Consider the following 65,417-nt stretch of genomic DNA (forward strand, 5'->3'; position numbering starts at 1 on the left):
CCCTGGGACAGTACATGGCGATTCTAACCCTGGGATTGTACATGGGGATTCGAACCCTGGGACTGTACATGGGGATTCCAACCCTGGGACTGTACATGGGGATTCCAACCCTTGGACTGTACATGTGGAATCCAACCCTGGGACTGTACATGGGAATTCCAACCATTAGATTGTACATGGGGATTCCAACCCTGGGAATGTACATGGGGATTCCAACACCCTGGGAATGTACATGGGGATTCCAACCCTGGGACTGTACATGGGGATTCCAACACTGGGACTTTACAAGGGGATTCTAACACTGGGACTGTACATGGGGATAACAGCCCTGGGACTGTAAATGGGGAATCTAACCATGTGACTGTACATCGGGATTACAGCCCTGGGACTGTACATGGGGATTCCAACCATGGGACTGTACATGGGGATTTTAACCTTGGGATTGTACGTGGGGATTCCAACGCTGGGACTGTACATGGGGATTCCAACCTCCGAACTGTACTTGTGGATTCTAACCCTGGGACTGTACATGGGGATTCCAAACCTGGGACTGTATATGGGGTTTCTAATCCTGGGATTGAACATGGGGATTCTAACCCTGGGATTGTACATGGATATTCCAAATCTGGGACTGTACATGGGGATTCCAACCTGGGACTGTACATGGGGATTCCAACTCTGGGACTGTGCATGGGTATTTTAACCTTGGGATTGGACATGGGGATTCCAACGCTGGGACAGTACATTGGGATTCTAACCCTGGGACTGTACATGGGGATTCTAACCCTGGGATTGTACTTGGGGATTCCAAACCTGGGACTGAACGTGGGGATTCCAACCTTGGGACTGTACATGGGGATTCTAACCCTGGGATTGCACATGGGGATTCCAATCCTGGGATTGTATATGGGGTATCTAACCCTGGGATTGTTTCTGGGGATTCTGACCCTGGGACTGTACATGGGGATTCCAACCCTGAGTCTGTGCATGGGGATTCCAAACCTGGGAATATACATGGGGTTTCCGGCCCTAGGATTGTATGTGGGGATTCCAACCCTGAGTCTGTACATGGGGATTCCAACCATGGGACTGTATATGGGGATTCTGGCCCTAGGACTGTATATGCGGATTCCAAACCTGGGACTGTACATAGGGATTCCGACCTCGGGACTGTACATGGGGATTCTAACCCTGGGATGGTACATGGGGATTCTAAACCTGGGAATGTACATGGGGATTCCAACCCTAAGTCCGTACATGGGGATTCCAAACCTGGGATAGTAAATGGGGATTCCAACCCTGGGACTGTACATGGGGATTCCAGCCCTGGGACTTTACATGGGAAATCCAACCCTGGGACTGCACATGGGGATTTTGACTTCGGGACTGTACATGGGGATTCTAACCCTAGGAATTTCCATAGGGATTCCAACCCTGGGGCTGTATATGGGGATTCTAACACTGCGATTCTACTTGAGCATTTCAACCCAGGGACTGTACATGGGGATTCCAACCTGGGACTGTACAAGGGGTTTCCAAGCCTGGGACTGTACATGGGGATTTTAACCTTGGGATTTTAAATGGGAATTCCAACGCTGGGACTGTACATGGGGATTCTAACCATGGGATTGTACATGGGGATTCCAAACTTGGGAATGTACATGGGATTCCAACCGTGGGACTGTGCATGGGGATTCCAGCCCTGGGAGTGTAGATGAGGCTACTAACCCTGGGACTGTACATGGTGATAACAGCCCTGGGACTGTACATGGGGATTCGAAACCTGGGACTGTATATGGGGATTCTAACCATGGGACTGAACATGGGAATTCTTACCCTACGATTTTACATGGGGATTCCAATCCAGGGACTGTACATGCGGATTCCAACCTGCGACAGTACATGGGGATTCCAACCCTGGGACTGTGCATTGGGATTCTAACCCTGGGACTGTACATGGGGATTCTAAACCTGGGACTGTACATGGTGATTCCAACCCTGGACCTGTACATGGGGATTCCAATCCTGGGACTCTACGTGGGGTTTCCAGCCCTGGGACTGTACATGTGGATTCTAACCCTGGGACTATACATCGGGATTCCAACCCTGGGATTGTACATTCGGATAATAACCCTGGCACTGTAATTGGACATTCTAACCTTGGGATATGTTTATGGGTAATCCAAATCTGGGACTGTATATGTGGATTCCAACCATGGGAATGTACATGGGGTTTCCAGCCCTTGGACTGTACATGGGTGTTCCAACCCTGGGACTGTAAATGGGGATTCCAACCCTGGGACAGTACATGGCGGTTCTAATCCTGGGATTGTACATGGGGATTCGAACCCTGGGACTGTACATGGCGATTCCAACCCTGGGACTGTACATGTGGATTCCAACCCTTGGACTGTACATGTGGAATCCAACCCTGGGACTGTACATGGTGATTCCAACCATTAGATTGTACATGGGAATTCCAACCCTGGGAATGTACATGTGGATTCCAACGCCCTGGGACTGTACATGGGGATTCCATCCCTGGGACTGTACATGGGGATTCCAACCCTGGGACTTTACATGGGGATTTTAAACTTGGGATTGTACATGGGGATTCCAACGCTGGGACTGTACATGGGGATTCCAACCTCCGAACTGTACATGGGGATTCTAACCCTGGGACTGTACATGGGGATTCCAAACCTGGGACTGTATATGGGGTTTCTAATCCTGGGATTGAACATGGGGATTCTAACCCTGGGATTGTACATGGGGATTCCAAACCTGGGACTGTACATGGGGTTTCCAACCTGGGACTGTACATGGGGATTCCAACCCTGAGACTGTGCATGGATATTTTAACCTTGGGATTGTACATGGGGATTCCAACGCTGGGACTGTACATTGGGATTCTAACCCTGGGACTGTACATGGGGATTCTAACACTGGGATTGTACTTGGGGATTCCAACCCTGGGACTGAACATGGGGATTCCAACCCTGGGATTGCACATGGGGATTCCAACCCTGGGATTGTATATGGGGTATCTAACCCTGGGATTGTACATGGGGATTCTATCCCTAGGACTTTACATGGGGATTCTAACCCTGAGTCTGTACATGGGGATTCCCACCTTGGGACTGTACATGGGGATTTTAATCTTTGGATTGTACATGGGGATTCCAACGCTGGGACTGTACATTGGGATTCTAACCCTGGGACTCTACATGGGGATTCCAACCCTGTGATTGTACATGGGGATTCCGAACTCGGGACTGTAGATGGGGATACTCACCCTGGGTCTGTACATGGGAATTCTAACCCTGGGATTGTACCTGGGGATTCCAACTCTGGGATTCTACACAGGGATTCCAACCCTGGGACTGTATATGGGGATTCCAAACCTGGGACTGTACATGGGGATTCCAAACCTGGGACTGTACATGGGGTTTCTAACCCTGGGACTGTACATGGGGATTCTATCCCTGGTACTATAAATGGGAATTCTAAGTCAGTGACTGTACACGGGGATTCTAATCTGGGACTATACATGGGGATTCTATCCCTGGTACTATAAATGGGAATTCTAAGTCAGTGACTGTACATGGCGATTCTAATCCTGAGACTGTACATGGGGATTCTAAACCTGGGACTGTACATGGAGATTTCAGCCCTGGGCCTGTACATGGGTATTCTAACCTTGGGAATGTACATGGTGTGATGAAATATGCCATTCATCAGGCACTCTCTATTCTCTGTGTTTGGTTGTGCCTGTGACTGTGACAAGCAGGGGAGTTTAGTTTCAGTTTCATTTCCTTACCTGTATTGTATTGTGTGTAGGGCTCTGCCCATACCTGGCCCCTACTTAAGCAGGCCCCAGCGTGTCTCACAGGCAGTACAGCAGATCTCTGGATGAGAGTCACTTCTCCACTGTGTATTACTTTCTGAGTTAATAAAAGCCTTGCTTTGCTCCATTAACATTGAGTCTCGGATTCATTGAGGCACATCAATTTTATTAACTCAATTTTCAACGCAATGGATCAACTCTTGAAACCCGAACGTTTGGATTTGGACCCGCATGCTTCGGACGCATCAGCACGATTTGGACACTGGTTTAAGTGTATGGAATTCTTCCTGGACAATTCCGCAGCCATCACAGATGCTACGGACGCTGAAGGTATGAAACTCGGTATCCTGCGGAATTGGGTAAGCCACCGGGTTTACCCCCTCATCCAAGACGCCGACACGTACCCGGCCGCCTGCGACATCCTAAAGGCACATTACCAGCAGCCTATGAACGAGGTGTACACTAGGCATCTGCTCGCTACTCGCACACAGCGACCTGGGGAATCACTGGATGAGTTCCTAGTCACCCTGAAAACGCTTGGCAAAGACTGCAAGTGCCAAGATGTAAAAGCCACTGTGTACACTCACAAGCTTGTTCATGATGCCTTTATCACAGGCCTCAGCTCCACTTACATCCGGCAGAGACTACTGGAAAAAACGGGATTGGACCTGAAACAGGCTGTGGACACAGCGCGATCCCTGGATGTGGCCCAGAGAAACTCGGACGCCTACTCTTCAGCCCGCGCCACCCACGCCGCCACGTGTGCACCAAGGGCGCCGCCATCTTGGAAGGCATCTTCCCCGCCCAGCAGCCCGACGCCGTCGGGGACCCGCTCTCCCCCCAGAAGCCCTACGACAGCCGCGACGCGTCGGGGCCCCAACTGCTACTTCTGCGGGCAGCCGAAGCACACCAGAAACCTGTGCCCGGCGAAAGGCACCACCTGCTTTAAGTGCGGTAAGAAGGGGCACTTCGGGAAGGTGTGCAGAGGGCACCCCGCTGGAAAACCCACCACCGCCGCGTGTGCACCGTGGGAGCGGCCATCTTGGACGCCATCTTGCCCGACCTCGTGGGGTCCGCCATCTTGTGAGCAGACAGCATGGACGCCATCTTGTCTCGATCAGGGCCCTACAGTGGCATCGGTCACAGTGGACCAGACCAGACCGCACCCGCTATCCAAATCAATGGTGGACATCGAGGTAAACGGGTGCGGGGTTAAATGTTTAATTGACAGTGGAAGCACGGAGAGCTTTATCCACCCTGAACTAGCACAACAACTCTCTCTAACGGTGGTCCCTGCTCGGGGCACCATCTCTATGGCTGATAAAATCCAGACATCGACCATTATGGGTTACTGCGTGGTACAATTGTCCGTTAACGGAACTGTATACGATAATTTTAAATTACTAATCACGAAGAGTCTATGTGCGAGCGTGATCTTGGGCCTGGATTTCCAGTGCCACCACCAAAGCATCACGCTCAATTACGGTGGGTCCCAGCCGCCCCTCACAGTGTGCGGTCTGGCTACCCTGAAGGTAAAGCCACCTTCGCTATTCGTGAACCTTACACCCAACTGCCGGCCAATAGCGACCAAAAGCAGGAGGTACAGCTGGGAGGACAGGCGGTTTATCGCGACCGAGGTGGACAGGCTGCTGAGGGAGCATGTTATTGAATGCAGCAACAGCCCGTGGCGCGCCCAAGCGGCGGTGGTGAGGGGTAGCGAGAAGAAATGAATGGTGATCGACTATAGCCAAACAATCAACATGTACACCCAACTAGATGCCTACTCGCTACCCCGCATATCAGGAATGGTGAACCAAATTGCCCAATACCGGATGTTCTCCACCATCGACCTCAAGTCAGCGTACCACCAGCTCCCTATCAGACCAGAGGACCGCACGTACACCGCCTTCGAGGCGAACGGACGCCTCTACCAATTCCTCAGAGTCCCCTTTGGGGTGACGAATGGGGTCTCGGTCTTCCAGAGGGAGATGGACCGCATGGCCACCACTTGCAGGCAACCTTCCCCTACCTCGACAACGTCACCACCTGCGGTCACAACCAGCAGGATCACGACTCGAACCTCGAGAGGTTCCTGAAAACCGCACAAAAACTCAACCTCACTTACAACGAGGACAAGTGCGTTTTCAACACCACGCGCCTCTGCATACTAGGCAGCGTGGTGGAGAATGGGGAAATCGGACCAGACCCCAACCGATTGCACCCCCTATGGGAGCTGCCCCTGCCCAACACTCCCAAAGCCCTGAAAAGGTGCCTGGGGTTATTTTCTTATTATGCCCAATGGGTCCCCAACTACTCCGACAAAGCCCGCCCCCTCTTTAAAGCATCCTCTTTTCCGCTCTCTGCTGAGGCCCACGCCACCTTCAAAAGCATTAAGCAGGATATTGAGTGGGCCACGCTCCAGGCAGTGGATGAGAACACTCCCTTTCAAGTGGAAAGTGATGCGTCTGACTTTGCCTTGGCGGCCACCCTCAACCAGGCGGGGCGGTCCGTAGCTTTCTTCTCGAGGACCCTCCAAGGGCCCGAGATCAGACACTCCTCCGTGGAAAAGGAGACCCAAGCCACCATGGAGGCAGTGCGCCACTGGCGCCACTACCTAGCCGGCAAACGCTTCACCCTACTTACCGACCAGCGGTCGGTAGCGTTTATGTTTAATAATAAACAGAAGGGGAAGATTAAAAATGATAAGATTCTCAGGTGGCGGAACGAGCTCTCCACCTTCGAGTATGACATCATTTACCGGCCAGGGGCCCTTAACGAATCCCCCGGCGCCCTCTCACGAGGGATGTGTGCCAGCTCCACCGGGGATCGGCTACAGACCCTCCACAACGACCTCTGCCACCCAGGGGTCACACGGCTGTTCCACTTCATAAAGTCCCGCAACTTAACCTACTCGATTGAGGAAGTTCGGTCTCTGACCAGGAACTGCCGCACTTGCGCTGAGTGCAACCCTTTGTTCTACCGCCCAGATAGAGCCCACCTAATCAAAGCTACACGGCCCTTTGAGCGGCTCAGCTTAGATTTCAAGGGCCCCCTCCCGTCAGTTGACCGCAATGTTTACTTCCTGAACATTGTGGACGAATACTCTCGTTTCCCATTCGCCTTCCCCTGCCCAGACATGGCCAGCGCCACGGTCATTAAATGCCTCAACAGCCTGTTCTGCCTGTTCGGTATGCCGAGCTACATCCATACAGATAGGGGGGCGTCCTTCATGAGTGAAGAGCTACACCAGTACACGCTGTCCAGGGGGATCGCCACGAGCCGTACCACCAGCTACAACCCCCAGGGTAATGGCCAGGTGGAGCGAGAGAACGGGACAGTATGGAAAGCAGTCACTCTAGCTCTAAGGACCAAGGGCCTCCCTATCTCCCGCTGGCAGGAAGTCCTCCCAGATGTGTTCCATTCGATACGGTCGCTATTGTGTACTGCCACTAATGCCACGCCTCATGAACGAATGTTTGTCTTTCCCCGGAAATCCACCTCAGGCGTATCCATGCCGTCGTGGCTCTCCACCCCAGGTCTGGTATTTGTACGAAGGCATGTGAGGGGCCACAAGACGGACCCTCTCGTGGAGTCAGTGCACCTACTCCACGCCAACCCCCAATATGCGTATGTCCGGCACGCCGACGGAAGGGAGGACACCGTGTCCATAAAAGATGTTGCCCCAGCCGGTAACGACAACAACCACGACAACAACAGCAACAACGATCACAGCAACTCTTACCCACCCACTATCCTTTCATCACCCCCGGAAGAACATCGACCAACAGTGCCACCACCAACTACCCATTCAACAACCCTGGCGGCGCCCCTGGCAGAGACCCAGGAGGCCACCGGGGACACCCAGCCGACACCCACGGCACCGCAACAGCTACGTCGGTCACAGAGGACTATCAAACCCCTGAACAGACTAAATCTGTAGAAGGGGTGAATGTGATGAAATATGCCATTCATCAGTCACTCTGTATTCTCTGTGTTTGATTGTGCCTGTGACTGTGACAAGCAGGGAAGTTTAGTTTCAGTTTCATTTCCTTACCTGTATTGTATTGTGTGTAGGGCTCCGCCCATACCTGGCCCCTACTTAAGCAGGCCCCAGCGTGTCTCACAGGCAGTACAGCAGATCTCTGGATGAGAGACATTTCTACACTGTGTATTACTTTCTGAGTTAATAAAAGCCTTGCTTTGCTCCGTTAACGTTGAGTCTCGGATTCATTGAGGCACATCACATGGGGAATCCAACGCTGGGACTGTACATTGGGATTCTAACCCTGGGGCTGTACATGGGGATTCCAACCCTGGGTCAGCACATGGGGATTCCAAAACTGGGACTGTACATGGGGATTCTGAACTCGGGAATATACATGGGGATTCTAACCCTGGAACTGTACATGGGGATTCCAACCCTGGGAATGTACATGGGGATTCTAACCCTGGGGCTGTACATGGGGATTCCAACCCTGGGTCAGCACATGGGGATTCCAAAACTGGGACTGTACATGGGGATTCTGAACTCGGGAATATACATGGGGATTCTAACCCTGGAACTGTACATGGGGATTCCAACCCTGGGAATGTACATGGGGATTCCAACCTTGGGTCTGTACATGGGGATTCCAACCCTGGGAATGTACATGGGGATTCCAACCCTGGGACTGTACATGGGGATTCCAGCCCTGGGAATGTACATGGTCATTCCAACCCCCTAGGACTGTACAAAATCACTGTTTCCCCTCCCTCTCCTCCCCTGAAGGTGCTGACTCTGGCTGGGTTCAGTTCTACACTCACTGGTACCCATCCCTCTCCTCTCCTGAAGGGACTGACTCTGGCTGGTTTCAGTTCTACACTCACTGGATCCCCTGCCTCTCTTCCCCTGAAGGTGCTGACTCTGGCTGGGTTCAGTTCTACACTCACTGGAACCCCTCCCTCTCCTCTCCTGAAGGTGCTGACTCTGGCTGGGTTCAGTTCTACACTCATTGGTTCCCCTCCCTCTCCTCTCCTGAAGTTGCGGACTCTGGCTGGGTTCAGTTCTACACTCACTGGATCCCCTCCCTCTTCTCCCCTGAAGGTGCTGACTGTGGCTGGGTTGAGATCTACACTCACTGGTTCCCCTCCCTCTCCTCCTCTGAAGGTGCTGACCTTTCAGCGCTTGTTGCACTCGCCCGGCTCTGATCACAGTGGCACTGCGCATGCTCCAAATACCGGCCGGCACTGCGCCTGTGCACTGGGCTCCTCCAGTGTGAATAGGGCACAGTCTGCTCCATCGGGCATGCTGGGGAACAGCACCGCCATTGAAAGCCCCAATTAGTGAATGGAGAATGATGGACTGTGATCCCATTGAGAGAAAGTTCATCAATAATTCACACAGAAACTCAAGTGCACGGGCACTCTGCCGTGGTTCAGTCCTGGATGTGATTAATAACAGAATCCAAACCCCTGCAGTCACATGTGAACTCGCTGGAGTCTCAGCAGGTGGGGTGAATTTCTTCCCACACACAGGATATTGAAACAGCCTCTCTCCAGTATCAATGCTGATCGTGCATCAGCTGCTTTGAACTTTGAAAGCTTTTCTCGCAGTCAGAGTATTTAAAGCAACTGTTCTCAATGTGGACATTCTGGAGTGTCAACAGTTGAGACAATGGAGTCAATCCCTTCCCACACTTGAAATATCTAAACAGTCTCTCTCCGGTGTGACTGTGCTGGTGTGTCAGTAAATGGGATGGTCGATTGAATCCCTTTCCACATACAGAGCAGTGAATGGATTCTCCCCATTGCGAACAAGTGAATTTGGCAGTTGTTGAGATGAGCGAGTGAATCTGTTTCCATGCTCAGCTGGTGAATGGCCTCTCCCCGGTGTGACTGTATTGATGAGTTTCCACCTCAGACTTGTATTTAAATCCAGTTCCACAGTCCCCACATTTACACTGTTGATTCAGGTGGGCGCACGAGTCTCACAGGCCAGACGATTGGTTGAATAATTTAGATATGAATGTAGGAGGTATGATCAGTAAGTTTGCAGATGACACAAAAATTGCTGGAGTGGTAAATAGCGAGGAGGGAAGCCTCAGGCTACAGGATGATATAGACGGGTTGGTCAGATGGGCAGAACAGTGGCAAATGGAATTTCACTCTGAAAAGTGTGAGGTGATGCATTTTGGGAGGACTAACAAGTCAAGGGAATACACAATGAATGGTAGGACCCTAGGAAGGACAGAGGATCAGAGGGACCTTGGTGTGCATGTACATAGATCCCTGAAGGCAGCAGGACAGGTAGATAAGGTGGTTAAAAAGGCATATGGGATACTTGCCTTCATTAGCCGAGGTATAGAATATAAGAGCAGGGAGTTTATTATGGAGCTGTACAAAATGCTAGTTAGGCCACAGCTGGAATACTGTGTGCAGTTCTGGTCACCACACTATAGGAAGGATGTGATTGCATTGGAGAGGGTGCAGAGGAGATTCACCAGGATATTACCTGGACTGGAGTGCTTCAGCTATGAGGAGAGATTGAATAGGCTGGGGTTGTTTTCCTTGGAGCAGAGAAGGCTGAGGGGGGACCTGATTGAGGTATACAAAATTATGAGGGGCATAGATAGGGTAGATAGGAACTTTTCCCCTTAGTAGAGGGGTCAATAACCAGGGGGCATATTTTCAAGGTAAGGGGCAGGAGGTTTAGAGGGGATTTGAGGAAAAACTTTTTCACCCAGAGGGTGGTTGGAATCTGGAACTCACTGCCTGAAAGGATGGTAGAGGCAGGAACCCTCACAACATTCAAGAAGCATTTAGATGAGCACCTGAAATGCCATAGCATACAAGGCTACGGACCAAGTGCTGGAAAATGGGATTAGAATAGACAGGGCTTGATGGCCGGCGTGGACATGATGGGCCTAAGGGCCTCTTTCTGTGCTGTATAACTATGACTCTATGACTATGAAGGTGGATCCACACACAGAACATGTGTCCTGTTTCTCCCTGCTGTGATTGGTGTTTTTTTCCTTCTATATCCAAAGGCCAATGATATTCAGGCCCTGATGAATTGAGTGAATCTGATGGATCTTGATGTGATCTTTGGCTTGAGTTTCCCCGCTGCAGATCCTCCCCTTCTAATACCCTCAAATGGTGGTTACAAAAGTTGTTGCTTTAAATATAGGATAGAAATTCAGAACAGACAATTCTAGATGCTATAGAACATTCTGTCTCCTCCTGTCCCTCCTAAACTGTAAATTCCCCATTCTACACACTCTCCCTTCATCCTTACTGTCTAAAAACAACATTCATTACATCGTTTGGGATTTTTTTCTGCAGGACGAGCTGAATCCGGCTGGGTGCAATTCCACAGACATTAGTTAATCTCTGGTGCCTCACCATCAGCCGATTCAGTGAGTGCCAGCAGGATTTCCACTGTGGTAGGCATCACAGCCGAGTCCAATCCTGCCCTCAATTGACATAGAAACATAGAAGATAGGAGCAGGAGTAGGCCATTCGGCCCCTCGAGCCTGCTCCGCCATTCAATGCGATCATGGCTGATCATCCAAATTCAGTACCCGGTCCCTGCTTTCTCCCCATACCCCTTGATCCCTTTAGACTTAAGAAATGTATCCAACTCCTTCTTGAATATATTTAATGAACTGGCCTTCACCCCTTTGGTCCCACAATTTTCGCCCTATGTAACTCCTACAGCATTATCTCCAGGAGTCAATCTTTCCCCTGGATCTCCACAATACGATCCCCCGCGTTATACGGACCCTAATGATTCCACCAATCCCGCTCCTCCCTTTTCTCCCTTGACACCCTTAGGAGCTCAAATTGCCCCTACTGGTGGAACCCCAACTGGTAGTCCTAACCATGGGTCCCCAGCAACACCACGAGGACGGTCCCAATGACACGGAGACCCTACAATGGTCCCCATTAGGGAATACCCCGATGGATTAGGGCATACGGTAGAAATGTATAGACCATGGTCACCAGGAGAATTGTGTGCTCTTAGAAAGGACTGCCCAAATTTAGAAACCGAGAGCTTATCAGGGAAATGCAAAAGATATGTGGGACTTGATCGCACGTTGCCTAACTAGACCACAATTTAATGCTGTTAAGATGGAATTAGGAGACACCTCATGGACAGACTTTGAAATAAGTCATCCAACAAGTGCGGTTACGGACCGACAGAGAATTGATCATTTGGGAGGTGCATTTAGGGATGGATTGAAGATGAAGATTAACTATTCTAAAATAATAAATACTAAACAGAAGAAAGAGGAACGGGTAGAGGACTTTGTTCAGCGATTCTCTCAGGTCTATAGCAAGTACTCGGGAGACGCCGATTTTGATGAGGACGAAAATTCTCCTCAGTATAATGCCTTGATTTTATCTTGCCTTAAACCTGAAATCGCCTCTGCCTATAAATTAACTACTGAAAATTGAGAGGAGAGAACTACAAATGCAACCCATAAACAGCTTGTACAGGTTGAAGAAAGTTTGGGAAAAGAGAAAAAAGAGGAGAAAGATAGTAAGGGAGAGAATAAAGAGACAATGTTTGCCCAGGTTCCTAGGAACCAGGGCCCGCAGACGAATGCGACATGGGTTTCCCCAGCCTACTCTGGATGTTTCACTTGTGGTAGTCCTCATCATCGGCACAGGAATTGCCTGTCCCGACCACAAAATGTATGGTCAGTTCCAGGGGCAAGACCGTTTTTTAATCCAGGCCAGAGAGGCAGGGGCAGGGGAGGTTTTAGAGGACGTGGCGGATATAGGGGAAGAGGAGGTTACATTCAGGATGATCAGGCCTGGCAACATCAACAGGAATGTTGGAACGGCGGCCAGTACACACAGGAACCATTGCCACCACCACCGGCGACCCCACATTATGAGGGAGGTGCGTGGTATCCCCATAATAACCAGTTTTGACTACCCACACCCTCGGGAACCTCGAGTGATACTGACACCGCGTCACTAATAGACAAACAATTTCCCCAACTTACGGCGAATGCCAAATTGGAACCATATATATTTTTACGGATCGAAGGACAAAATTTGCCCTTTTTAGTGGATACCGGAGCCACATACTCATCCATCTCGGGGAAGGATTTGGATATCCCTGGTACAGGAAAAGTTAAAAATCTTTGGGGCTTCTCAGGAACCATGGTTACTAATGAAATCTCAAAAGAAGTAAAGGTGGAAGCAGCAGGCATCGTCACCCCCCACCAATTCCTAAAAACAAAGGATATAGAATTTAATGTCCTCGGCAGGGACCTATTGTGTAAATTGGGAGTAGTGATTAAATGTAATAAGGAAGGATTATCAATCGATCAGGAGGAAAGGAGTCCTGTGCTTTCCCAAACGGAAAGGTTTTCTCCGCAATGGTGGGCTTTAGACTTAGGAGAGGATGAGAAAGAAAAGCTCGTCCTGTCCCTTGTGTAGTGTATGTGCCTTTAAGAGCCCCCTGTGTACTGTAATGCCGGTAATGGCCACTCGGGCTATATAAGCCTGTATATTGTGTTGTATCAGTTAGTTCCCCTCCAGACTTTGTTCAGTAAACACCTGTGAAACCAACTGCTGTCTTCGGTGTCTCTATTAACACACGGATACAACAGTGGTGACGAATTGGAAATGGACTTACCTGCAATTCGCCAGCACCTCAAGGACATCGATTCCTCTGGCGTCCAAAGTCGAAGAAAATCAAGAAAAAGAAAAAGCTGTGGTTTCACCAGCGAGCCAAGCTGGTGGCAGGTACTGCAATAATCCTTCCTGGGCGTCGGGCTGGGGCTCCAGCGGCTGGCTCTACAGCTAGGCCAAGCAGCGAAGGCAGAGGCAAGCAGTAACAGATGGGGAGGGAGCACTTGGGAGATGGCCGGCGCTGCAAGCAGGTCGCCGTTCAGACCTAGCAGAGAGAGTCCGGCGGGAACAAGTCTCCAACTGTAAATAAATAAATAAAAAGAAGGGAAACCCGCGGGAAACAGCGTTGTCATCAGCAGCAGCGGCAGGGAAGCGCGGGAAGTGACATATCTTTTCTGCAGAAAAGAATGAAAAGCGCGGGAAGCGCCATTTTTTTTCTAGGATGCCTAAGTCTGGCAATATTGATACTTTTGATAATGAGATAGAGGATTGGACCACATATGTGGAAAGAGTGGAGGTATATTGCACCGCAAATGGAATAGAAAATGAAAAAAAAGCATTAGTACTTCTAAATCTAATGGGCGCAAAGACATACGGGCTGTTACGAAACTTAATCACTCCAGCCAAACCAAAGGACAAGAATTTTAAAGAAATTGTTGATACCCTACAGGAGCACTTAAACCCAACACCGCTGCTGATAGCGGAATGATTCAAAATTCTTCAAAAGGAATCAACACAAGAATGAAAGTAACGCTGATTACCTCACCGAATTAAGAAAGCTATCAAAACACTGCCAATTCGGGGCAGGACTAGCAGATTATCTTCGAGACAAATTTGTCTGCGGTCTCCTAAGTGAAGGAACACAGAAAAGGCTGCTTTCTGAAAAAGATTTAACACTGGACAAAGCTTTCAGTATGGCTGTATCATACGAAGCAGCCGCAAGAGGAGCTGCAGAGATACAACAAAAGACACAGGACTTCGGCACCCATGAAATGACATGGGCTTTCGAGAGATGTTATCGCTGCGGTAGATCCACCCATGACCAGAGGGACTGCTGGTTCAAGGACAAAGCATGCAGGCAATGCGGAAAGATTGGACACATTGCACGGGTATGCCGATCTGGACAAAAAAAATCCAAGGACAGGAACAAAAAAATCAATAAAGAAAAGTACAGAAAGGTACAAATGATGACGGACAGTAGCTCCGAAGACCAGAAGAGTGATAGCAACTCCGAAAACAAGAGACTAAGCTGTCTCAAATTACATAATGTAATTGCCAAAGAAGATTACCAGACCATTTGGGTTACCCTCACGATAGCAGGGTCCCCAGTTAAAATGGAGCTAGATACAGGATCAGCTCTGACTGTCATAAATCGATGGGATTACGAGTGGCTATTTCCGCATATACCTTTAAAAGACACATCCATTATCTTGAAAACATATACGGGGCAGAAAGTATACCCCAAAGGAAAAATAAGGGTGCCTGTTGTATACAACGGCAAGGAAATACAAAAGTTGTATTTATATGTTCTACAAGATGGTGGTCCACCGCTGTTGGGATGTGAATGGATCAGGAAAACACGTTTAGACTGGCACTCCATTCAGGCACTGACGGTGACCAGTAAGAAAAAAAATGATGATGACGTCATACCTGAACGATTAAAAGACATCTTGGCCAACGCCAAAGAAGTGTTTCAAGAGAAACTAGGAAACTTGAAAGTCATCACCGCCTCAATAAAAGTGGAAGGTGCAGCAATTCCCAAGTTTTTTAAGGCAAGACCGGTGCCATACACAATTCGTCCAGCAGTCGAGGCAGAGCTGGAGAATTTGGAAAAGGCAGGCGTATTATCCAAAATAGATTGGAGCGAGTGGGCAACACCCATCGTCCCAGTCATGAAGAAAGCGTTGACTAATGATAAATCTGAAGAACAGAGAAAAATTTGCATCTGTGGAGACTTCAAGGTGACTGTAAACCCGGTCCTTCACATGGTACAGTATCCTCTTCCGAGGATAGAAGATATTTTCACCTCACTATCCGGAGGGAAACATTTCACCAAAATTGACTTGGCACAGGCATATCTACAGATGGAGGTTGAAGAAGCTTCTAAAAAGTATCTCACGATAAATACACACAAAGGTCTGTACCAGTACAATCGACTGGTTTTCGGAGTAGCATCAGCTCCAGCTATCTGGCAAAGAGCTATGGAGCAAGTCCTCCAAGGTATTCCGGGGACTCAATGCTACCTAGATGACATCCTTGTAACTGGAGAAAACGACAACGAGCACCTTGCCAATTTGGAGCAGGTGCTCACTAGGCTGAGAGAACGGGGCCTACGAGCAAATCGCCCCAAGTGCGAATTTTTCCAGAATCAAATATCATATTGTGGCCACATAATTAATAAGGAAGGGTTGCTTAAGTCACCTGAAAAAATTGAAGCGGTCATAAAAGCCCCAGCACCTGAAAATGTTTCACAATTAAGGTCGTTCCTGGGATTAATAAATGACTATCATAAATTTTTACCGAACTTATCAACTCTTCTGCACCCTCTTAATGAACTGCTACAAACAGGAATAATTTGGAAATGGAGCGAAGACTGTAAACGTGCCTTCCATAAATGCAAAGACTTAATCACGTCCAAAGAAGTTTTGGCTCATTACAACCCATCACTGCCAATCAGACTGGCGTGCGATGCATCCCCTTACGGCGTAGGAGCAGTATTATTGCATAAATTCCCTGATGGCTCGGAACGGCCGATAGCTTTTGCGTCACGCTCATTGAACTCAGCTGAGCGTAACTATGCCCAAATCGACAGGGAAGCACTCAGCCTGGTATGGGGAGTGAAGAAATTCAACCATTACCTACACGGATAAAAACTTACCTTGTTGACTGACCATCAACCCCTCATCTCCATATTCAACCCTAAAAAGGGTGTTCCCATTATGATAACGCAAAGGCTACAGAGGTGGTCCCTTTTTCTAGGGGCACACCAATATAACATAGAATACAAAGGATCAAAACAGCATGGGAATGCTGATGGTTTATCGTGCCTAACATTGCCAACGGTAGAAGAAGCACCTACCGTAGACCCAGTGGATATTTTCCACTCTACCATAGTCGAATGTCTACCAGTAACAAATTCTGCCATTGAAAGGGAAACTTGAAATGACCCGACTCTCTCACGAGTCTATGATTTAACAGTGAAGGGATGGCCAGCACATGGCGAACCACTGTTGCCAGCATTCTCGCGAAGAAGAGAACAGCTGTCAGTGTGCCGAGGAACCTTGATGTGTGAATCCAGAGTGGTGATTCCACCCAAACTCCAGGATAAAGTGCTAAAGGAGCTTCATGAGGGGCATCTGGGTGGAGTGAAAATGAAGAACCTAGCCAGGGCATTTGTATGGTGGCCAGGTATCGATGGAGACATCAAAGAAATGACCAAGAGCTGCCTAGGATGCCAGAAGGTCCAAAACGCTCCACCACAAGCCCCTCTACATCCATGGGAGTGGCCCTCATCTCCCTGGCAAAGGGTACACATCGACTTTGCTGGTCCATTTATGGACTCAATGTTCTTAATCACGGTTGATGCACACTCCAAGTGGCCGGAGGTGATAAAGATGTCCTCCGCCACCACGGAAAAAACCATCACAGTATTAAGGACCATATTTGCCAGGAATGGGCTGCCGGAACAGATCTGTTCTGATAATGGACCGCAATTTGTGTCCGAAGAATTCAGGAAGTTCTTAAAAAACAATGGGGTTAAGCACTACACGTCCGCCCCATACCATCCCGCCACCAATGGATTGGCTGAAAGGTTTGTCCAGACCTTCAAGAATGCCATAAAGGCCATGGGTAATGAAGACATAAAACTTTAGCACAAGGTGGATAACTTCTTGTTTGCATACAGGAATGCAACACATATGGTTACAAACCAATCTCCCGCCATGATGTTCTTCAATAGAAGCCTAAGATGCCGGCTGGATTTGATCAAGCCAAACATCAGAAGGGACGTGGAGAACCGGCAATTTCAAGGCATGAATGAAAGGCCAACTAGAACCTTCCAGATAGGTCAACAAGTTTTGGCCCGGGACTACCGTACCGAGCAATGGCAGCCTGGAACTATCTGCACATGACTAGGACCGCTGATGTATGCCGTGGACATCGGGGAAAGCATAATAAGGCACCATGCTGACCAAATCATAGAATCATCCGAAAAGGGACAACCTACACCACAACTCTATACGCCTAATGATGAAGTAGAGATACCCATATCAACCTCCGATCTGGTGATACTGGAACCCGATGAACCCGACACTGGCATTCAAGCCGAATCAGCCTTGCCAAAAGAACCTACTACACCACCAGAAACTACTACACCACCGAGGCGTTATCCGGACCGAGTCAGGAAGCCTCCAGAGAGACTGACTTATAATTAATTAACTGCAGCAACGTGTAGAATATTTTTCTTGTAACATGTAATTAATGATTACTTAAAATATTATATACTGGTTGGCTGAAAGGGGAGGAATTGTAGTGTATGTGCCTTTAAGAGCCCTCTGTGTACTGTAATGCCGGTAATGGCCACTCGGGCTATATAAGCCTGTATATTGTGTTGTATCAGTTAGTTCCCCTCCAGACTTTGTTCAGTAAACACCTGTGAAACCAACTCCTGTCTTCGGTGTCTCTATTAACACACGGATACAACACCTTGGATCACTGTGTTGTAAAACTAATCAGTCACGAGTTTTTACGGAACAAATAAACCCAAGATCACCTTTACATTGTACGCTAGCATATGATAAAACTGGGAAGGATCAGGTTGTGGAAGATTTTTTCAAGCCTTTCATTGAAACACAGCATATTCTTGAAGTCTGGGGATACTTTGCGGGAAGGGAAGGAACTGACGCCTGGGTTCAGCTAGCATCCGGAGATATGAGACTTTACCAACAAGATTGTAATAGGGCCCCCCATATCACTCTGCATGTCAACCTAGGTTTTTCGGCTAAAGAACTCGGGCGGATGGTTCAAAGAGTTCTGTCGAAACTACCAATCGATGCTGAACCAGGATTTCACCGGCTAGATGAGCACACTTTCGCTTGGTTATGCGATTTGGCCCCTACTCCTTGCTTCGATCCTCTCTCATTACCCGGATCGATCCACGGTTCCCGTAAAAATGGAAGAGGGGGTTAATGGAAACCTGACAGAGGGAATAGATCCTGCTGTGTGGGCAATACATCCTAACCAAGTAGGAGTCGCTAAAAACGCTGAATCATACAGAGTCCATTTAAAACCAGGGACTAGATTGCCAGCCATTCCACAGTACCCGATGAAACTGCAGGCTAGAAACGGCATTAGACCAATGCTGAAGGATTCTGTACAACAAGGAATTTTAGTACCCACCTCCTCGCCGTGCAACACACCTATATTTTTAGTTCCTAAGCAAAATAATGATTTAAGGGCCGTAAATGAGATAGTTGTTCCAATGTTTCCATTAGTCCCGGACCCATCCACTATTATGGCTTTTATTCCCCCGAAGGTTGAAAGATATACGGTTATTGATCTAAAAAATGCTTTTTACGCGATTCCAATCCATGTGGATTCACAGTACTTGTTCGCCTTCTCTTTTGAAGGCCGACAGTATACTTGGACACGTTTACCACAAGGTTTTGTTGATTCTCCGACCTTCTTTTCAAGGGAATTACACAAATGTTTGGCCCCTTTACAACTACCGGGAGGTTCAACTCTTGTACAATACGTGGACGACTTGCTTATTGCATCACCCACAGAGACGGATTGTCAAATGGATAGAAAATTCATTTTGAACCATTTGTCAAGGGAAGGGTATGTAGTATCAAAAACAAAGATTCAATTTTGCAAAAAGTGTGTCACGTATTTAGGACACATTCTGACACCAGATGAAAACGTCCTGCTCTCAGAAAGGACCCAAACAATATCTCAATATCCGGAACCTACCACTAAAAGAGGGTTACGAGCATTTTTAGGATTAATAAATTTCTGCAGGCAATGGATACCAGAAATCACTAAATATACAAAGCCCCTAACTATACTAACAGGATCACAGGTTAGAGAACCGTTTGTTCTATCAGAAGCACAAAGAGATGCGTTTAATTCTTTAAAACAAGCCTTAAGAGATGCCCCGCCCTTGGGAAGACCAATGTATGATAGACCATTTAGGTTGTATGTGACTACTACCGATGGATGTTCACATTCAGTCCTAACTCAGGAACATGGAGACCGGCAGAGACCGGTGGCGTACCTCTCCACTAACCTAGACCCAGTAGAGAGAGCCCTCCCTAGATGTCTACAGGACATAGCCTCAGCCTACCATGCAGTGACCTCAGCAGAAAATATTACCTTACACTCAAAGGTGGAGATTTATAGCAGTCATGCCTTACAATCATTACTGAACAAATTATCCACACAGCACATGACGTCGGCAAGGATAAGTAGATACGAGATCAAGTTAATACAGAATCCCTTATTGACCTTCAACTTTGCAAAAAACATAAACCCAGCCGAATTCTTACAACTACCCATAGAACATGTAGGTGAACCAATACATGACTGTGTAACAAAAATTGAGACTCAAACAATTATCAGACCTGATTTGAAGGACGTGCCTTTGAATACCCCAGACCATGAGTACTTTGTGGACGGATCGGCCTCCAGATCAGATACAGGTGAAGGACAGATAGGATACGCAATTATAGAATCACCAAATGTGGTAGAATCAGGTAAACTTCCAAATCATTGGTCAGCACAGAAAGCAGAATTACACGCACTAGCAAGCGCATGCGAATTATCAGAAGGGATGAAAGTAAATATTTATACGGACTTGAGATATGCCTTCGGAGTAGTGCATGATTTTGGAATAATATGGAAAAGGAGGGGTTTTCTGACCACGTCTGGGACTCCCATATCGAACCAAGTACAGGTAGAAAGATTGACGCAGGCAGTATTACTACCCAGGGAATTAGCCATAGTAAAATGCCAGGCACACACACGGTTAAATACATAGGTTGCCGAGGTGAATAGAATGGCAGACGAAGCAGCAAAATATGCCGCTATGTATAAGGACCAAAAACAAATGCCCCAGTTGGAACTAAAGGAGGGAGGGAAGTATCCTTCTTGTGCGCCATCGTTGGAAGATGTACAAAAGCACCAGGAGGATGCTCCTGAAAATGAAAAACAAAAGTATATAAAAGAAAATTGTAAAAAGGATCCTTTGACACAACTATATGCAGACCCGAAGGGAAGGATAGTTGCTCCAAATTCTATACTCCCCTGGATAGTGCATACATGTCACACACTATTCCATGGAGGAAAGTACCCTATGGTAAAATAATTGGAACATTCTTGGTACAACCCAAATTGGGGAAAAGTGGCACAGCAGACAATTGATCACTGTCTGATATGCCAGCAACACAACCCGGGAAAAGCCATACCAACCATAACAGCAACAACTCCTATCCCAGACGGTCCTTTTCAAATACTAGTTAGATTTTGTACAATTAGAATCAGCTTACGGATATAAATATGTACTAGTTATCATTGATGTATTTAGTAAATGGATAGAAGCCTTCCCAACAAGGAACAATACCGCAAAGACTATGTGCAAAATAATACTGAAGGATATCGTGCCAAGGTTCGGAGTGCCAATACAATTAAGTTCTGATAACGGACCATACTTTGTTGCAGAAACTAATGATGAACTTTGCAATGTTCTCAATATTAGACAACATTTACATTGCCCGCTCCATCCACAATCAGCAGGACTGGTGGAAAGGGCTAATGGAGCCCTAAAACTAAAATTGGCCAAACTCTGTGTAGAAACCAAATTAAAATGGCCAGAAGTATTACCAATCGCATTATATGCTATGAGGACCAATCCTGCCCGAAAGACAGGATTGTCACCAGCAGAAATTATCTTCAGAAGACCTTTAAGAACCCCGTTCTTGGCTCCCATGCAAGACGACAGACAAATAGATATTCATGTATTGGACAATCAGATGATGTCTTATTGTATGTCACTAACCTCTGCTTTAAAGTTGTCTCATCAACAGGTAGCAGCCGTAACTAAACTAACACCAGAGGATGCCTGTCATTGACTCAAACTGGGTGATTATGTCTTCGTAAAGAACTTCTATCGGAAAGGATTAGAACCCAGGTGGAAGGGACCTTATCAAGTACTGTTAACCACGCATACCGCAGTGAAGGTTGAAGGAAAGACAAAATGGATTCACGCTTCACACTGCAAGTTGTCATCACCGCTCTTGTCATAATGGACATAACCTCAACAGCGACAGAGGGACAATGCATCAATCGCTGCCCCAAACAACACGGGTGCACTGAATTTTCTTGCGGATGGGGATGTCGTGACAATTCTAATATTAACCGAGGGAACTGCATGTATGACTCTGCCCACGGGGCGCACATGGTGTACCATAATTGACGAACGGTCAACCATCAGCACAACAACTAGCTTGATAGATAACATCAGGAAAGATAGAAGAAACAGAGGAATCCCCAGGCGGGGCAGAATAATCTTCGAATATGTAACGTATATATGGAATAGTTGACACCCTGTCCAGTATGTAGAGAAAAAGGTCGAGGTTATCATGTAATGATAAAAGGAGGGAATGATAAGCTAAGCAAATCACATATTGCCTTACAAATGCCTTGCAAGGCATGATGGACTAGTTGACATGGGTTAAAAGTTTCAATGTAAAAAAAAACTGATGCAGGACTATGGGAATGCAGTAGAAGTAGATAAGAAGGAACAGAAGGAGCAGCATGTTCTAATCCCTAACCACACTCAAGGAGACATAAGATAACTGTAGCAGTCTCATGGTCACTATTTGTTGAAAGTTAAATGTGAAACTTAAGTAAAACTCTGTAAAAAAACAAGTGACTCGTGGAGCGCGTGATCGCCTAGTTTTCTGTTTTCACATGACTTGCAATTTATGAAAATGTATAAATATTGTAGCCCCGTGAGTCTCGGGGCTCACTCTTTGGGAGGCATACTTGTGTGTAGACACAAGGGTTTCTCAGAGTGAAGTCCAGGTACCTTAATATAATTTTACTTATTTTACAGTTTCTGACTTTGTGTATTACTGAGAAAGTGATAGACTGACCGGCATGTTTAGTCTCCTAAAGCAGCGAACCCTGATCCCCAAGTTAGGGGTAGGTCCTCCTCACAGAAGCGAGGGATTAACAGTAGAGAGTTCCACAGGTTCACCACTCTCTGGGTGAAGAAATTCCTCCTCATTTCTGTCCTAAATGGCCTACCCCTTATCCTTAGACTGTGACCCCTGGTTCTGGACTCCCCGACCATCGGGAACATCCTTCCTGCATCTAGTCTGTCTAGTCCTGTCAGAATTTTATAAGTTTCAATGAGATCACCTCTCATTCTTCTAAACTCCAGCGAGTACAAGCCCAATCGACCCAATCTCTCCTCAAACATCATTCCTGCCATCCCAGGTATCAGCCTGGTGAATCTTCACTGAACTCCTTCCATAGCAAGAACATCCTTCCTCAGATAAGACGACCAAAACTGCACACAATACTCAAGATGTGGTCTCACTAAGGCCCTGTACAACTGCAGCAAGACATTCTTGTTCCTGTACTCAAACCATCTCGCTACAAAGGCCAACACACAATTTGCCTTCTTAACCGCCTGCTGCACCTGCATGCTTACCTTCAGCGACTGGTGCACAAGGACACCCAGGTCTCGTTGCACATCCCCTTCTCCCAATCTATTGCCATTTAGATAATAATCTGCCTTCCTGTTTTTGCCACCAAAGTGCATAACCTCATATCTATCCACGTTATATTGCATCTGCCATGTTTCTGTCCAATCACCCAACATGTCCAAATCATCCTGGAGTTTCTCAACATCCTCCTCACAGCACACACGCCCACCCAGCTTTGTGTCATCTGCAAATTTGTAGATATTACATCTAGTTCCCTTGTCTAGATCACTGATATATATTGTGAATAGCTGGGGTCCAAGGACTGATCCCTGCGGTACCCCACTATTCATTGCCTGCCACTCGGAAAAAGACCCATTTATTCCAACTCTTTGTTTTCTGTCTGCCAACCAGTTCTCTATCCAAGTCAATACCTTGTGCCCAATCCCATGTGCCTTAACTTAACTTTACACGCTAATCTCTTATGCGGGACCTTATTGAAAGCCTTCTGAAAGTCCAAATACACCACATCCACTGGTTCTCCCTTATCTATTTCACCAGTTACATCCTGAAAAAATTCCAGTAGATTAGTCAAGCACGATTTACCTTTTGTGAGTCCATGTTGACTTTGTCCGATCCTGTCACTGTTTTTCAAGTGCTCTGCTATTACATCTTTTATAATGGACTCGAGCATTTTCCCCACTACCGATGTCAGGCTTACCGGTCTGTAATTCCCTGTTTTCTCTCTACCACCTTTTTTGAATAGTGGGGTAACATTAGCTACCCTCCAATCCATGGGTACTGTTCCAGATTCCATCGAATGTTGGAAGATGATCAGCAATGCATCTACTATTTCTAGGGCCACTTCTTTAAGTACCCTAGGATGTAGATTATCAGGCCCTGGGGATTTATCAGCCTTCAATCCCATCAATTTCCCTAACACCATTTCCCTACAAATACTGATTTCTTTCAGTTCCTCCCTTTCATCAGACCCTATGTTCCCTGGCATCTCTGGGAGGGTATTTGTGTCCTCCTTTGTGAAGATAGAACTAACATATGTATTTAGTTGGTCTGCCATTTCCTTGTTCCCCATTATAAATTCCCCTGATTCTGACTGCAAGGGACCTATGCTTGACTTCACCAATCTTTTTCTCTGCACATATCTGTAAAAGCTTTTACAGTCAGTTTTTATGTTCCCTGCAAGCCACACACTTCCCAGTTGATGTGACTGGATCAATATCAAGAGAAGGGGCACTGGCTGATTTTCACTCTTGATAGCCCAGTGGTGCTGAGGACAATCATAGCCCCTGAACTGCTGCCTTTTCAGAGATCAACTATCAGCACAGAATAAGGATAGAACTTGGGGCATTGGCAGTCAGTAGCGCAGAGTGTTCTAAAGTTTGGTGGGGGGCGGGGGCGGCGGAGAAGAACAGAGTATTTTGAAGAAAATGCTATTCCAACTTCAAAGGAAACCTTCGTCACACTGCAAAATTTTGAAGACTTTAAATCTTAACCAAGCAAGTCAATTGGTCATCAAAAACAATGAGACATTTTAGAAAGGCTCAAGTCACTGAAACAGACAGGTTTACAATCACTGCACAGTACAGAAGGGAGCGACTGTTAATGGGAGCTCTGTTAGTGAAATCTGCCAACACTCCAAGATAAATGGGTCTGTCCCTTTAACTATAAACAGGCAGAGAAAGGGGACACCCTGTCCCTTTAAATATCTGGTGCATTCCCCCAGACAGTGGGAGGAGGAACAGCGCGCGGTCTCTTTATGTCCTGACCCAGTTGGCCACGCACAGAGGCCCGCTCTGTGTAGGGGTGGTGCCTTAGGAACCTGCTCTATGTGCAGACTACTTACACCGAGACACCAAATCTAGGGACCACTTACACTGAGACACCAAATCCAGAGACAACTTACATTGAGACACCGAATCCAGGGACAGCTTACATTGAGACAGCAAATCCATGGACCACTTATATTGTGAAATTGTGGCAAAGCCACTAAGAGACTCTCACAGGGACTTGTATAATTGCCTTTAATCATGTTTATTACGTTTCAATGTTGGCTCTGGTTCAACAGAGCTAGATCGACAAAATTGCGATCTTACACGACGACGTCATCACGTGGGTCATGTGACGTCCCCAACGGCGGGAAAGGTGATGACGTCATGACGTCAGAGGTAGAGGGCGTGGCCAGCCAGTCCTCATGTGGGGTGATAGAGAAAAGACCTGTTTGGAGCTTCTCCTGCATTTTCTTGTCTTGTAAAGTTTTAATACATTAAACTCAGTTTGTTAACTTCCAGTGAGTTTATAGATTCTTTGCTAGGAGTGCAGAGACTCCTACATTGGTGACCCCAAATCCTCGCGATCGTTTTTCGCAGTGAACGCAGAGAACGGGCCAGTAATGGAGGCCAATGCAGTGGCCTTGAAGCTCCCCCAATTCTGGGAACAGCGGGTGTCCTCTTGGTTTGTGCAAGCCAAGGCGCAATTTGAGCTCCACAACGTCGTACAGGACCAGACCAGATATCTCCACGTGGTCTCTGCCCTCGATAGCTCAACAGCGTCGAGAATCATCAGCCTTCTGGAGAGTCCCCTGAATGCTGACAAGTATGTAGCCATCAAGACACGATTGCTGCAGGTATTTGGTCTTACCGAAGCGGAGCGCGCTCGCCGTTTACTGACGCTACCAGGGTTAGGTGACTCCAAACCGTCGGAGCTTATGAGCCATATGCTGACTCTCCTGGGGTCTGAGCCCCAGTGCTTTCTGTTTCGCGAGCTGTTCCTTACTCAACTCCCCGAGCATGTCCAGGCGGCCCTCGCCCGAGCAGAAACCGCAGACTGCGTCACGCTCGCCGAAGAGGCGTATAAGCTTTACGCGGTCTGGCAACAGTACTGCGCCCTCACGCAATGCCCTGCCACGAGGAGCCCGGCCCCAGCTCCGACCACGGCGCCTCCGATGATCGGTTACTGCTAATACCATGCTCGTTTCGGACCGAAGGCCCGCTGCTGCCGCCCACCGTGCAGTTTCGATACCAGACCGTCGAATAGACTGCCACGAGTCAAACACGCCGGTCCCGGTACTTCCCCCGTAGCCACGATGGCGATCGGCACTTCCGGGAATTTAGGAGTCGGTCCAACAGACTTGTCCGACCTCCTCAGTGATTGACTCTTTTCGTTAAAGACAATTCTGGGGGGGCGTATGTGGCAAAGCCACTAAGAGACTCTCACAGGGACTTGTATAATTGCCTTTAATCATGTTTATTACCTTTCAATGTTGGCTCTGGTTAAACAGAGCTAGATCGACAAAATTACGATCTGACGCGATGACGTCATCACGTGGGTCATGCGACGTCCCCAACGGCGGGAAACGCGATGACGTCATGATATCAGAGGTAGAGGGCGTGGCCAGCCAGTCCTCGTGTGGAGTGATAGAGAAAAGACCTGTTTAGAGCTTCTCCTGCATTTTCTTGTTTTGTAAAGTTTTAATACATTAAACTCAGTTTGTTAACTTCCAGTGAGTTTATAGATTCTTTGCTAGGAGTGCAGAGACTCCTACAACACCAAATTAAAAATGATGCATCTAGTGAAACTGATGTTGTAAATAGTTGTTTCTATCCCTAACCCGACCCATTAATGGGATCTCTGTTAGTCGATTCCTCTGACACTCCAAGACAAAGAAGACTGTCCCGTTAACAATAAATACACAGAGAAAGGGGAATCACTGTCTCTTTAAATATCTGCCCCATTCCCCCTGGCAGTGAGAGGAGGAAGAATGTGCAGTCTCTTTATATGCTGACCCAGCAGGCACCACTGGGTGGGCTGCCACATGTAACTAAGTGTCACAAAACATCTTATTCTATCTGAATGCATGTAGCATTTGTAACAAAATAGATGAGTTAATGGCACAAATAACTACATATGGGTATGATCTTGTGGCCATTACAGAAACATGGCTGCAGGGTGACAATGCCTGGGAATTAAACATACCAGGTTATTTAACGATCAGGAAGGACAGGCAGGAAGGAAGGGGAGGTGGGGTGGCTATGTTAATAAAGGAAGGAATCACTGTAATACAGAGAAATGATATAGGGTCAAAAGATCAGGATAATGAAACAGTTTGGGTGGAGGTAAGGAATAATAAGGGGAAAAAACACTAGTGGGCGTAGTCTATAGGCCTCCGAACAGTGGCAACTCTGTTGGACGGAGCATCAATCAGGAAATAGCTGAGGCTTGTAATAACGGAACATCTATAATTATGGGGGATTTTAACTATCATATTAACTGGACAAATCAAATTGGGCAGGGTTGCCTTGAGGATGAGTTCATTGAGTGTATTAGGGATGGGTTTCTTGAGCAGTATGTAACTGAACCGACCAGGGGGCAAGCAACCTTAGATCTGGTCCTGTGTAACGAGACAGGATTAATTAAAAATGTCCTAGTAAAGGATCCCCTTGGAATGAGTGAGCATAACATGGTTGAATTCCATATTCAATTAGAGGGTGAGAAGGTTGGATCTCAAACAAGCATGTTAAGCTTGAATAAAGGAGACTATGAAGGTATGAGAGCGGAATTGAGTGGAGTGGATTGGGAAAATAGATTAAAGGGTAAGACGATACATGATCAGTGGTGTACATTTAAGGAGTTATTTTACAACTTCCAAAAAAAATATATTCCACTGAGAAGAAAAGGGTGTAAAAGAAAAGACAGCCATCCGTGGCTAAGTAAAGAAATTAAGGATAGTATTCGACTAAAAACAAGGGCATATAAGGTAGCCAAATCTAGTGGGAGGATAGAGGATTGGGAAAACTTTAAAAGACAGCAAAAAATAACAAAAAGATTGATTAAGAAAGGGAAGATAGAATATGAAAGTAAATTAGCAAAAAATATAAAAACAGATAGCAAGAGTTTTTATAGTTATATAAAAAGAAAAAGGGTGGTTAAAGTAAATGTTGGTCCCTTAGAGGATGAGACTGGGAAATTAATGGTGGGAAATATGGAGATGGCAAAAACACTGAATGAATATTTTATATCAGTCTTTACAGTAGAAGACACTAAGAATATCCCAACACTGAACAAACAGGGGGCTAAAGGGGGGGAGGAGCTAAACATGATCAAAATCACTAAGGAAGTGGTACTCGGTAAAATAATGGGACTCAAGGCGGATAAATCACCTGGACCTGATGGCTTACATCCTAGGGTCTTGAGGGAAGTGGCGGTAGGGATTGTGGATGCATTGGTAATAATTTTCCAAAACTCCCTGGACTCAGCAAAGGTCCCGGCAGACTGGAAAACTGCTAATGTAACGCCCTTATTTAAAAAGGGCAGTAGACAGAAGGCTGGAATCTATAGACCGGTTAGCCTAACATCTGTGGTAGGTAAAATTTTGGAGTCCATTATTAAGGAGACAGTAACAGGACATTTGGATAATCATAATTTAATAGAACAAAGTCAGCATGGTTTTATGAAGGGGAAGTCATGTTTGACAAATTTGCTGGAGTTCTTTGAGGAAGTAACATATAGGGTGGATAAAGGGGAACCAGTGGATGCAGTGTATTTAGACTTCCAAAAGGCATTTGACAAGGTGCCACACAAAAGATTATTGCTTAAGATAAAAAATCACGGGATTGGGGGTAATATTCTGGCATGGATAGAGGATTGGCTATCTAACAGAAGGCAGAGAGTTGGGATAAATGGTTCATTCTCAGACTGGCAATCAGTAACTAGTGGTGTTCCGCAGGGGTCAGTGCTGGGTCCCCAACTCTTTACAATCTATATTAACGAATTGGAGGAGGGGACCGAGTGTAACATATCAAAGTTTGCAGATGATACTAAGATGGGAGGGAAAGTAGTGAGTGAGGAGGACATACAAAACCTGCAAGGGGACATAGACAGGCTAAGTAAGTGGACAGAGTTTTGGCAGATGGAATACAATACTGGAAAGTGTGAGGTTATGCACTTTGGCAGGAAAAATCATAGAGCAAGTTATTATCTTAATGGCAAGAAACTGGAAAGTACTGAAGTACAAAGGGATCTGGGGGTCCTGGTGCACGAAACTCAAAAGGTTAGTATGCAGGTGCAGCAAGTGATTAAGAAGGCCAATGGAATGTTGGCTTTCATTGCTAGGGGGATAGAATATAAAAATAGGGAGGTATTGCTTCAGTTGTACAAGGTATTGGTGAGACCGCACCTGGAATACTGCGTACAGTTTTGGTGCCCATACTTAAGAAAGGACATACTTGCTCTCGAGTCAGTACAAAGAAGGTTCACTCGGTTAATCCCGGGGATGAGGGGATGGACATATGAGGAGAGGTTGAGTAGATTGGGACTCTACTCATTGAAGTTCAGAAGAATGAGAGGCGATCTTATTGAAACATATAAGATTGTGAAGGGGTCGGATCGGGTGGATGCGGGGAGGATGTTCCCGATGATGGGTGAAACTAGAACTAGGGGGCATAGTCTTAGAATAAGGGGCTGCTCTTTCAAAACTGAGATGAGGAGGAACTACTTCACTCAGAGGGTGGTAGGTCCATGGAATGTGCTGCCCCAAAAAGCTGTAGAAGCTACATCATTACATAAATTTAAAACAGAAATAGACAGTTTCCTAGAAGTAAAGGGAATTAAGGGTTATGGGGAGTGGGCAGGAATTTGGACATGAGTCTAGGTTCGGATCGGTCATGGCCCTGTGGGTAGCGGAGCGGGCCCAGGGGCCGTGTAGCCTGATCCTGCTCCAATTCGTGTGTCTAATTCTGTTAGATTCAGGAGATGGTTCTGTGATAGTGGATTGGCGGTTAGGATCAGATCAGCCATGATCTTATTGAATGGCGGAGCAGGCTCGAGGGGCCGATTGGCCTACTCCTGCTCCTATTTCTTACGTTCTTATGTTCTTATGTATGAACCCGCTCCGTGTGGGGATCACTCACACGGAGACACCAAATACAGGGACCATTTACACTGAGACACCAAATCCAGGGACCATTTACACTGAGACACCAAATCCAGGGACAACTTACACTGCGACATGAAATGCTGGGACCACTTACACTGTGACACCAAATCCAGGGACCACTTACACTTTTACACTAATTCCAGAGAGCGCTTACACTGTGACACCAAATCCAGGGACAACTTACACTGAGACACCAAATGAGGGGACCACTTACACTGTGACAATAAATCGAGGGACCACTTACATCGAGACACCAAATCCAGGGCCCACTTACACTGAGACATCAAATCCAGCGACCACTTACAGTGGGACACCAAATCCAGGGAACACTTACACTAAGTCTATAAATGGGAATCAGAGAGCCTCAGTATGGGGAATGGTCATGGTTGTGAAACCAGCTCTAGTGAGGGCGGGTAATGTATGAAGATATGACGGTGGAATCAGATGGTTACTGGTGGGACCTGGTGACAGGTTATTATCAGAAGCCCTTTTCAGGCAGGCCGATGATTGGATGTAACCAGAACAACATCTGGATCTGCCTTTTCCTGTCCAAACTCTAATGACCCTGATGTCTTTTTCTGTGGCAAATGTAGGGATGTGAAAGAAGAGAGAAAATCAGGCTCGGGCCAGAAAGAAGGTTCCTTGAATGAACAATTCATGAGGCTGTTTTCTGACCCATCTGCGTGAGCTTAAAACACCATGAAATGAAAGAGGACATGTCTGGTGACACTGGCGTTGTCAATAGTGGTTTCTATCGCTAATCACTGTTTCATAAGGCTAACATCCTAACCCCCCGAACCCCAGCCCCTAACACCAACCACTAAACCCTAACTAAGGATTATGTATCAATGGAGGGGCTAAAGACATGATAAAGGAAGTATTAGAACAATTATCTCGCTTAAAGAAATAGTGCAGGGTATGTTAATAACAAGAGATTAAATCAAAGAGACCATCAAAATCAGCAATGACAATTACAAAGATCCAAACATTTCAAAGGTGATCACATGCGTGTGATTATTTGTGAAAGAGTCTTTACTAAATCGAATCCAAAAAGGGTTAAATGATACAGAAAATAACAGACTTCGAATCTCATGCATGATAGTTCTTTTAAGGGGTGGTTCAAAGGAATTTCAGATCAGTGTACTCTTTTGTATGGACCATAAACAAATAAACTGTAACTTAAAAAACCATTAAATGAAACTTAACAATTAAATTAAAATTTGGTTGTCCGGGTGATGATGCATTCCAGTCCCTGCAGTGCCCACCAGCCGCAGAAGGCCTCGAGCATGCCGGCGGACACCATGTGCTCCATTTCCAGGGCTTCAGATAACTGTACTCTTTTTGAAGTACACTAAACCAAATAAACTGTAACCAATAAACCATTAAATGAAACCTAACAAATTAAATTGAAATTTGATTGGCCGGGGTGATGATGCACTCCAGTCCCCGTGGTGCCCAGTGGTTGCGGAAGACCTCAAGCGTGCGAGCGGACACCGCGTGCTCCATCTCCAGGGCCACCTGGGCACGAACATGGCCTTGGAAGAGAGGCAGGCAGTTCGGCTGAATGACCGCTGCCTGGACCAGTTACTGGCCACTTTGGCCAGGCTTTAAGATGAGTGTAAAGTGAGACACTGCAGCTCAGTCTATGACACCCACAAGCCCATAACCACATAAGAGGTTAGTGTACAAAATTAAAGCACATGGGATTGGGGGTAATATACTGGCATGGATTGAAAATTGGTTAACAGACAGGAAACAGAGTCGGAGTAAATGGGTCTTTTTTGAGGTGGCAGGCGGTGACTCGTGGGGTACCGCAGGGATCAGTGCTTGGGCCCCAGCTATTCACAATATATATCAATGATTTGGAGGAGGGAACCAAATGTAATATTTCCAAGTTTGCTGATGACACGAAACTAGGTGGGCTTGTGAGTTGTGAGGAGGATGCAAAGAGGCTTCAAGGCGACTTAGACAAGTTGAGTGAGTGGGCAAATACATGGCAGATGCAGGATAATGAGGATAAATGTGAAGTTATCCACTTCATTAGGAAAAACAGAAAGGTAGAGTATTATTTAAATGGTGCTAGATTGGGAAATACTGATGTACAAAGGGACCTGGGCGTCCTTATACACCAGTCACTGAAAGTAAACATGCAGGTGCAGCAAGCAGTTAGGAAGGCAAATGGTATGTTGGCCTTCTTTGCAAGAGGATTTGAGTACAGGAGCAAGGATGTCTTACTACAGTTGTACAGGGCCTTGGTGAGACCACACCTAGAGTACTGTGTGCAGTTTTGGTCTCCTTACCTAAGAAAGGATATACTTGCCATACAGGGAGTGCAGCAAAGGTTCACCAAACTGATTCCTGGGATGGCAGGACTGGCGTATGAGGAGAGATTGGATCAACTAGGCCTGTATTCACTAGCGTTAAGAAGAATGAGAGGGGATCTCATTGAAATGTATAAAATTCTGACAGGGCTAGACAGACTGGATGCAGGGAGGATGTTTCCCCTGGCTGGGGGTCTAGAACGAGGGCTCACAGTCTCAGGATACGTGGTAGGACATTTAGGAGACATTTCTTCACTCAGAGGGTGGTGAACCTGTGGAATTCTCTACCACAGAAGGCTGTGGAGGCCAAGTCACTAAATATATTTAAGGAGATAAATAGATTTCTAGACCCAAAAGGCATCAAGGGACATGGGGAGAGAGCGGGAATATGGTAGTGAGATAGAGGATCAGCCATGATCATACTAAATGGCAGAGCAGGCTCGAAGGTCCAAATGGCCTATTCCTGCTCCTATTTTTCTATGTTTTTATGTTTAAGCCTTTTACTCAAACTGAACAAGCTTCGGGATAGATGTGGTAGAAGGCGATCTAGGTGAGAAGTGATATAAGTTAGAGTAAGAAAGGGCCCAAAAATGGAACAGTCGGTAACAGAACAGAAGATTAGTCTCCTCTGATCAAGGATTGTGTGTTTGGAACAAAGCTGATTTATTAACTATTATACAGATTATTAATCTTCAGCCCAGGTATAGGGGTTACGAAGATCAACAGAAACACACTCTAACTGCCAGAATGAATACGGTTCAGTGCTCAATGCAATCCCAGTAAATCCTGTTCTATTCACTGATGCGGTCTTTCAATGGCGGTGATTTTACCCAGCATTCGCCACGGGTGAGAATGTGCCGCACACTGACTACAGGAGGCCAGTGCGCAGGCGCGGGACCGCCAGGGTTTGGAGCATGCGCGGTGTGTATGATTGGTGAAATGGGTTCTACCAAGCAGCTCTGGTTAATCCGTGAGAAGCGGCCGAACGGAGCGGAGTAATGGACCGGCGGGTGGGCGGGGAGGTTTCATAAACAACTGCTGTAGGCCGCAAACCCCGAATAATAACCTGAAGGTCCCGGGTTTGCAGTTTCGGGCCTTCTCCCTGTCACAGGCCCAGGCTAACAGCCGTCATCTTGATTCAGTGAGTAGCAAAGCGCATGCGCAGACATCTTGGTGAAGAACAAAGAGTAGGCGGGGCTTCAGTGTCTGTTCCCAACCGGGTCCCAGTGCCCGGGAGAATAAATCATTGACTCAGTTATTTGATTCAGATTCGACACACTTCGGATTTCTCAGCATCTTTCTTGAAGGCGCTGGTAAAAGCAATGCATACGGTTAACATCCCACACAATTGTAACAGAAGAGCCTCAGAGCTGGGACCCCTTGTACAGTCCCAGGATAGGAATCTCCATGTACAGCCCCAGGGTTGGAATCCCCTTGTACAGTCCCAGGGTTGGAATCCCCTTGTACAGTCCCACGGTTGGAATCCCCTTGTACAGTCCCAGGGTTGGAATCCCCATGCACAGTCCCAGGATAGGAATCCCCATGTACAGTCCCAGTGTTAGAATCCCCATGTACAGTCCCAGGGTTAGAATCCCCATATACAGTCCCAGGGTTGGAATCCCCATGTACAGTCCCAGGGTTAGAATCCCCATGTACAGTCTCAGGGTTGGAATCCCCATGTACAGTCCTCGGGTTGGAATCCCCATGTACAGTCCCAGGATAGGAATCCCCATGTACAGTCCCAGGGTTGGAATCCCCATGTACAGTCCCAGGGTTGGAATCCCCATGTACAGTCCCAGGGTTGGAATCCCCATGTACAGTCCTAGGGTTGGAATCCCCATGTACAGTCCCAGGATAGGAATCCCCATGTACAGTCCCAGGGTTGCAATCCCCATGTACAGTCCCAGGGTTGGAATCCCCATGTACAGTCCCAGAGTTAGAATCCCCATGTACAGTCCCAGGGTTGGAATCCCCATGTACAGTCCCAGGGTTAGAATCCCCATAGAAACATAGAAGATAGGAGCAGGAGTAGGCCATTCGGCCCCTCGAGCCTGCTCCGCCATTTAATGAGATCATGGCTGATCATCCAAACTCAGTACCCTGTCCCTGCCTTCTCCCCATATCCCTTGATCCCTTTAGCCTTAAGAAATATATCTAACTCCTTCTTGAATATATTTAATGAATTCGCCTCAACCGCCTTCTGTGGTAGAGAATTCCACAAGTTCACCATTCTCTGGGTGAAGAAATTCCGCATCTTTGTCCTAAATGGCTTACCACGTATCTTTGGACTGTGACCCCTGGTTCTGGACTCCCCCGCCATTGGGAACATCCTTCCTGCATCTAGTCTGTCTAGTCCTGTTAGAATTTTATAAGTTTCAATGAGATCCCCTCTCATTCTTCTAAACTCCAGTGAGTATAAGCCCAATCGACCCAATCTCTCCTCATACGTCATTCCTGCCATCCCAGGTATCAGTCTGGTGAATCTTCGCTGCACTCCTTCCATGGCAAGAACATCCTTCCTCAGATAAGACGACCAAAAGTGCACACAATACTCAAGGTGTGGTCTCACCAAGGCCCTGTACAACTGCAGCAAGACATCCTTGTTCCTGTACTCAAACCCTCTCGCTACAAAGGCCAACATACCATTTGCCTTCTTAACCGCCTGCTGCACCTGCATGCTTACATTCAGCGACTGGTGCACAAGGACACCCAGGTCTCGTTGCACTTGCCCTTCTCCAAATCTATTGCCGTTCAGATAATAATCTGTCTTCCTGTTTTTGCCACCAAAGTGGATAACCTCGCGGCGGCAGGCAGGCGGACCTGCGAGGGAACGATGCGGCTGAGCGGCGGCAGTTTAAAACGCCGCTCTGAGACCAGGTAGGTCTCAGAGCAGCGGCGGCAGGCAGTCCCAGGATAGGAATCCCCATGTACAGTCCCAGGGTTGCAATCCCCATGTACAGTCCCAGGGTTGGAATCCCCATGTACAGTCCCAGAGTTAGAATCCCCATGTACAGTCCCAGGGTTGGAATCCCCATGTACAGTCCCAGGGTTAGAATCCCCATAGAAACATAGAAGATAGGAGCAGGAGTAGGCCATTCGGCCCCTCGAGCCTGCTCCGCCATTTAATGAGATCATGGCTGATCATCCAAACTCAGTACCCTGTCCCTGCCTTCTCCCCATATCCCTTGATCCCTTTAGCCTTAAGAAATATATCTAACTCCTTCTTGAATATATTTAATGAATTCGCCTCAACCGCCTTCTGTGGTAGAGAATTCCACAAGTTCACCATTCTCTGGGTGAAGAAATTCCGCATCTTTGTCCTAAATGGCTTACCACGTATCTTTGGACTGTGACCCCTGGTTCTGGACTCCCCCGCCATTGGGAACATCCTTCCTGCATCTAGTCTGTCTAGTCCTGTTAGAATTTTATAAGTTTCAATGAGATCCCCTCTCATTCTTCTAAACTCCAGTGAGTATAAGCCCAATCGACCCAATCTCTCCTCATACGTCATTCCTGCCATCCCAGGTATCAGTCTGGTGAATCTTCGCTGCACTCCTTCCATGGCAAGAACATCCTTCCTCAGATAAGACGACCAAAAGTGCACACAATACTCAAGGTGTGGTCTCACCAAGGCCCTGTACAACTGCAGCAAGACATCCTTGTTCCTGTACTCAAACCCTCTCGCTACAAAGGCCAACATACCATTTGCCTTCTTAACCGCCTGCTGCACCTGCATGCTTACATTCAGCGACTGGTGCACAAGGACACCCAGGTCTCGTTGCACTTGCCCTTCTCCAAATCTATTGCCGTTCAGATAATAATCTGTCTTCCTGTTTTTGCCACCAAAGTGGATAACCTCGCGGCGGCAGGCAGGCGGACCTGCGAGGGAACGATGCGGCTGAGCGGCGGCAGTTTAAAACGCCGCTCTGAGACCAGGTAGGTCTCAGAGCAGCGGCGGCAGGCAGGCGGACCTGCAAGGGAACGAGGCGGCTGAGCGGCGGCAGTTTAAAAAGCGGCTCCGAGACCAGGTAGGCCTCAGAGCAGCGACGGCAGGCAGGCGGACCTGCAAGGGAACGAGGCGGCTGAGCGGCGGCAGTTTAAAAAGCGGTTCCGAGACCAGGTAGGCTTACTAATCTGCAGTCTCCGAGCTCAGAGGGAGGGAGAGAAGTAAAAAGTAATCGAAGTGTGACATCACCAGAAAGCAGGTAAGTGATTGCTTGGTGAGTATTTCTCTCTTTTTAAACTTTAACTCTGTGGTTTATAGTTACTAAGGTCTCTCTGGTGTAGCGGGGACTGTTGTAAACCATTTAACTAGTGTAATTGGTGGGATTGATTTGATTCAGTTTAATTTCAATTAATTAAAGGGTAAGTCATGGCAGGACAGCCCAACCACGTGGTATGCTCCTCCTGCGCTATGTGGGAACTCAGGGACACTTCCTGTGTCCCTGACAACTACGTGTGCAGGAAGTGTATCCAGCTGCAGCTACTGACAGACCGCATTGCGGCGCTGGAGCTGCGATTGGATGCATACTGTAACGTTCGCGATGCTGAGGACGTCGTGAATAGCACGTTTAGGGAGTTGGACACACTGCAGGTAGAGGTTGGACAGGCAGAAAGGGAAGGGGTGACCAACAGGCAGAGTACTAGGCGCAGACAGGTAGTGCAGGTGTCCCCTGTGGACATCCCCCCCCTCAAACAGATACACCACTTTGAGTACTGTTGGGGGGGATGGCTTATCAGAGGAAGGCAGCAGCAGCCAACTTCCTAGCACCAGGGGTGGCTCTGCTGCACAGGACGGGAGGAAAAAGAGGGGTAGAGCTATTGTAGGAGTCTCTGCACTCCTAGCAAAGAATCTATAAACTTACTAGTAGTTAACAAACTGAGTTTAATATACTGAAACTTTACAAAACAAGAAAATGCAGGAGAAGCTCTAAACAGGTCTATTCACTATCACTCCACACGAGGACTGGCTGGAAACGCCCTCTACCTCTGACGTCATGACGCCGTCACGTTTCCCGCCGTTGGGGACGTCACATTGCGATTTTGTCGATCTAGCTCTGTTTAACCAGAGCCCACATTAAAAGGTAATAAACATGATTAAAGGCAATTGTACAAGTCACTGTGAGAGTCTCTTAGTGGCTTTGCCACACTATAGTAATAGGGGATTCTATTGTAAGGGGAATAGATAGGCGTTTCTGCGGCCGCAAACGAGACTCCAGGATGGTGTGTTGCCTCCCTGATGCAAGGGTCAAGGATGTCTTAGAGCGGCTGCAGAACATTTTGGAAGGGGAGGGTGAACAGCCAGTTGTCCTGGTGCATATAGGTACCAACGATATAGGTAAAAAGCGGGATGAGGTACTAAAAGCAGAATATAGGGAGTTAGGAGGTAATTAAAAAATAGGACCTCAAAGGTAGTAATCTCAGGATTGCTACCAGTGCCACGTGCTAGTCAGAGTAGAAATAGAAGGATATTTCAGATGAATACGTGGCTAGAGGAATGGTGCAACGGGGAGGGATTCAAGTTCCTGGGACATTGGAACCGGTTCTGGGGGAGGTGGGACCAGTTCAAACCGGATGGTTTGCACCTGGGCAGGGCTGAAACCGTTGTCCTAGGGGGAGTGTTTGCTAGTGCTCTGGGGGAGGGTTTAAACTAAGATGGCAGGGGGTTGGGAACCTAAGCAGGGGGACAGAGGAAAGGGAAACAAGGATAAAAGCAAAAGAAAGGAAGGGAAAAAACAAAAGTGGCAGTCAGAGAAATCAACGGTTTAAATCAAACATGGCCACAGTAAAAAATAATTCTAATAGGTCTAAGAGCGTTAAAAAAATAAGCCTGAAAGCTTTGTGTCTTAATGCGAGGAACATTCGTAATAAGGTGGATGAATTGGCTGCGCAAATAGAGGTAAACGAATATGATTTGGTTGGGATTACAGAAACGTGGCTCAAAGATGGCCAAGGCTGGGAACTCAACATCCAGGGGTATTCGATATTCAGGAAAGATAGGCAAAAAGGAAAGGGAGGTGGGGTAGCATTACTGGTTAAAGAAGGGATTAACACAATTGTAAGGAAGGATATTAGCTCTGATGATGTGGAATCTGGGTAGAATTGAGAAATACCAAGGGGCAGAAAACGTTAGTGGGGAGTGGTATATAGACCGCCAAACAGTAAGGCGGAGGTTGGGGATGGCATTAAAAGGGAAATTAAAGAAGCCTGCAATAACGGCACAGCAGTCATCATGGGTGACTTTAATCTACATATAGATTGGGCTAACAAAATTAGTAACAATACTGTGGAGGAGGAATTCCTAGAGTGTTTACGGGATGGTTTCCTGGACGAATATGTCGAGGAACCAACCAGAGATCAGGCCATCTTAGACTGGGCATTATGTAACGAGAAAGGATTAATTAGCAATCTTGTTGTACGAGGCCCCTTGGGTCGGAGCGAACATAATATGATCGAATTCTTCATTAAGATGGAGAATGAAGTAGTTGACTCCGAGACTTGCGTCCTAAATTTAAATAAAGGAAACTACGATGGTCTGAGGCGCGAGTTGGGTAGGATTGATTGGGGAATGTCACTCAAAGTGTTGACGGTGGATAGACAATGGCAAACATTCAAAGACCGCATGGATGAACTACAGAATTTGTTCATCCCAGTTTGGCATAAAAATAAAACAAAAAAGGTGACTCAACCGTGGCTAACAAGGGATATTAGGGATAACATAAGATCCAAGGAGAGGACATATAAATTGGCCAGAAAAAGCAGTAAACCTGAGGATTGGGAGCAGTTTAGGATTCAACAAAGGAGGACCAAGAGATTAATGAAGAAAGGGAAAATAGAATATGAGAGTAAGCTTGCAGGGAACATAAAAACTGACTGTTAAAGCTTTTATAGATATGTGAAGAGAAAAAGATTGGTGAAGTCAAGCGTAGGTCCCTTGCAGTCAGAATCAGGGGAATTTATAATGGGGAACAAAGAAATGGAGAACCAATTTAAATACATATTTTGGTTCTGTCTTCACAAAGGAGGACACAAATAACCTCCCAGAGATGTCGGGGAACATAGGGTCTGATGAAAGGGAGGAACTGAAATAAATCAGTATTTGTAGGGAAATGGTTACGGAAATTGATGGGATTGAAGGTTGATTAATCCCCAGGGCCTGACAATCTACATCCTAGGGTACTTAAGGATGTGGCCCTAGAAATAGTTCATTCTTTGCTGATCATCTTCCAGCAATCGATGGAATCTGGAACAGTACCCATGGATTGGAGGGTGGCTAATGTTACCCCACTATTCAAAAAAGGTGGTAGAGAGAAAACGGGGAATTACAGACCGGTAAGCCTGACATTGGTAGTGGGGAAAATGCTAGAGTCCATTATAAAAGATGTAATAGCAGAGCACTTGGAAAACAGTGACAAGATCGGACAAAGTCAACATGGATTTACAAAAGGTACATCGTGCTTGACTAATCTACTGGAATTTTTTGAGGATGTAACTGGTAAACTAGATAAGGGAGAACCAGTGGATGTAGTGTATTTGGACTTTCAGAAGGCTTTCGATAAGGTTCCGCATAAGAGATTAGCGTGTAAAGTTAAGGCACATGGGATTGGGGGCAAGGTATTGTCTTGGATAGAGAACTGGTTGGCAGACAGAAAGCAAAGAGTTGGAATAAACGGGTCTTTTTCCGAGTGGCAGGCAGTGACTAGTGGGGTACCGCAGGGATCGTTACTTGGGCCCCAGCTATTCACAATATGTATTAATGATCTAGACAAGGGAACTAGATGTAATATCTCCAAATATGCAGACGACACAAAGCTGGGTGGGCATGTGTGCTGTGAGGAGGATGCCGAGAAACTCCAGGATGATTTGGACAGGTTGGGTGACTGGGCAAAAGCATGGCAGATGCAATATAACGTGAATAAATGCGAGGTTATCCTTTGGTGGCAAAAACAGGAAGGCAGATTATTATCTGAATGGCAATAGATTGGGAGAAGGGGAAGTGCAACGAGACCTGGGTGTCCTTGTGCACCAGTCGCTGAAGGTAAGCATGCAGGTGCAGCAGGCGGTTGAGAAGGCAAATGGCATGTTGGCGTTCTTGGCAAAAGGGTTTGAGTACAGGAACAAGGATGTCTTGCTGCAGTTATACAGGGTCTTGGTGAGACCACATCTTGAGTATTGTGTGCAGTTTTGGTCGCCTTATCTGAGGAAGGATGTTCTTGCCATGGAAGGAGTGCAGCGAAGATTCACCAGGCTGATACCTGGGATGGCAGGAATGACGTATGAGGAGAGATTGGGTCGATTGGGCTTGTACTCGCTGGAGTTTAGAAGAATGAAAGGGGATCTCATTGAAACTTATAACAGTCTAAGGATAAGGGGTAGGCAATTTAGGACAGAAATGAGGAGGAATTTCTTCACCCAGAGAGTGGTGAGCCTGTGGAATTCTCTACCACAGAAGGCAGTGGAGGCCAATACATTAAATATATTCAAGAAGGAGTTGGATATATTTCTTCAGGCTAAAGGGATCAAGGGATATGGGGAGAAAGCAGGGACCGGGTACTGAATTTGGATGATCAGCCATGATCGCATTGAATGGCGGAGCAGGCTCGAGGGGCCGAATGGCCTACTCCTGCTCCTATCTTCTATGTTTATGTTTCTATGTAACACTCTTAGACCTTTTAGAATTATTATTTACTGGGGCCATGTTTGATTTAAACCCTTGATTTCTCTGACTGCCACCTTTGCTTTTCTCCTTCCTGTCTTTTGCTTCTATCCTTGTTTCCCTTTCCTCTGTCTCCCTGCTCAGGTTCACAACCCCCTGCCATTTTAGTTTAAACCCTCCCCCAGAGCACTAGCAAACACTCCCCCTAGGACATCGGTCCCTGTCCTGCCCAGGTGCAAACCGTCCAGTTTATACTGGTCCCACCTCCACCAGAACCGGTTCCAATGTCCCAGGAATTTGACTCCCTCCCCCTTGCACCATTCCTCTAGCAACGTATTCATCTGAAATATCCTTCTATTTCTACTCTGACTAGCACGTGGCACTGGTAGCAGTCCTGAGATTACTACCTTTTGAGGCCCTATTTTTTTAATTTACCTCCTAACGCCCTATATTCAGCTTTTAGGACCTCATCCTGTTTTTTTACCTATATCGTTGGTACCTATATGCACCACGACAACTGGCTGTTCACACTCCCCTTCCAAAATGCTCTGCAGCTGCTCTAAGACATCCTTGACCCTTGCACCAGGGTAGCAACATACCATCCTGGAGTCTCGTTTGAGGCCGCAGAAACGCCTATCTATTCCCCTTACAATAGAATCCCCTATCACTATAGCTCTACCCCTCTTTTTCCTCCCGCCCTGTGCAGCAGAACCAGCCATGGTGCCAGGAAGTTTGCTGCTGCTGCCTTCCTCTGATAATCCATCCTCCCCAACAATATCCAAAGCGGTATATCTGTGTGAGAGGGGGATGGTCACAGTTGACCACTGCACTACCTGCCTATGCCTTACTCTGCCTGGTGGTCACCCATTCCCTTCCTGCCTGTGCATCCTTTACCTGCGGTGTGACCAACTGATTAAACGTGATATCCACGATGTCCTCAGCATCGCGAATGCTCCAGTATGTATCCATTCGCAGCCCCAGCGCCGCAATGCGGTCTGCCAGTAGCTGCAGCTGGATACACTTCCCGCACACATGGTCGTCAGGGACACAGGAAGTGTCCCTGATTTCCCACATAGTGCAGGAGGAGCATACCACAGCGCCAAGCTGTACTGCCATGACTTACCCTTTAATTAATTCAAATTAAATTAAGTCAAATCTATCCCACCAATTACACTAAAATTAAATGATATACTCAAGGGCCCTTCTTTACCAGCAGTCCCCGCTACACAACAGAAACCCTAGAAACTATAAACCACAAAGTTAAAGTTTGGAAAAAAGTGAGAAAGAGGGAAATACTCACCAACCAATCACTTACCTGCTTTCTGGTGACGTCACACTTCAATTACTTTTTACTTCTCTCTCCTCTCACAGGTCCGCCTCTCCCGCTCTCGGAGCTCGGTTTAAATCAGCCTCTCCCGCCTCTTCTCTCGCAGGTCCGCCTCTCCCGCTCTCGGAGCTAGGTTTAAATCAGCCTCTCCACTCGCAGGTCCGCCTATCCCGCTCTCGGAGCTCGGTTTAAATCTGCCTCTCCCGCCTCTCCTCTCTCAGGTCCGCCTCTCCACGCTCTCGGAGATAGGTTTAAATCAGCCTCTTCCGCCTTTCCTCTCGCAGGTCCGCCTCTCCCGCTCTCGGAGCTCGGTTTAAATCAGCATCTCCCGCCTCTCCTCTCGCAGGTCCGCCTCTCCCGCTCTCGGAGCTCGGTTTAAATCTGCCTCTCCCGCCTCTCCTCTCGCAGGTCCGCCTCTCCCGCTTTCGGAGCTCGGTTTAAATCAGCCTCTCCTCTCGCAGGTCCGCCTCTCCTGCTCTCGGAGCTCAGTTTAAATCAGCCTCTCCCGCCTCTCCTCTCGCAGGTCCGCCTCTCCCACTCTCGGAGCTCAGTTTATATCAGCATCTCCCGCCTCTCCTCTCGCAGGTCCGCCTCTCCCGCTCTCGGAGCTCGGTTTAAATCTGCCTCTCCCGCCGCTCCTCTCGCAGGTCCGCCTCTCCCGCCTCGGAGCTCGGTTAAAATCAGCCTCTCCCGCCTCTCCTCTCGCAGGTCCGCCTCTCCTGCTCTCGGAGCTCGGTTTAAATCAGCCTCTCCCACCTCTCCTCTCGCAGGTCCGCCTCTCCCACTCTCGGAGCTCAGTTTAAATTAGCATCTCCCGCCTCTCCTCTCGCAGGTCCGCCTCTCCCGCTCTCGGAGCTCGGTTTAAATCTGCCTCTCCCGCCACTCCTCACGCAGGTCCGCCTCTCCCGCCTCGGAGCTCGGTTTAAATCAGCCTCTCCCGCCTCTCCTCTCGCAGGTCCGCCTCTACCGCTCTCGGAGCTCGGTTTAAATCAGCCTCTCCCGCGTCTCCTCCCGCAGGTCCACCTCTCCCGCTCTCGGAGCTCGGTTTAAATCAACCTCTCCCACATCTCCTCTTGCAGGTCCACCATGTACAGTCCCAGTGTTGGAATCCCCATATACAGTCCCAAGGTTGGAATCCCCATGTACAGTCCCAGTGTTGGAATCCCCATGTACAGTCCCAGGGATGGAATCCCCAGGTACAGTCCCAGGGATGGAATCCCCAGGTACAGTCCCAGGGATGGAATCCCCATGTACAGTCCCAGGGTTAGAATCTCCATGTACAGTCCCAGGGATGGAATCCCCATGTACAGTCCCAGGGATGGAATCCCCGTGTACAGTCCCAGGGATGGAATCCCCAGGTACAGTCCCAGGGATGGAATCCCCATGTACAGTCCCAGGGTTAGAATCTCCATGTACAGTCCCAGGGATGGAATCCCCCTGTACAGTCCCAGGGTTAGAATCTCCATGTACAGTCCCAGGATTAGAATACCCATGTACAGTCCCAGGGTTAGAATCCCCATTCACAGTCCCAGGGTTGGAATCCCCATGTACAGTCCCAGGGTTGGAATCCCCATGGACAGTCCCATGGTTAGAATCCCCATGTACAGTCCCAGGGTTAGAATCCCCATGTACAGTCCCAGGATCAGAATCCCTATATACAGTCCCAGGGTTGGACTCCCCATGTACAGTCCCAGGGTTGGAATCCCCATGTACAGTCTCCGGGTTGGAATCCCCATGTACGGTCCCAGGGTTGGAATCCCCATGTACAGTCCCAGGATTAGAATCCCTATATACCGTCCCAGGGTTGGAATCCCCATGTACAGTCCCAGGGTTGGAATCCCCATGTACAGTCCCAAGGTTAGAATCCACATGTACAGTCCCAGGGTTAGAATCCCCATGTACATTCCCAGGGTTGGAATCCCCGTGTACAGTCCCAGGTTTGGAATCCCTGTGTACAGTCCCAGTGTTGGAATCCCCATGTACAGTCCCAGGGTTGGAATCCCCATGTACGGTCCCAGGGTTGGAATCCCCATGTACAGTCTCCGGGTTGGAATTCCCATGTACAGTCCCAGGGTTGGAATCCCCATGTACAGTCTCCGGGTTGGAATCCCCATGTACGGTCCCGGGTTGGAATCCCCATGTACAGTCCCAGGATTAGAATCCCTATATACAGTCCCAGGGTTGGAATCCCCATGTACAGCCCCAGGGTTGGAAACCCCATGTACGGTCCCAGGGTTGGAATCCCCATGTACAGTCCCAGGGTTGGAATCCCCATGTACAGCCCCAGGGTTGGAAACCCCATGTACGGTCCCAGGGTTGGAATCCCCATGTACAGTCCCAGGGTTGGAATCCCCATGTACAGTCCCAGGGTTAGAATCCCCATGTACAGTCCCAGGGTTGGAATCCCCATGTACAGTCCCAGGGCTGGAATCCCCATGTACAGTCCCAGGGTTGGAATCCCCATGTACAGTTCCAGGGTTAGAATCCCCATGTACAGTCCCAGGGTTAGAATCCCCATGTACAGTCCCAGGGTTAGAATCCCCATGTACAGTCCCAGGGCTGGAATCCCCATGTACAGTCCCAGGGGTAGAATCCCCATGTACAGTCCCAGGGTTAGAATCCCCATGTGCAGTCCCAGGGTTAGAATCCCCATGTACAGTCCCAGGGCTGGAATCCCCATGTACAATCCCAGGGTTAGAATCCCCATGTACAGTCCCAGGGGTAGAATCCCCATGTACAGTCCCAGGGTTGGAATCCCTCAGCAACACCGAGTGCAGGTCTCAGGCCCCGAGTCAGAGCCAGCGGACGTGCGGCCAGGACCCCGGCACCATTAACACCAGGGTGCAGCACCTCCCACAGACAAGAAATACAACAACTTGCATTTATACAGAAAGCATTGGTGGGAGTTGTTTATAGGCCCCCTGATGTGCCTTCAATAACCACAAAACTAGAAGTTATAGACTTTAACAAGTTGGCTTTTAATCACTAAGATCAGAGCTAACATCTCAACACACTGACTGGCTCGCAGGAATGAGTCATACAGGTTAGTCAGGAAAGAGGAAGTGAAACTATACACCGTGTGGGCGAGGGTAATATACATGAGTGCAAAACGAATACAGGCAAGAACGAATACAGGCAAGAACAAACAGATTTCATTACATTCACCCCTTCTTTAGATTTAATCCATCGGGGTGATGTTTCTTAAAAGTTGGTATAAGTGAGTCTGTCAGGAGGTTTTGCAGTTCTCAGTGATCGGCGCAAAGCCGGTTGAGGTGCCTCTAGGGGAGTGGTTTCTGGTTCCTCCACTGTCCGGGCCTCCGCAGTGTCTTCCAGGTTATCTGCAGTGTCCTCCAGGTTAAAGTTGGGTATTGATACCTCTGGGCACCCTGTCTCTTTGTAGTGCAGGTCTTCATCGGGTAGTCTCCCATCGTTCTCTTCCCTCCCCGAGGGAGCGAGGTCTTTTATGGAAACAGTGGCCTCTCGCCCGTCAGAGTATTCGATATAGGCGTACTGAGGGTTTGCATGGAGGAGCTGTACCTTTTCCACAAGGGGGTCCGTTTTATGGCCTCTCACGTGCTTCCGCAATAGTACTGTCCCCGGGGACGTCAGCCACGCGGGTAGAGATATGCCCGAGGTCGATTTCCAGGGGAAAACGAACATCTTTTCGTGAGGGGTAGCGTTAGTGGCTGTACATAACAGAGACCTTATGGAGTGGAGCACGTCTGGGAGGACTTCCTGCCAGCGGGAGGTCGGAAGGCCTTTTGACTTTAAGGCTAACGTGACAGCCTTCCAAACAGTAGCATTCTCCCTTTCCACTTGCCCATTACCCCAGGGGTTGTAGCTAGTGGTTCTGCTAGTGGCTATCCCCTTCGAGAGCAAGAACTGGCGCAGTTCGTCACTCATAAATGACGTCCCCCTATCGCTGTGTATGTAGTTCGGCATGCCAAACATGCAGAATAGATTACCGAGACACTTGATGACCGTGGCACTGGTCATGTCTGGGCAGGGAATGGCGAAGGGGAAGCGGGAATATTCATCGATGATATTGAGGAAGTATACGTTACGGTCGGCAGAGGGAAGGGGTCCCTTGAAGTCCAGACTTAGGCGCTCGAATGGCCGTGTGGCTTTGATAAGGTGTGCACGGTCAGGCCTGTAGAAACGAGGCTTGCATTCCGCACAGATGCGGCAGGCTCTGGTCATTGCCCTGACCTCCTCGATGGAGTGGGGCAGATTGCGGGACTTTATAAAATGGTATAGTCGGGTGACCCCTGGGTGACAGAGGTCGTTGTGGAGACCCTGTAATTTGTCCGTATGAATGCTGGCACACATTCCCCGCGATAGGGCGTCTGGGGGTTCATTAAGGGCTCCCGGCCTGTACATAATATCATAGTCGAACGTGGATAGTTCGATCCTCCAGCTGAGTATTTTGTCATTCTTGATTTTCCCCCTTTGTTATTAAACATGAAAGCCACCGACCGCTGGTCGGTGAGCAGGGTGAAACGTTTGCCAGCTAGGTAGTGTCTCCAGTGCCGCACTGCCTCCACTATAGCCTGTGCCTCCTTCTCGACAGAAGACTGCCTGATTTCAGGTCCCTGAAGGGTTCGGGAGAAGAAGGCCACAGGTCTCCCAGGCTGATTGAGGGTCGCAGCTAAAGCAAAGTCTGACGCATCGCTTTCGACTTGAAAGGGAATGCTTTCGTCCACTGCACACAGTGCAGCCCTTTCAATGTCCTGTTTGATACTGGTGAAAGCCTCCCGAGCTTCAGCTGATAGTGGGAAGGACGTTGATTTAATGAGGGGTCGGGCCTTATCAGAGTAATTGGGCACCCATTGGGCATAATACAAAAAAAATCCCAGGCACCTTTTTAAAGCTTTGGGATTGTGTGGCAGGGGCAGTTCCTTTAGGGGGCGTAATCGGTCAGGGTCCGGTCCAATTACCCCATCTTCCACCACACAGCCGAGGATACAGAGACGGGTTGTGTTGAAGACACATTTGTCTTCGTTGTAGATTGGATTCAGCTTTAGGGCAGTTTTTAAAAATCTCGCAAGATTTAGATCGTGGTCTTGCTGGTTGTGCCCGCAGAGAGTGACATTGTCCAGATAGGGGTAGGTAGCTTGTAGTTTAATCTCGTCAACCATGCGGTCCATCTCACGTTGGAAGACCGAGACCCCATTTGTTACCCCGAAGGGCACTCTGAGAAAATGGTAGAGGCGTCCGTTCGCCTCAAAGGCGGTGTATGGGCGGTCCTCCGTTCTAATGGGGAGCTGGTGATACGCGGATTTGAGGTCGATAGTCGAGAAGACTCGGTATTGCGCGATCTGGTTGACCATTTCTGATATGCGGGGTAAAGGGTAGGCGTCCAGCTGGGTATAAATATTAACAGTCTGGCTGTAGTCAATTACCATCCGTTTCTTTTCGCTATTTTTAACTATGATTACTTGGGCACGCCACGGGCTGGTGCTGCATTCAATAATGCCTTCCCGCAGGAGTCTGTCCACTTCCGCCTTGATAAAGTGTCTGTCTTCCAGACTGTACCGTCTACTTTTGGTCGCTATGGGCCTACAGTTCGGAGCGAGATTAGCGAATAAAGAGGGCGGGCTGATTTTTAAGGTTGATAGGCCACAGACTGTGAGTGGCGGCTGGGACCTGCCATATGCTAGCGTGACATTTTCGTGGTGGCACTGGAAGTCCAGGCCCAAGATTACATTAACACAGAGTCCTGGCATCACAAGGAGTTTAAAATCCTTGTAGTCCGTGCCTTTTACAGTCAGTGTTACCACACAGTAGCCCAAAATGTCTGAAGTGTAGGGCTTAGCAGCCATAGCAATTCTGCTCCGTGTAGGGGTTACCGTTAATGAGTGCTGCCGTACCAGGCTAGGGTGCGTAAAACTCTCGGTACTCCCACAGTCAATTAAACATTTCGTTAAATTCCCGTTTACCTGTATGTCCATCATGGTTTTTGTCAACGGGTGTGGCCTGGATTGATCCACCGTGATCGAAGCCACTGTTGGGCCCTGGGCGGCCGTTGAGTCGGGAAAAGATGGCGGATCCCAAGATGGCGGCCCGCACGGCACGCACGAGGCGGTGACAGAGTTGGAAATCGGATTCCCCCTGCAGACTTTGCTAAAATGCCCCTTTTTCTTACATTTGAAGCATGTAGCGTCCTTCGCTGGGCATCGTTGTCTGGAGTGCTTGGCCTGGCCGCAGAAGTAGTATTTCGGGCCTCGAGACATTGCCGCTGTAGTAGGACTCCTGGGTGAACTTCTGTGTGGGGACTCCGGCGGTGTAGAGCTGGTCTGAGACCTGGATGGGGAAGATGGCTGATTCCAAGATGGCGGCCCGCTCGGCGCGCACGAGGCGGAGAGGGCCGCATGGCCGGAAGAATAAGAGTCAGAGTTTTTCTGGGCCACGTCCAGCGATCGCGCAGTGGCCACTGCCTTTTTTTAAGTCCAGGACCTCCTTCTCCAGCAGTCTCTGCCGGATATAATTGAGGCCCGTGATATAGGAATCGCGGACCAATTCATCAGAGTACACGTTGGCCGTCACGGCCTTGCAGTTACAGTCCCGGACCAAGTCCTTTAGGCCCTGTAAGAAATTGTCCATTGATTCCTCAGGTCGCTGCATGCGTGTAGCCAGCAGATGTCTACCGTACACTTCGTTTACTGGCCTCTGGTATTGGGCCTTCAGGATAGTGATGGCCTCCGTGTAAGAGGTGGCGTCCCAGATGAACGAATAAATCCGATGATTAACGCGAGTAATCAGTCGACTCAGTTTATCTACCTCGCTAGTGGATGAGGCCCTCGCGAAGAGTTCGAAGCATTTGAGCCAGTGTCCAAATTGATTTGATGCTTCAGCAGAATGTGGGTCCAAGTCCAGACGCTCTGGTTTTAGGAGTCGATCCATCCTAGTATTCTTTAGTGATTAAAATTGATGTGCCTTCAATAACCACAAAACTAGAAGTTATAGGCCTAGAAATTCAGTAAGGCCCCGCCAGGTCTTTAGCGCCCGAAATTTAGCGCTCGCCCGGATTCCCGTAGCGCCCGCCTGAAATTCAGTTGCGACGGGCCAAGACAGAGGTGGGCGCTATTGCAGGGTTTGGCCGCCTCGCTTGGGGCGATGAAAGTCTATTTCAGGCGTCCAGCTGCCGCTGCACCACCCGATGCGGTGCGGCAGGCTGGGGTACTGCAGGCCTCCTCCTTCTTGTAAGGAGGAGCTGCCTGCAGCCGTGAGATCACTGCTGGATTCCCCCGGCAAATGAGCCCGGCACCACGGAGAAGTGCCGGGCTCGCGGGAGTCAGACAGCAATGCCGCGGGGGGGTGGTGCAGGAGTCCGGGGAGGGAGGTGCGGCCATGCGGCCGCCGGGAAAGCGGCCGGCCGCCCCTCCACCTTTATGCGCCGGCCTCTCGGAGCTGCAAGGCCCTGTTTTTCAAACGTTGTTTGCGGGCGAGGCGGCCGCAACTGAATTTGGCCTTCGGCACAGAATCGCGTTGGAACCGGGGCGCTGCGCACACCGATGACGTTATCGGTGCCGGCGCAGCGCTACCGGCTAACGCCGCTGTTAGGGACCAACTTAATTTCAGGCACTAAAAAGCTTTCGGCGCAACCCACTCTTTCGCCCCCTAAGTGGGCGCAAATGCGACTGAATTTCTCGGCCATAGACTTTAACAAGTTGGCTTTTAATCACTAAGATCAGAGCTAACATCTCAACACACTGACTGGCTCGCAGGAATGAGTCATACAGGTTAGTCAGGAAAGAGGAAGTGAAACTATACACCGTGTGGGGGAGGGTAATATACATGAGTGCAAAACGAATACAGGCAAGAACGAATACAGGCAAGAACAAACAGATTTCATTACACCCCCAATCATAGTTGTAATGTAGGGCAGAGTATAAATCGGGAAATTAGAGGCGCATGTAACAAGGGTAATACGGCAATCATGGGGGACTTTAATCTACATATGGACTGGGCAAACCAAATTTGCAGTAATAGTGTGGACGACGAATTAATGGAATGTATGCAAGATAGTTTTCTAGATCAGTATTATGAGGAATCAGCTAGGGAACAGCTATTTTAGATCTAGTATTGTGCAATGAGAAAGAGTTAATTAATATCCCTGTAGTAAAGGGGCCTTTAGGGAAGAGTGACCATAATATAATAGAATTTTATATTGAGTTGGAAAGTGATTGAGTTAAATCCGAAACTAGGGTCTTAGATCTAAACAAAGCAAACTACGTAGGTATGAGGGGCGAGTTGGCAAAGGTAGATTGGGAAACTACATTTAAAGGTATGATAGTAGACAAGCAATGGCTAGCATTTAAAGAATTAATACATAATTTACAGCAAATATACATTCCTTTCAGGCACAAAAACCCCACAGGAAAAGTGGTCCAACCGTGGCTGAGAAGAGAAGTTAAAGATAGTATTAGATCAAAGGAAGAGGCTTATAATGTTGCCAAAAAGAGTAGTAAGCCTGGGGATTGAGAGGGTTTTAGAATTCAGCAAAGGAGGACCAAGAAATTGATAAAGAAAGGGAAAATAGAATATGAGTAAACTAGCGAGAGACATTAAAACAGACTGTAAAAACTTCTACAGGTATGTAAAAAGGAAAAGATTAGTGAAAGTAAATGTGGGTCCCTTACAGGCTGAGACAGGAGAAATTATAATGGGGAATAAGGAAATGGCAGAGAACTTAAACAAATACTTTGTGTCTGTCTTCACTGAAGAAGATGCAAAAAACGTGCCGGAAATACTGGAGAACCAAGGGTCTCACGAAAATGAGGAACTGAAAGAAATTAGTATTAGTAAAAAAATTACTGGAGAAATTAATGGGACTGAAAGACGATAAATCCCCTGGACCTGATGGCCTACATCCTAGGATTTTGAAACAGGTGGCTATCGAGATAGTGGATGCATTGGTTGTCATTTTCCAAAATTCCATAGATTCGAGAACGATTCCCGTGGATTGGAAGGTAGCAAATCTAACCCCACTATTTAAGAAAGGAGGGAGAGAGAAAATGGGGAACTACAGACCAGTTAGCCTGACATCAGTAGCAGGGAAAATGCTAGAATCTATTATTAAGGACGTGGTAACAGGGCACTTAGAAAATAATAATAGGATTGGCCAAGTTTGCTGATGATAAAAAGCTGGGTGGGACTGTAAGTTGTGAGGAGGATGCAAGGAGGCTTCAAGGGGATATAGACAGGCTAAGTGAGTGGGCAAGAACATGACAAATGGAGTATAATGTGGAGAAATATGAAATTATTCAGTTTGGTAGGGAAAATAGAAAAGCAGAGTATTTTATAAATGGTGAGAGATTAGGAAATGTTGGTGTTCAGAGGGACCTGGGTGTCCTTGTACACGAATCACTGAAAGTTAACATACAGGTACAGCAAGCAATTAGGAAAGCAAATGGTATGTTGGCCTTTATTACAAGAGGATTTGAGTATAAGAGTAAAGACGTCTTACTCCAATTATATAGGGCCCTGGTGAGACCACACCTGGAGTACTGTGTACAGTTTTGGTCTCCTTACCTAAAGAAGGATATACTTGCTGTAAAGGGAGTGCAACAAAGGTTCACCAGACTGGTTCCTGGGATGGGGGAATTGTCCTATGAGGAGAGATTGAGTCGACTAGGCCTATATCCTCTAGAGTTTAGAAGAATGAGAGGTGATCTCATTGAAACATACAAAATTCTTACAGGGCTTGACAGGGTAGATGCAGGGAGGATGTTTCCCCTGGCTGGGAAGCCTAGAACCAAGGGGTCACAGTCTCAGAATAAGGGGTCGACCATTTAGGGCTGAGATGAGGAGAAATTTCTTCAATCAGAGGGTGGTGAATCTTTGGAACAAGTGATATGGGGATAGTGCAGGAAAGTGGAGATGAGGTAAAAGATCAGCCATGATCTTATTGAATAACGGAGCAGGCTCGAAGGCCAAATGTCGTCCTCCTGCTCCTATTTCCTATTTTCTTGTGTTCTTATACAGCAGAGGGAGCAATTCAGAGCTACCCCATCTCCTTTTGCTTTTTGCCTGTCCTTCCTAAATATTGAATATCCTTGGATATTCAGCTCCTAGCCTTGGTCACCCTGCAGCCATGTCTCCATAATCACAATTATATCATATCCGTTTACATCTAATTGCACTGTTAATTCATCTAACTTATTACGAATGCTTCGTGCATTCAGATACAATGCCTTTAGATTTGTCTTTTTAACATTTTTAGATATCTTAACATTTTTTTCTCCTATGGCCCTATTTGTCTTATTACCATTTGTTCTTACCTGGACCCTATTTGTTAGTGCACTCCTTTGTTTGTACGCTCTGTTCCTTCCTGACACAATCTGGTTATCTTTACTCCAATCACTTTCCTGCACTGCTTCCTTGTCTTTCCTCTTTAGCATTCTCGATTTCTCCACCGGGACCCTCCCCTCCCCCCACTATTTAGTTTAAAGCCCCATTAACCCCAGGGTGCAGCGCCTCCCCCAGACAAGAAACACAACAACTTGTATTTACACAGCAGAGGGAGCAATTCAGAGCCGGTTAGCATCAGGGTGGGCAGTGGATATGGAACTTGGTCCCTGGCCTCCTGTGTAGGGCTTTCTTGTTGCATCAGTTTGAGCTGGAGTGGAGAGGGGGGAGAAGCTGCTGGGTTTAACCCCCAGTACTTCTGAGCCCAGTGGGACCCAACAATTTCCAATGTGGGACTGTGAAGGGAGGTGGATTCTAGGGGAGATTAAGTTGCTAAACAGACACTGTCCGTACAGAGTAAAAGATTATTGTTTTAGGAGGAAGTATTTCTGTAGAGGCTTTCAATCCATTTTATATATACAGATTTTTAAAATTCTTTCGATGTGCGTGTCACTAGCAAGGCCAGCATATATTGCCAGTCCCCAGGTGCCCGTTGAGAAGGTGATGCTGGGCCTTCTTCTTGAACCTCTGCAGTCCGTGTGGTGAAGGTACTCTCAGAATGCTGTTAGGTGAGGAGTTCCAGGATTTTCACCCAGCGACGATGTAGGAACGGCGATACATGCCCAAGTCAGGATAGTGTGTGAATTGGAGAGGAACTAGGAGGTGATGCACCTGCTGCCCTTGTCCTTCTAGGTGGTGGAGGTCGCGTGGTTTGGGAGGTGCTGTCAAAGTTCTAGTCAAGTTGCAGATGGATAAAGTCGCTCTCCTTCAACCCTCCTCCTCCCACCTCGCTCTCTCTCCTCCCATAGAGGCCAGAGTCTTGTGTAGGCCCAGACCGGGTGGCGGGTTCCCTTCCCTGAAGGACATTAGTGAACCAGTTGGGTTTTTATGACAATCTGGCAGCTTTCATGGTCCCTTTTTTCTAGTGCCGGCCCCACAAATTCCCAGATTCATTCAGCTCAATTTCACAACCTGCCTTTGTGTTTTTGTGGGTTCTCTCTCACCCTCCCATTTTCCTGTTTTAAATTCATTTTGCAGGGTGTTGAAGGGGAGGATTTGCAGACGGGAAACTCAAACCAAACATCACTTCAAGATCTGACAGTCACTCGATTCATCAGGACCTTTGAACATGGAAGCAGATAGCACCGTTCAGAGTGGGGAGAAACCGTACACATGTTCTGTGTGTGGACGAGGCTTCAGCCGATCCTCTAGCCTGTCGAGACACAAGTGCAGTCACACTGGGGAGAAACCGTGTAAATGTGGGGAATGTGGGAAGCGATTCAACTACCCGTTTGAGCTGGAAACTCATCGACGAATTCACACTGGGGAGAGGCCGTTCACCTGCTCAGAGTGTGGGAAGGGATTCACTCGTTCATCCCACCTGCTGAGACACCAGCGTGTTCACACTGGGGACAGGCCGTTCACCTGCTCCGAGTGTGGGAAGGGATTCACTCAGTCATCAAACCTGCTGACACACCAACAAGTTCACACTGGGGAGAGGCTGTTCACCTGCTTCAAGTGTAGGAACGGTTCCACTCGTTCATCCCAACTGCTGAGACACCAGCGAGTTCACACTGGGGAGAGGCGGTTCACCTGCTCCGAGTGTGGGAAGGGATTCACTCAGTCATCAAACCTGCTGACACACCAACGAGTTCACACCGGGGAGAGGCTGTTCACCTGCTCCATGTGTGGGAAGGGATTCACTCGTTCATGCCAACTGCTGAGACACCAGCAAGTTCACAATGATGAAAGACCTTTTAAATGCCCGGACTGTGGGAAGTGCTATAAAAGTTCCGGGGAACTGACACGCCATCAGCATGTTCACACTGATGAGAGACCGTTCAGGTGCTCTCGCTGCGGGACTGGGTTCAGGCGATCATCTCACCTCACTGTACACCAGCGAGTTCACACTGGGGAGAAACCGTTCACCTGTTCTGAGTGTGGGAAGGGATTCACTCAGTCATCCAGCCTGCTGACACACCAGCGAGTTCACACTGGGGAGAGACTGTTCATCTGCTCTGAGTGTGGGAAGAGATTCACTCAGTCATCCGACCTGCTGACACACCAGCGAGTTCACACTGGGGAGAGGCCGTTCACCTGCTCCATGTGTGGGATGGGATTCACTCAGTCATCCAACCTGCTGAGACACCAGCGAGTTCACAAGTGACAGCAGAGGTTGGCTTCTGATGTCATTGCTGCTGTTAATTACATCCAGGACTGAATCATGTTCACACTGAGAGTTGAGGTTTGTTTCTGCTGATGTTAATAACCCCTGTACCTGGGCTGGTGTTTAATATTCTGGATATATGTCAAATAAATCAGTTTGCTTTAAACACATTGTTGTAGATTTTTGTCATTCCCACCTGAGTGTTTAGCATCACCTGGCTGGAGCTCAGAAAAGACAATCTGGGGGGAGGATCGTATGGCGGGAACAGAACTACAGCCTGGACACAGTCCTTCAGGGCCACACTGAGAGGGGCAAACGGCACTTTGGTCTTTCTCGCCTCTCTTCACTGACAGCAATGTCCCTGTGCAGGTTAATCTTGAGTCCTGTAAGGAATGTGTCCCAGCCGCTCTCTCCCATGGGTCAGAGCTCCTAGGCATGGAACAGAAGGCTCCTTTACAACTGTGTTTAGAATCAGGAAGAACAACGGTGAATGCTGGAAACGTGCTGTCAAATCAGAGATTGGTGTCAAACTGCGATCTGTTCCTGACTGAAAGTGAAACGGCAGGGTTAAGTTTCCAGTCTAAAAATGACTGGTAATCATTCCACGAAGATTTAATATGTGTGTGTGACGGTCCTGAGTCTACCATTTTAAGGTAGGTGTTAGCTCTTTTAAAATAAACCCGTTTAAAATAAATTGATTAAAGTCTGTATTAAAATAGCAGAGGGAGGAGTTCACAGGAGCCTGTTAACTGCTGGTACAATTATACAACAGACATTTGATCTCCAGTTAAAGAAGGACCTGCAGTGTGTTTCCAGGAATTCCCTGTTTTATTGATGTGTGTGTGTTAGACACCAGAATAACTAAAAATACACGACCCGGAACATCCACGGGGTTACTCCAGGATCACTCCCACTGCGGAACTCCACCACTGACCCTGCACCAATCATCACACACTGGAGGTTTATATCAGGAGCTTCTGTGTGATGGTGAGGTGATCACTGGACAATAAAGTGCAGAGACTGGTGGGTGGCTGCTCATTATCCTCGGTGTGATTTAATCCCCTTTCCCACTGAATACTGCGGACAGACAGGCTCACCTTGGGAACGGAATGGTCAGTGTGACATCACTTTCTAAACGAGCCCACAAGACAATGGGTTATCAATAAATGTTAAAGGTACTCAACACTCAGAAGTTACATTTTAAATAAAAGGAAATAAAATGCTGAAAAATAATTGGTGAAGATAATTTATCTCTGTGAAATGTGCTCGCACACATTAAGAATGATGAGCTTTGTTTACAAACACACATATAACAAACACTTTGTGTGAGCGCTTTTCAGTTGTTCTGTTTAACCCAATGGATAATACTTCTGTGGCCTTTAGGACCCGGCGGCAGCCCATTCGGCGGGGCCCGCTGGGTCAGGATATAAAGAGACCGCGCGCTGTTCCTCCTCCCACTGCCTGGGGGACTGGGCCAGATATTTAAAGGGACAGGGACTCCCCTTTCTCTGCCTATTTATAGTTAAAGGGACAGACCCGTTTATCTTGGAGTGTTGGCGGACTTCACTAACAGAGCTCCCATTAACAGTCGCTCCCTTCTGTACTGTGCAGTGATTGTAACCTGTCTGTTTCAGTGACGAGCCTTTCTAAAATGCCTCACTATTTTTGACGATCCATTTAACTTGTCTGGTTAATTTTGAAAGACTTCAGAATTTTGCAGTGTGACGAAGGTTTCCTTTAAAGGTGGAATAGCATTTGTTTCAAAATATTCTGTTCTCACCCTCCCTTACCCCCGCTTTAAAACACTCTGCACTACTGACTGGCAAGATCCCAAATTCAATCCTTGATCTGGGCTGTTAGTTGATCTCGTCCACTTACACTTAGCCCAGTGCTCCTACTCTTGATGGCGATCCAGTGACCTCAACTGGGAAGTGTGTGACTGTCAATTGAGGGCAGGATTGGACTCGGCTGTGATGCCTACCACAGTGGAAATCTTGTGGACACTCACTGAGTCGGCTGACGGTGAGGCACTAGAGGTTAACTAATGTCTGTGGAATTGCACCCAGCCAGATTCAGAAACCTCTGGCGAGAAGGGGAGAAACAAAATCCGAGATGGTGTAATGCATAGAAACATAGAAGATAGGAGCAGGAGTAGGTCATTCGGCCCCTCGAGCCTGCTCCGCCATTCAATTAGATCATGGCTGATCATCCAAACTCAGTACCCCGTTCCTGCCTCCTCCCCATATCCCTTGATCCCTTTAGCCTTAAGAAATATATCTAACTCCTTCTTGAATATATTTAATGAATTGGCCTCAACTGCCTTCTGTGGTAGAGAATTCCACAGGTTCACCACTCTCTGGGTGAAGAAATTCCTCCTCATTTCTGTTCTAAAAGGGTTACCCCTTATTCTTAGACTGTGACCCCTGGTTCTGGAATCCACGACCATTGGGAACATCCTTCCTGCATCTAGTCTGTCTAGTCCTGTTAGAATTTTATAAGTTTCAATGAGATCCCCTCTCATTCTTCTAAACTCCAGCGAGTATAAGCCCAATCGACCCAATCTCTCCTCATGTCATTCCTGCCATCCCAGCTATCAGTCTGGTGAATCTTCGCTGCACTCCCTCCATGGCAAGAACATCCTTCCTCAGATAAGGCGACCAAAACTGCACACAATACTCAAGATGTGGTCTCACCAAGGCCCTGTACAACTGCAGCAAGACATCCTTGTTCCTGTACTTGAACCCTCTCGCTACGAAGGCCAACATACCATTTGCCTTCTTAACCACCTGCTGCACCTGCATGTTTACCTTTAGCGACTGGTGCACAAGGACACCCAGGTCTCGTTGCACTTCCCCTTCTTGCAATCTATTACTGTTCAGATAATAATCTGCCTTCCTGTTTTTGCCACCAAAGTGGATAACCTCGCATTTATCCACATTATACTGCATTTGCCATGCATCACCCAACCTGTCCAAATCATACTGGAGTTTCTCGGCATCCTACTCACAGCACGCACGCCCACCCAGCTTTGTGTCATCTGCAAACTTGGAGATATTACATCTAGTTCCCTCGTCTAGATCATTAATATATATTGTGAATAGCTGGTGTCCTAGGACCGATCCCTGCGGTACCCCACTAGTCACTGCCTGCCACTCGGAAAAAGACCTGTTTATTCCAACTCTTTGCTTCCTGTCTGCCAACCAATTCTCTATCCAAGTCAGTACCTTGCCCCAATCCCATGTGCCTTAACTTTACACGCTAATCTCTTATGCGGGACCTTATCAAAAGCCTTCTGAAAGTCCAAGGGCACCACATCCACTGGTTCTACCTTATCTATTCTACAAGTTACATCCTCAAAAAAGTCCAGTAGATTAATCAAGCATGATTTACCTTTTATAAATCCATGTTGACTTTGTCTGATCCTGTCACTATTTTCCAAGTGCTCTGCTATTACATCTTTTATAATGGACTCTAGCATTTTCCCCACTACCGATGTCAGGCTTACCGGTCTATCATTCCCCGTTTTCTCTCCAGCACCTTTTTTGAATAGTGGGGTAACATTAGCTACCCTCCAATCCATGGGAACTGATCCAGAGTATATCGAACTTTGGAAGATGATCAGCATGCATCTATTATTTCTAGGGCCACTTCCTTAAGTACCCTAGGATGTAGAATATCAGGGCCTGGTGATTTATCGGCCTTCAATCCCGTCAATTTTCCTAACACCATTTCACTACAAATACTGATTTCTATCAGTTCCTCCCTCTCATTGGATCCTATGTTCCCCGACATCTCTGGGAGGTTATTTGTGTCCTCCTTTATGAAGACAGAACCAAAGTATGTATTTAATTGGTCTGCCATTTCTTTGCTCCCCATTATAAATTCCCCTGATTCTGACTGCAAGTGACCTACACTTGACTTCACCAATCTTTTTCTCTTCACATATTTATAAAAGCTTTTACAGTCAGTTTTTATATTCCTTGCTAGCTTACTCTCATACTCTATTTTCCCCCTCTTAATTAATCCCTTTGTCCTCCTTTGCTCAATCCTCAACTGCTCCCAATCCTCAGGTTTACGGCTTTTTCTGGCCAATTTATATGTCCTCTCCTTGGATCTTATGCTATCCCTAATTTCCCTTGTTAGCCACGGTTGAGTCACCCTTTTTGTTTTATTTTTATGCCATATTGGGATGAACAAAATCAGTAGTTCATTCATGCGATCTTTAAATGTTTGCTATTGCCTATCCACCAGCAACCCTTTGAGTCACATTTCCCAATCAATCCTACCCAACTCGCGCCTCATACCATCGTAGTTTCCTTTATTTAAATTCAGGACCCTAGTCTCTGAGTCAAATACTTCAGTCTCCATCTTAATGAAGAATTCTATCATATTATGATCGCTCCGCCCCAAGGGGTCTCGCACAACAAGATTGCTAACTAATCCTTTCTCATTACATAATACCCAGTCTAAGATGGCCTGATCTCTAGGTGGTTCCTCAACATATTGGTCCAGGAAACCATCCCGTATATACCCCTGGAATTTCTCCTCCACAGCATTGTTACTAATTTGGTTAGCCCAATCTATATGTAGATTAAAGTCACCCATGATAACTGCGGTGCCCTTATTGCACGTGTCTCTAATTTCACGTTTAATGCCATCCCCAACTTCCACATTACTGATTGGGGGTCTGTATACAACTCCCACTAACGTTTTCTGCCCCTTGGTATTTCTCAGCTCTACCTATACAGATTCCACATCATCAGAGCTATTATCCTTCCTTACAATTGTGTTAATCTCTTTAACCAGTAATGCCACCCCACCTCCTTTTCCTTTTTGCCTGTCTTTCCTGAATATTGAATACCCCTGGATGTTGAGTTCCCAGCCTTGGTCACCCTGGAGCCATGTTTCCGTTCTCCCAATCATATCATATCCATTTACCTCTATTTGCGCAGCTAATTCATCCACCTTATTACGAATGCTCCTTGCATTAAGACACAAAGCCTTAAGGCTTGCTTTTTTAAACATTCTTAGACCTTTTAGAATTATTATTTACTGTGGCCATGTTTGATTTAAACCCTTGATTTCTCTGACTGCATCTTTTGCTTTTCTCCTTCCTGTCTTTTGCTTCTATCCTTGTTTCCCTTTCCTCTGTCTCCCTGCACAGGTTCCCAAACCCCATCCATTTTAGTTTAAACCCTACCCCAGAGCACTAGCAAACACTCCCTCTAGGACATCGGTCCTGGTCCTGCCCAGGTGTAATCCGTCCGGATTGTACTGGTCCCACCTCCCCCAGAACCGGTTCCAATGTCCCAGGAATTTGAATCCCTCCCCCTTGCACCATTCCTCTAGCCACGTTTTCATCTGAAATATCCTTCTATTTCTACTCTAACTAGCACGTGGCACTGGTAGCAATCCTGAGATTACTACCTTTGAGGTCCTATTTTTCAATTGACCTCCTAACTCCCTATATGCAGATTTTAGGACCTCATCCCAGTTTTTACCTATGTCGTTGGCACCTATATGCACCAGGACAACTGGCTGTTCACCCTCTCTTTCTAAAATGCTCTGTAGCCGCTCCGAGTCATACTTGATCCTTGCACCAGGGAGGCAACATACCATCCTGGAGTCTCGTTTGCGGCTGCAGAAATGCCTATCTATTCCCCTTACAATAGAATCCCCTATCACTATAGCTCTCCCACTCTTTTTCCTCCCGTCCTGTGCAGCAGAACCATCCATAGTGCCAGGAAGTTGGCTCCTGCTGCCTTCTTCCGATATGCCATCTCCCTCAACAATATCCAAAATGGTATATCTGTTTGCGAGGGGGATGGTCACAGGGGACCCCTGCACTACCTACCTTTGCCTACTACTCTGCCTGGCGGTCACCCATTCCCTTCCTGCCTGTGCAGCCTTTACCTGCGGTGTGACCAACTGATTAAACATGATATTCACGATGTCCTCAACATTGCGAATGCTCCAGTATGTATCCATTCGCAGCTCCAGCACCGCAATGCAGTCTGCCAGTAGCTGCAGCTGGATACACTTCCTGCACACATGGTCGTCAAGGACACAGGAGGTGTCCCTGATTTTCCACATAGTGCAGGAGGAGCATACCACGGCTGTGAGCTGCGCTGCCATGACTTACCCTTTAATTAATTCAAATTAAATTAAATCAACACAATCCCACCAATTACACTATAGTTAAATGATATACTCAAGGGCCCTTGTTTACCAGCTGTCCCCGCTACACAACAGAGACCGTAGAAACTATAAACCACAAAATTTAAGTTTGGAAAAAATGAGAAAGAGAAATACTCACCAACTAATCACTTCCCTGCTTTCTGGTGACGTCACACTTCGAGTACTTTTAACTTCTCTCCCCGCTCTCAGAGCTCTGAGATGGTAAGCCTCTGCAAGGAAAGTCCACGAAAGTGAGTTCAAATACTCACCGGGTCTCCGTTCTCATGTTTTTAGACAGTAGGAATGGATTCAGTCGCACGTCTGCGGTGGAAGCTCATGGATACAGTCACACCGGGGATAGGCCATTCACCAGCTGAGTGTGGAAAGAGATTCACTCACTCATCTCACCTATTAACTCACGAACATGTTCGTAATGGGGAGTATCTGTTCACTGCTCTGTATGTGGAAAGTGATACTATCGACCATCCCATTTACTGACACACCAGCACAGTCACACCGGAGAGAGACCATTTAGATACTTCACATGTGGGAAGTGATTCACTCCGTAGTACCAACTGTTGACATTCCAGAGTGTCCACATTGATAACAGTTGCTGTAAATACTATGACTGTGAGAAAAGCTTTCAAAGTTCAAAGCAGCTGATGCACGATCAGCGCATTGATACTGGAGAGAGGCTGTTTCAATATCCTGTGTGTGGGAAGAAATTCACCCCACCTGCTGAGACTCCAGTGAGTTCACATGTGACTGCAGGGGTTTGGATTCTGTTATTAATCACATCCAGGACTGAACCATGGCAGAGTGCCCGTGCACTTGGGTTTCTGTGTGAATTACTGATGAATTTTCTCTCAGTGGGGTCACAGAAACTCATTATCCATTCACTAATTGGGCTTTCAGTGGCAGGGTTGTTCTCCAGAATGCACTGTGGGGGAGAATGTGCCCCCTTCACACTGGAGGAGCCCAGTGTGCAGGCGCAGTGCCCGCTTCTAAATGGAGCATGCACAGTGTCATTCTGACCCGGGACGGCGAGTGCGACAAGCGGACAAAGGTTGCAGACATGATTTAAGCCGATTACGAATCAGCGGGGCGCAGGAAGGTAATGCACCTGGCGGGTGGATTTCATAAACACCTGGTGTAGGCCGCAAGCCCTAAATGAGAACTTACAGATTCCTCGTTTCCAGCTTGGAGGTTTTTCCCAGGAACAGGCCCAGGTTAACGGCCGCCAGCTTTGTAAAAGACAACTGAGGGTTTGTGCGTTACCATCTTGCTTGATACTGTGATGGTGCGCAGCCATTTTTATAAAGGAACCACTGGTGGGCGGGCTTCACTGTCCCAGTGAGTGGAACTGAACCCAGCCAGAGTCAGCACCTTCAGGGGAGGAGAGGAAGGGGAACCTGTGGGCGTAGAACTGAACCCAGCCAGAGTCAGAACCTTCAGGGGAGCAGAGGGAGGGGAACCAGTGAGTGTAGAACTGAACCCAGCCAGAGTCAGCACCTTCAGCGGAGGGGAGGGAGGGGAACCAGTGAGCGTAGAACTGAACCCAGCCACAGTCAGCACCTTTATACAGTCATGGCGGCACAGAGGAGGCCATTCAGCCCATTGATTCTGTGCCAGCTCTCTGTACAGCAATCCATTCAATCCCATTCCCCTGCTCTATCCCTGTAGCCCTGCAAGTTTTTTTCTCTCAAATGCCTATCCAGCCTCCCCTTGAAAACATTAAGTGTCTCCGCTTCCACCGCTTCCATTGGCAGCAAGTTCCAGGTCCTCACTACTCGCTGTGTAAAAATGTTTTTCCTCACATCCCCCTGTATCTCTTGCCCAAAACCGAAATCTGTGTCCCCTAGTCCTTGTACCATCAATTAGTGGGAACAGCCTTTCCCCGTCTAGCCTATCCAAACACGTCATAATCTCGTACATCTCTATCAAATCACCCCTCAACCTCCTTTGCTCTAATGAAATCAAATCCAGCTTCTCCAAACTGTCCTTGTAGCTAACATCCCCCTTCCCCGGAACCATTCTGGTAAATCTCCTCTGCACCCTCTCAAGGGCCTTCACATCCATCCGAAAATGTGGTGACCAGAACTGGACGCAATACTCCAGTTGTGGCCTAACCAGCGCTTTATAAAGGTTGAGCATATCTTCTCTACTTTTGTACTCAATATCTCTATTTATGAAGCCCAAGATCCCATATGCTTTGTTCACCACTCTCTCAATATGTCCTGCCACCTTCACGGACCTATGCACATTAATTCCCAGGTCCCTCTGACCCTGCACACTCGTTAAAACTGTGCCATTAAGTGTATATTGCCTCTCCCTGTTCCTTCTGCCAAAATGCATCACCTCACACTTCTTTGTATTAAATTCCATCTGCCACTTGTCTACCCATTCTGCGAGCCTTTCTGTGTCCTGTTGCAGTCGATTGATATCATCATCACTGTTTGCCACACCCCGGAGTTTGGTGTCATCGGCAAATGTAGAAATTCTACTCTGTATTCCAATATCCAGATCATTTATATCTATACTAGCTGGGGAGCCCCGCGTTGCGAGGGCAATTTTGGGGCGCGAGGGCAATTTTGGGGCGTTTGGTCTCCCTGCCCCTGTGTGTCCCCCCTCTCCCTGTCATGTCCTCTCCCTGTCCTATCCCTCCCTCCCCTCTCTTCCTCCCCTCCCCTCTCTCCCTCCATCCCCTCCCCTCTCTCCCTCCCCCCCACCCCTCACCCACTCCCCCGCTCCCCCACTCCCCTCTGTCCCTCTCTCCGGCCCCTCCCCCTGCCTAGCGAGCCCCACGTTGCGAGGGCAATTTTGGGGCACGAGGGCAATTTTGGGGCATTTGGTCTCCCTGCCCCTGTGTGTCCCCCCTCTCCCTGTCATGTCCTCTCCCTGTCCTATCCCTCCCTCCCCTCTCTCCCTCCCCTCCCCTCTCTCCCTCCCTCCCCTCTCTCTCTCCCTCCCCCGCTCCCCCACTCCCCTCTGTCCCTCTCTCCGGCCCCTCCCCCTGCCTAGCGCCTGAGGTCCGGTGCCGTTGCTGAGGTCCCTCGCGTATCGCGCGGCTGATGGACGGCCGCTGCGTGCGGGTGGGCGGCGCATGCGCGGTGAGTGCGAGCGGCCCGTGGGAGCCAGCAAGGCCGTTAGCGAGCGGGAAACTTCGGGCTGCGCGCCCGCGCTCCGTCCACGACACCTGAGAGGGGGAAGTAGAGAGAGACAGAGAGGGAAGAGGAGAAGGAGAGAGAGGGAAGAGGAGAGAGGGAAGAGGAGAAGGAGAGAGAGAGAGGGAAGAAAGAGAGAGAGAGAGAGAGAAATTTTTTCAGCTTCAGGCCACGAGTCCCCCCTGCGCGAGGGTGAGGAGGAGGGGGGGGGTTGCTAAACACAATATAAAACTCAAATAAATTGTTAATTAATTGCCTAACACATAATTGAAATATTTACCTTAGTTCCCTAACACACAGAAAGTGTGGGGGAAATAATCGTGGAAAATCAAGATGGCGGCCACTCCGCCTGCTCTCTATACGTTTGGAAGTTACAGAGCGTACCGACGCACGCGTCGCCTCAAAAGAAAGCTTGCGATTCCGGACCGGTCATCGGCGTATTTACGTTTCGGCCGGACAAAAATCCCGCCCGCGGTATCCCAAAAACGTTCAGCGTTCCGCTCATTAGCATCTCATTAGCGACCGTGTGACGTCGAGGTCTTCCTACAGTTGAGTGTCGAGTGACTCGACGATTGACCAATCCTACGCTTCGGTGACCTGACCGGTCGACCAATCGGTGCATGTGTGGGCGGGCCTTATCCTTCTGAACCGAGGTGAGTGGCCGCCATCTTGATTTTCCACGATTTTTTCCCCCACACTTTCTGTGTGTTAGGGAACGAAGGTAAATATTTCAATTATGTGTTAGGCTATTAATTAACAATTTATTTGAGTTTTATATTGTGTTTAGCAACCCCGCCCCCCTCCTCCTCACCCTCGCGCAGGGGGGACTCGGGGCCTGAAGCTGAAAAAATTTCTCTCTCTCTCTCTTTCTTTCTTCCCTCTCTCTCTCTCCTTCTCCTCTTCCCTCTCTCTCCTTCTCCTCTTCCCTCTCTCCTCTTCCCTCTCTCTCCTTCTCCTCTTCCCTCTCTGTCTCTCTCTACTTCCCCCTCTCAGGTGTCGCGGACGGAGCGCGGGCGCGCCGCCCGAAGTTTCCCGCTCGCTAACGGCCTTTCCGGCTCCCGC

At 47.8% G+C, this 65,417-nt stretch overlaps 1 protein-coding gene across 1 annotated transcript; it reads left to right on the top strand.

Moving 5' to 3' along the window:
• The first annotated feature begins 33,369 nt into the window (after positions 1-33,369).
• Positions 33,370-55,180, top strand: LOC147119812 (uncharacterized). The gene is made up of 2 exons (XM_085985271.1): positions 33,370-33,595; positions 53,886-55,180. Exon 2 carries the CDS (start codon positions 53,977-53,979, stop codon positions 55,012-55,014), a length of 1,038 nt encoding a protein of 345 aa, XP_085841397.1. The 5' UTR covers positions 33,370-33,595; positions 53,886-53,976; the 3' UTR covers positions 55,015-55,180.
• Positions 55,181-65,417: the final 10,237 nt, after the last annotated feature.

Source organism: Somniosus microcephalus, chromosome 4 (assembly GCF_052327205.1).
Source record: "Somniosus microcephalus isolate GS21.2 chromosome 4, FLI_Smic_1.0, whole genome shotgun sequence".
NCBI lineage: Eukaryota > Metazoa > Chordata > Chondrichthyes > Squaliformes > Somniosidae > Somniosus > Somniosus microcephalus.

What these genes read in the sequence shown, in the direction of transcription:
- LOC147119812 (XM_085985271.1), top strand. Translation starts at nt 53,977, where the DNA reads ATGGAAGCAGATAGCACCGTTCAGAGTGGGGAGAAACCGTACACATGT.